The sequence below is a fragment of the Vicia villosa genome, linkage group LG1 (genome assembly GCF_029867415.1).
Source record: "Vicia villosa cultivar HV-30 ecotype Madison, WI linkage group LG1, Vvil1.0, whole genome shotgun sequence".
In the NCBI taxonomy this organism is placed as follows: Eukaryota; Viridiplantae; Streptophyta; class Magnoliopsida; order Fabales; family Fabaceae; genus Vicia; species Vicia villosa.
Window position 1 is genome coordinate 151,228,758 of NC_081180.1, and position 72,089 is coordinate 151,300,846.

General features: G+C 34.5%; 6 protein-coding genes, 1 long non-coding RNA gene and 1 other non-coding gene across 9 annotated transcripts in view; 6 read left to right on the forward strand and 2 right to left on the reverse strand.

Annotated features, from left to right (window-relative positions):
* Positions 1–1,159: 1,159 nt before the first annotated feature.
* On the forward strand, positions 1,160–1,266 carry LOC131645356 (small nucleolar RNA R71). The gene has a single exon (XR_009296985.1). It is a non-coding gene; the product is annotated as a small nucleolar RNA R71 (small nucleolar RNA).
* Positions 1,267–7,431: 6,165 nt separating this feature from the next.
* On the reverse strand, positions 7,432–9,344 carry LOC131619020 (rho-N domain-containing protein 1, chloroplastic). Its single transcript, XM_058890165.1, has 2 exons — positions 9,216–9,344; positions 7,432–8,769 (listed from the first exon to the last, which is right to left on the reverse strand). Exons 1-2 carry the CDS (start codon positions 9,253–9,255, stop codon positions 7,712–7,714), a joined length of 1,098 nt encoding a protein of 365 aa, XP_058746148.1. The 5' UTR covers positions 9,256–9,344; the 3' UTR covers positions 7,432–7,711.
* Positions 9,345–14,005: 4,661 nt separating this feature from the next.
* On the reverse strand, positions 14,006–19,353 carry LOC131644462 (mitochondrial ATP-independent inner membrane protease subunit 2-like). Its single transcript, XM_058914973.1, has 5 exons — positions 19,146–19,353; positions 17,553–17,725; positions 15,475–15,658; positions 14,463–14,569; positions 14,006–14,379 (listed from the first exon to the last, which is right to left on the reverse strand). Exons 1-5 carry the CDS (start codon positions 19,215–19,217, stop codon positions 14,298–14,300), a joined length of 618 nt encoding a protein of 205 aa, XP_058770956.1. The 5' UTR covers positions 19,218–19,353; the 3' UTR covers positions 14,006–14,297.
* Positions 19,354–25,112: 5,759 nt separating this feature from the next.
* Positions 25,113–25,896, forward strand: LOC131619026 (large ribosomal subunit protein eL21x/eL21w-like). The gene is made up of 2 exons (XM_058890172.1): positions 25,113–25,419; positions 25,510–25,896. The coding sequence occupies exons 1-2, from the start codon at positions 25,183–25,185 to the stop codon at positions 25,765–25,767; spliced, it is 495 nt and encodes a 164-aa protein (XP_058746155.1). The 5' UTR covers positions 25,113–25,182; the 3' UTR covers positions 25,768–25,896.
* Positions 25,897–27,642: 1,746 nt separating this feature from the next.
* LOC131657448 (large ribosomal subunit protein eL21z/eL21y-like) lies at positions 27,643–29,429 on the forward strand. Its single transcript, XM_058926848.1, has 3 exons — positions 27,643–27,821; positions 28,896–29,010; positions 29,172–29,429. The coding sequence occupies exons 1-3, from the start codon at positions 27,643–27,645 to the stop codon at positions 29,427–29,429; spliced, it is 552 nt and encodes a 183-aa protein (XP_058782831.1).
* A 12,554-nt stretch (positions 29,430–41,983) lies between these two features.
* LOC131644463 (structural maintenance of chromosomes protein 1-like) lies at positions 41,984–59,482 on the forward strand. The gene is made up of 18 exons (XM_058914974.1): positions 41,984–42,651; positions 42,736–42,972; positions 45,234–45,467; positions 45,891–46,129; positions 50,270–50,536; positions 50,638–50,908; positions 52,287–52,410; positions 53,402–53,512; positions 53,862–53,969; positions 54,052–54,191; positions 54,644–54,733; positions 54,814–55,022; positions 56,313–56,482; positions 56,697–56,806; positions 56,888–57,264; positions 58,241–58,492; positions 58,772–58,999; positions 59,145–59,482. Exons 1-18 carry the CDS (start codon positions 42,214–42,216, stop codon positions 59,191–59,193), a joined length of 3,654 nt encoding a protein of 1,217 aa, XP_058770957.1. The 5' UTR covers positions 41,984–42,213; the 3' UTR covers positions 59,194–59,482.
* A 3,683-nt stretch (positions 59,483–63,165) lies between these two features.
* On the forward strand, positions 63,166–65,819 carry LOC131619034 (uncharacterized). Of its 2 annotated transcripts, none has more exons than XR_009288925.1 (5): positions 63,166–63,651; positions 63,899–64,153; positions 64,277–64,360; positions 64,437–64,514; positions 65,560–65,819. It is a non-coding gene; the product is annotated as an uncharacterized LOC131619034 (long non-coding RNA). The 2 variants fall into 2 exon arrangements; XR_009288924.1 differs by having other exon boundaries at positions 63,168–63,605.
* Positions 65,820–70,032: 4,213 nt separating this feature from the next.
* LOC131644464 (patellin-4-like) overlaps positions 70,033–72,089 on the forward strand; it is a 2,258-nt gene continuing 201 nt past the window's right edge. The window contains exons 1-3 of the mRNA XM_058914975.1: positions 70,033–71,101; positions 71,235–71,359; positions 71,573–72,089. The exon at positions 71,573–72,089 is cut by the window's right edge and continues 201 nt beyond it. Of these exons, the coding sequence (XP_058770958.1) occupies positions 70,241–71,101; positions 71,235–71,359; positions 71,573–71,978 (1,392 nt within the window). The 5' untranslated portion in view covers positions 70,033–70,240 and the 3' untranslated portion in view covers positions 71,979–72,089. The remainder of the gene's footprint in view (positions 71,102–71,234; positions 71,360–71,572) is intronic.

Here is a 72,089-nt window from a genome sequence, read left to right on the forward strand (position 1 = left end):
CGATAGAATTTCTTTCAAGAATTTAGCGTACGAAGGCATTTCAGTTATGGCTTCTGTGAACGGTATGGTTATGTTTAATTGTTTCAGAAGTTCTACAAATTTTTTAAATTGTGCTTCGGTTTTTGATTTGGCTAATCTCTGAGGGTAAGGAATTGGTGGCTTATAAGGTGGTGGTGGAACGTAAGGTTTTTCTTTTTCAGGTTCCACTTCGTTGTTGTTCTCATCGGTCTTAGCAGTTTGATCATCAGTTGATGTCTTTTTGGTTTCCTTTGGCTCTTGTTGGGACATGGGTGCGTTTTGAGTCCTAGGATAAATAGGTCCATCATAGTTCGTTCCACTTCGTAGTGTTATTGCGTTCGCATGTCCTTTAGGATTAGGTTGTGGTTGAGCAGGAAACGTGCCAGCAGGGGCAGCAGTAGGTGCTTGTTGTTGGGCTACTTGTGAAATTTGAGTTTCTAACATCTTGTTATGCGTAGCTAAGGCATCTACTTTGTTCGATAATTGTTTTAGTTGCTCGCTATTGTGGATGTTTTGATTTAGGAAGTCCTTGTTGGTTTGTTGTTGGGAAGCTATAAAGTTCTCCATCATGATTTCTAGATTCGACTTCCTAGGGGCGTTTTGAGCAGCTACAGGCGCTTTTTGATAGCCAGGTGGCACAGCAGGTGCTTGTCCAGGCGCGTACAACGCGTTGTTGTTTTTATATGAAAAGTTCGGATGGTTTTTCCATCCAGGGTTGTACGTGTTAGAATAAGGGTTTCCTTGAGCATAATTTACTTGACCAGATGGGATTCCAGTCAAGAGTTGACATTCGGCAACTGCGTGTCCAGTTAATCCATAAATCTCGCAGTTAGGTGCTACGGCAGCAGCGGTGGCTGAAGGAGTGATGGTTAAGTTTTCGATCTTCTGAGTTAAAGCGTCTACTTTAGCGTTAACGCGGTCTATACCACTTATTTCGTACATTCCTCCTTTGGTTTGGGTTTTCTCTAGAGCGGCTCGTTCTCCACCCCATTGGTAATGATTTTGTGCCATGTTCTCTATGAGGTTGTATGCTTCATCATGGGGTTTGTCCATTAGTGCTCCGCCAGCAGCGGCATCTATAGTCATTTTAGTGTTATAAAGGAGACCACCATAGAAAGTATGGATGATCAACCATGGTTCGAGTCCATGATGAGGGCATAGTCTAAGCTTGTCCTTATAACGTTCCCAAGCTTCGAAGAGTGATTCGTTATCTTTCTGGGTAAATCCGTTGATTTGACCTCTTAGCATAGCAGTTTTGCTAGGCGGAAAGTATCTCGCTAAGAATACTCTCTTCAATTCGTCCCATGTAGTTATGGAATTAGAAGGTAGGGATTGAAGCCACGCTCTAGCTCTATCTCTCAAGGAGAAAGGAAAGAGACGTAATCGAATAGCTTCGGAACTAACATTGTTAGCTTTGACAGTGTCGGCATATTGCACGAACACAGATAAATGGAGGTTGGGGTCGTCTGCAGGGCTTCAAGAGAATTGATTTTGTTGAACAGCTTGTACCAACGAAGGTTTCAGTTCGAAATTGTTCGCCTCAATCGCAGGTGGTGCGATACTTGAGTGCGGTTCAGCGCGTGAAGGAGCGGCATAGTCTCTAAGAGGACGAATAGCAGCCATCTCTAACTTCTGGATAATTTGATTGATTTGATCAGTAAAGGTCAATTCCTGATTAATCGGAATTGGTGCTACTTCGGGAAGATTGCGAGCTCGACGTTTGACGTTAATGAAACGTTCGATCTCGTTAATTCGTTGTATTAAATCTCCTCCTTGTGAACGAGTATTTGGCATACAATCGTCCAAAAAGTAAGGAAAGAATTGCCCTAGTCTCTACGGTGTAACAGTGAGTTACGATATCGACTTAAATAGTCCCCGGCAACGGCGCCAAAAACTTGATCGCGACTTTACGTGTCTATAAATCTGATGACTGCAAGTGCACAGTCGTGTCGTGTAGTTTTAAAAGATATCGAATCCACAGGGACTATGAATCGATCTACCGTTATCTAAGGTTACTATGTAAAGCTAAGGCTACTAATAATTTGATTGTTCCTAAGGGAGAGTGTTTGTGAATAAAAAGAAATATAATAATAAACAGATATCAGTATGTATTTCGTTTAACTTTAGGTGATCCGAAGGTCCATTGGCTAATGCATAATTCAATTAAAAATCTTTACTAATTCAATTGGTTAAAAATCCTCGTCTCAAACTTTCGCTCTGTTGATTTAGATTACTATCCTAACTCTTAATGTACGCTTTCGCCATCCCATTAGATATTAGAAAAGCTTTTTGGAAACAACGTAATTAATAAAATGCCTGTTTTATGAAGTTGTTATCTATTTAAATCTCCTAATCTCAAACTTTCGCTCTGTTGACTCGGAACATGCTAATATCCCTAACGTACGCTTTCTCCATCCCGCTCGGGTGTAAAAACATTTTTTGAAAATAAATAAGTCCTAATTAGTTTTAATACGCTTTCGCCATCCTTAAAACTAATGTCCTATGTCTACTATCCAGTTTAAGATCTCAAACTTTCGCTCTATTGATTTTAACCTTTGACCGTCTTAAATCCTCAAACTTTCGCTCTATTGGTTTTAAGACTTACTAATTAAATTAGACATACAAACCAAAAACAAGTGATAATTAATAAAACATAGTTTAAGCCAATTTATTTCGGATCCCACAGTCAACTTACTTTACATACCGATATCTTAGTAAATTAGCCAGACATATTAATACGGTTAAGCATGCATAAATTAATTTGGCTTATAATAAAAGGCATGTTAATTGGCATATAATATATCATGCAATATTAATATAAATAAATGCGGTAAATAATAAACCTGAATAAAATAAATTGCAATTGAATCTTCAAGTACCGAACTTCCACCACAGGTTGGCTGGATCGTTCTTCGGAATTTAAACGGACGGAAATTAAAACAAGGAAATAAAAGCAATAAATCTAACGTAAGGCTAGATTTATAAAAGGTTCACAACAATTTCCGATGTAGAAATTGTTGTGAGAAAATAAACTGTTTAAATGAAAGCAGGAAGAAAAATAATAAGCGCGGAACAATTTCGGCAGCACTTCGTTAGCAGGAAATCGGACCTCCAGAACTGAGGTATCAGTCTCCTTTTATAGGGGAGGCTTTGCAGTTGAGTTGCGTGAAAAGAGGGACCTCAGCTGACTTGGACTTGGAGACGTGCGTCTCCGTTTTTTTGGGAAGCTCCTTTGAATGACTTGAGACGTGCGTCTCAAGTGGAGAAAATATAGGGGACTGGAGACGTGCGTCTCCCCTTGCTGACGTGGCCAATGAGACGTTGGAGACGTGCGTCTCCTCTTTGCAGAATTTAGTTGGGCCACTCACAAATGGTTCCTTCGTGGGCTGGACTAGCACTTTTGCACTTTTGGGCCTTGTTTGTACCTCTTTCTTGCTTTAGCACCCCCTTTTCATCTTTTAGGCACAAATAGCATTGATTTTAGCTCCATTTCTTTCCTTTTTCACAAATAGTCTTAATAAGGGCGTAAAACCTGAAACAAAGCAAATACTCGCGTAATATCATAATAAATCAATATAATAAACGGAAAATGCTATAAATATCTACGGATTTCAAGCTAAATATACGATATAAAATCGTGTTATCAATGATATCAGCATCTACACTACAAAACTCATTACCTTCCATGGCCCTCAATCTCTTCTCTAAAGCATGAAATTATTCTCGGACACCTTCATGTTCAACAACATCTTCTTGGCTTTCACTTCGGGCATCAGCAGCATGATACTCAAAGAGAGGATTTTCATAAGGAGCTCGGATAGTTTATGCAATGTATGAACAACAGGTTGACGTTTAGTGAATACAGGAGCTTGATACATCGGTCGTGAAGATTGGCCAACCATAGCATTAGTGGCAAAAGGTGGAGAATAAGTCGGAGGCAAACCAAATTATGGCCATATAGTGGTTGTCCTCTGGTTAGGTTGACGATCAGTAACAACATTTGTAACTTTTGAGACAATTGTCCTTTGAGGTGGCTCCCCTCTAGCAATCAAAACTTGCAACATCTCTATAAGCTTCGGCATGCTTGACTTCAACTAGTCAATTTCCATTCTAACTTCCACATTATGTTGTTCTTGGTCTGCCATTCTTCGTCTGTTGTTAGCTATACTTTCGTACTTGTGTTGAGGAAACAGCTTGACGGTTGACAGATAATTATCAAAAGACAAAGTCAGAATGAGATTTTTGGACAACCTGGATGTATGCATAAAGAATGTAAAGGATGCAAATGATATGCAATGCAAACATGGTTACAAACATAGGGTTTCAAAGGTTCAACGTCGCGAGCATGGAGTCATGGGTCTAACCATCCCAAAAGTTATGTACTATGGTTATTTTGTACTTGAAGAACAAGGTTCTAAAAAGGGTTCCCATAATCATGCAATTCAACTTCGGTATTATAAATGTTGCAATTTACTTGCTTTTTTGATAATATCCCAAGAGAACCTCATTTGAGTGTAGTATCGTGTAAAAACCATTCTGGAATTGAATCCAAATATAGTTTCCACACTACTTCCTAATGGCCAAGTTGGGTTAAATGGTTCTAATGGTCCTCGGCTTCTACAACCAGGTTGAATGCAACGATGTTTTTCCAATTAACTTGGTCAACAAAGATTACCTTCAAAGAGGTCTCCCCTAAGTGGTGGATCTCAAATTGACTTTCTTGGGATTACTCCCTCGAGATCAAAATGACTTTATCACACATCCTATCATAAGTGCATTCAAATTCGGGTTTAAGAGTTATCTCACCACACATGGGGTGTCAAGCCCTTTCCCATATAACCCACAAAAGTAAAAAGTATTCACATAAACAGTTTATAATAGTAATAATAACAATAATAATATACATAACAAATATGTGCATAACCCTCTTAGAGATAATGTAGTATCTCCAGTGGAGTCACCGCTTTTCTGTAGCGGTGAAAAATTGAGACTAAGCCATTGATTGACTTAACTCGTTATTTTAGTAGAGTCGCAACCGCGCTTTATTGTTTCCAAAGGAAATGAGAAAAAGAGCAAAATAAAACCCAAAGAAGTTTTTTTAAAATCAAAATTAATAAAATAAATAGAGATCTTAGGTTTGGGGGTTGGTTATACAAGGGGAATGTATTAGCACCCCTCACATCTACAGTACTCCGTAGGAACCTCTTTGAAAATATATATTTGTTATTATTGTTTTTGTTTTTGTGTTTATGTGTTTTAGTTTAAATAAAGCGGGATGATGAGAAAAGAAATTTTTAAAAGTGTGTTCGGCAAGACATCGCATATTGTGCCTACATACCCCTTTAACAATAGGGAAGTCAGAGCCTTTATAGTTCCTCTTAAAAGGAAAATAAAAAGCTAAGTGGCAAAATATTTTTAGGTGTTGAGCTTTAACAATACTCAACGGGTTTTTAAAATGTTAAGCTTTAACAATACTTAACAAGTTTTAAAAGGTGTCAAGCTTTAACAATACAAGGCAAGGGTAATTTAAAAGAGTGGTGGTTGAGCTTTAACGATACAAAACTATTTTTAAAACGAGAAAGTGCTAAGCTTTAACAATACTAAACACAAAGTAAAAGAGTTGGAAAAGAGAGTGAGTACCTTGACAATTTTAGTCAATATCATCTCGTTCCTTTGGATTTTAGCATCAAAGAGAAATCATACATCTCAAGCAAGCATTAAGGGTGAATATTTCAAGTGGCGTGAGACATGGTATGTGTATCATGGACACAATCAAGGTATGAATATCGAACCACGAGTATGGATAATCATCAAGCAAAAGGATCATATAAAACATATAAACATGGTAAGATCAAAACAAATATTACTCACGATAATCACCTTAAGCACACAAGGTTAATCACAAAAAATGTGGCAATATCGAATGAGAAACCCTAAAGGATTATCATGGTATAAACTCAAAGATAAACAAGTACAAACATCAAGGAATGACATCAAGTCAATATAATATTACATGGATTAGGGTTTATGAAATTAGGGTTTTCAAGACAAAAACTTCACATTCTAATCATGCTTTAATCATTTGAAAAAGAATAAAGTCTAATTAATTCATGGTATGAACAACAAAAGACAAAGACATCCAAATATCATGTATTAATATCAACACTTCATCAAAAAGATTATATTAAACAAGTATTAAAAATTTAAAAAAATTAATTTAAAGAAAAACAGAGTTGACGTCTTCATTCAAAACCTTAAAATAATAAGTATATGAGATCAATCTCTTATATATTTAATATTTTATCTAATCCGGAGGGTGGTCAGAATCATAAAGTGGGACAGAGACGTCTGCACGGTGCTGATGAAGAGGAGAAGGGGGTGTACCTGCAAGGCACTCCGACGAGCAAGTCAATAGGAGCAGAGATACGTGAAAGTGTTTCGAGGGTTAAAAATTATGTTACCTGACCCTCAAATGAGAGGGTTTTTATATTATCCCCCAGCACTTGGCCATTGGTCCACGTTTTGGACCGAACCGTGGATTTAGGCCCAAAACGTGTGACTGCTAGGATTTTCGGAGTATGTTGAGGAATCCTGGGAGGCTGTCCGACACTAGTCGTTGGGTGGGCAGAGAGGTGTTTCTGGTCGACATGAGGGTTTGGCGAGCCGAGGATGCTCGACTGGTCGGCTGGGAGCAGGGTGTTTGCCTTGTCGCTGGGGAGCAGGTCGAACTGATCGATGCCAGCGAGCTGTGCTGTCCTCGGTAAGAAAGGGGAGAGAGTCTGCCCATCGGGTAGGGGAGACGACGCCCCTCCTGCCCTCGGGGGGTTAGGTCAAGGTTATTGGGCCAGCCTAAAACAGGAGCAGATTGGGTCATGTCTGGCCATTGGATCAGCCCATAACATTATCCATTCATAAATCATAGGTTGTGTTGACGTAATCACTCATAATTGAATCCAATAATTTTCTATTAAACAATCACCTAATTTAAGAATTTTATTATGTTATACGATAAAAAAAAACATAATAAATACAACGTCTTATATATTTTTTTTAATAACATTTATATAAAAATATTTCTAAAAATTACCCTTAAGGAGCTTGATAGCATTTTATAATTTTATAATAATAAAAGTAGAATAAAACCTCCCGCTTTGGTATGGAAAGCCTTAGCAACTTGCTCATAACATTTTCATAATTCTTCAAAAACTGAACTCTCAATTAAACTACAACAAACCAATAACATATTGCCGTGGCTTCTATTGCATCTTGCACACAAACATCCATCATGGAGCACATCTCAAATGGGGGTGTGTATTTGAGTTTTATTTCTACATATCACTTCTTATACTTTATTTACAATAATTAATATTTATCAAACATCAAATCTTTATAATCTAACACCTTAACAAGTAATGAGAGTAAATTTTCTAACCAGGTAATACTGTATTTATCAATACATAAAGTTGAGTTGCTGAAAATAATAGTAGCACAAACTACAAAATTTTAAAACCTCCAAAATAAAGATATTGTGATTACTCTAATGGTTCACTAAGACCCCACACTAGGTACTACTAAATTGGAATATTTAGAAAAAAATAAGAACAAGAAGAACAACACAGAAACATCAAGGAGGAAAAACTTATATTTTATCTGTTCTAGTATTCCTTTTCCTTCTCGTAGCATTCAATCAGAATCAGCTCTCGGTTAGTAGTTCAATGAGATCGACCTTCTTCATCTTTGAGTACCCTTTGACACCACGAGACTTTGCGAGTGCTCTCAAGTCAGACAACTTCAATGCACTTAAATCCTCAGATTGAACATCTAGCTGCTCCTCCACACTCTCCTCATTATAGGTTTGTTCAGCTTCGTGAGAATCATCCTCCAACAGTTCTGGGAAGAACAGCTCATCCTTTGTATCAAGATCAATTTCAGACTTAGGTTCTGGTTCGGGCTCGGGCAAGTCCTCAGGTTTCAAATCTATTTGATGTCGATTGTTGACATTATCTTCACTAACTATTGGCTCTACATTCTCATACTTTACGCGTGGAACAGGAGACTTTTTTCGGAAAATTGAGCGAGGCCTTGCCGCAGAAGCAGTGTTGGCATCTCGAGACTCATTCTTTGGAGAACTATTTGAATCAAAAAAATTTGTGCTCTGCACTCCATTGTATTGATTACTTTCTTGCAACTGGTCAGAGTTATGGTCTATTCCACTGTCTTCTCCGCTGCCTCTCTTTCCTTCCTCGGACGAGTGTTTCTTCAGGAGGTTAAGAAGGGAATCTACAGCACTTGTCTCTTCAACCTGTCCTCGGGGTGCTTCAGTTTTCTTCTCTTCTTTAACTGATGCTCTCTCACGTAGCTGAGCCTGAACCTTCTTAAATAACTCAACAATCTCCTTCTCTCTAGTCCCGGGGGATGAAGTGGACTGGAATTTTCCCGAAGAAAGCGATACCGGTCCATTTCCATTTTTTGAAGACAACATGTCTTCTTCAAAATTCTCAAAGATATCTCTTCCATCGACGTTACTATTTTTACCTCTGGACGGGACGTTCCTGTTGTTCTGTCTCGAGAAATCCGGGTTCTTCCTTGCTTCACAAACAATAGACGCAGCCAAAGAACCAGACTTTAGTCCTCCAATTTTGACATGGGAGCGAATTCTATGACGACCCATAAAAGGGCATGAATATACCGCAGTTGTTCTTCCATAAACACGTGAAGACGGGAAACACTTGCCTTCTGGCATTCCACAGCCTGAGAAAACATTATAGAGAAAACATACAGATTCAAATTGGTTCAATCATCCAATAGTCAAAACTCAAAAATAATCATAAACAAAGTGAAAACCCTAAACCAGAGTAACAATAATACCTAAACCTAACAATTCTACACCAAAGTTACAGTAAATAATCGAAATGTCAAATATTGGTCACAAAAAAGTCTATATCTTCAACCCATTTGGATAACATCATTTCAGCAGAGAATGAAACTAATAAAGTTTGAGGCTTTTCTATCAGAAAGCAGCAACTAACTGTACAAAACTGAAAATTTACCGAATTGAAGACACAGTTGATAAAACCCTAAACAAAGGGGTTTTAGAAGTTGAAGTACCTACGCTATGGTTTTTAATTTTTTATTATGTGGGAACAATTTTAAAGCAGAAAGGTAGGGAGGGAAAAGAGAGATAAAGAGACACTAACCAACGTTGTTGGAGACGACGAGATTCACCGTTTGCGACATTGTTCAGTATCAAAAATCATAGAGTGCCGGTTATGCGTTTTATAAGCATCTTCTTTTTCCTGCAGGTTGAAATTCGCGTGCTTTGTGTGATAAGGGGTATTTTCGGTGATATGTTATTATTTTAGGGGTAAAACTGTCATATCATGTAATGCTAAAAAATAATTTAATATAAATGAAGAGAAAATCGATGGTGCATTCAGCATGTATTTATTTCGCTAACTTAGACGGTAAATTTTAACATATTTGTATGATTAGTCATTTTAAAATATTTTGATTGAATGTCAGTGTAATATTTCTTTACATTGACAGTATAGTATCATTAAACTCGTAAATGAATAGAAGAAAAAGTAAATAAGATTATGTTAATCTGCCATATCATATTTTCATTCCAAAATAGTTAAAGAAAAGTAGATACAATATTAATTTTTGTGTAAATTTGTTTTAACACGAGAGATTTGAAGGTGTTATTTGGATGATGTAAGAAATGATAGGTTTTAATATGATGGAGTTTTTGTCGCTTCAGGGATCCGTGAGCACAATCTCCCTCGTGCGCTCTCTTAGTTATTGGGAGATTTTGGTTCTTCCTCTTCTTTGAGACAATTGGGTCTCATCTAAAATTTTTGTGCTGCTCAATCTCCCTCGTGCGCTCTCTCAGTTATTGGGAGATTTTGGTTCTTCCCCTTCTTTGAGACAATTGGGTCTCATCTAAAATTTTTGTGCTCTTGACAATTTCTTTAAGAGAAGGTTTCTACTCGAGATAATTTTTTTAACCATGTAGGGTGTAAGTAGATCTTGAAGGTGTTATGTGTCTGCTGTGCACTAAGAGGGCTAGGTTAGTTATCCATTTGTTTGTGACTTGTGATCTAGTTGTGTCTGTTTGGTACAAAAATTATAGGTTATTGAGATGGAGCATTGTTCTTCTTACTATAAAGCTTAATATTGTTTGGTACTCTTAAGCTTTAGTTACCTCCATTGTTATAATTATTTTTTTAGGGTTAGGACCTTTGTTGACAATGCAAATTTGTGATTTCTTCCCGAATGTAACTAAGAATATAATATTTCATATTTTGCTCCTATTACTCAAATGTTAAAGATTACTATTGAATTTCATTAGAAAAAATAAGAAAATTTCTTTATCCACCTCCCTATGGGGTGACCCCCAGCGAAAACCCCAACTTGCCCCTGCTTCGGAGATGCATCTCTGAAGTATTTTTTTTTCTAAATTTTTTCAGACTTCGGAAGTGCACTTCCGAAAACACCAAATGAGGGGTGTTTTCGGAGATGCACTTCCGAAAACACCTTTTTCACGATTTTTGGGGATTTTCGAAAGTTCATTTCCGAGTTATGGAGAAATTCTCTTTTTTTTTATGCTTTTCTTAACAGTCTCGTACAAAATATATACAAAACGAGTAATATATACAAAACGAAAACGCCGAACAAAATAAACAACATATCAACATAAAATACTAATATAATAAATAAAATCTGAATAATATATACAAAACGAGTAATAGTGTGCGAAATACAAGCCGAATACTAGAAAAATAAACCCGAACCCGTACTGGGTATGCCTAACCCTCACTCCCTGCGACCTCCTCTGCCTCCTATATGCCGCCGCATGGCCCGCATCAGCGACGATCCTCTCCACCACGGCAACTGCCTCTGGACCGCCCTGGTCAATGATACCTCGGTCTAACGCGTCCCGCCCAAGCAGCTCTATCCGCTGGCAGATCGGCAAGAGATCAATGGCATGGTCATCCTCGGCCTGCTGGTTCTCCAGGACCTCCTCGTATGTTGGCCTAGGAGCGCCGGGAGCTCGGGTGTCATCAGAGGATGTGACACCCGATAGAACCATGTGACATACCCCTCCACACTGTGTCAGTCCTGGGTGACCTGCATGCGACGATACTCCTCCGGGACCACATGACGCTCCCAATCCGCAAATATGCCAGTGAGCTCCACTCGGGTAACTGTGTCGGGAGCAGCCTCAAAAGGTGACCTGGATATCATCTGCATAAATCCAAACTGTCGCATGCACCGCTCAGGGAGATACCTCACCATGGTGTTGGTCACGTATGCCAACCATCCGGAATATAACGAGATGCGGTCAAAGGCGACAACAGCAGTGTAGTCACTGAATGGCCTCCAACTGATGTCATTGTGAGCTGTGCGATTGAGGTACCCATGATATGGTCCCACTGCATTGTTCTCCCTCTGGAGAACGTATCGGGCGGCCCTGGGCATGGCGTCCTCGTACGCAGGATCAATGTGGAAGTCGTGGATGCGGGGGAAGTACGAGATGATCCAGCCCTGAAACACAAACACGATAATGTATTAAAAATAAATACGAACCATAAATAAATGTGAAACAATTAAAATGAAACGTATCGTCAGGAGTGTGGTGGATCCGGTCAACTGCCTGGTCCTCCAGTTGGAGGCCTCATTCAGCTTCTGGTATAGGTATACCAGAATAGTTGACCCTTAGTTCCACTGGTGAACGGTAGTCAAGTCCATGAAGTAGCGGAGGTAGGTCACGTCGACGTATCTTGCATTCTTGTCCACAAAGAGTGCAGTGCCTACCAAAAACATGAACCAGCACCAGAGAGCGCAGGCACGGTGATACTCCATAAATAGGCCATTCTCCGCATCCTCGGATTCGACCGCCGTCACCAAGTGGTGCTCGTAATAATCGCTCAATGTGGAGAACCGGATATGAGGCTCATTTGTCGCCCGGCACTCAAAATCAGCCATATCTGGCTCCATACCCGGATAGATCGCCATCCACTCGATCGCATCGACCCTCTGGATCCGGGAATGGTCCAGCAGCATCCCCCTAATCGGCAAGTGGAGAAGACACGGCACATCGTGCAAGGTGATCGTCATCTCCCCAACCGGTAAGTGGAAAGAAGACGTCTCCCTGTGTCACCGCTCCACAAAGGCCCCCTGCATGTCGTGGCTGATGGTGGCCCGGATAGATCGCCATCCACTCGATCGCATCGACCCTCTGGATCCGGGAATGGTCCAGCAGCATCCCCCTAATCGGCAAGTGGAGAAGACACGGCACATCGTGCAAGGTGATCGTCATCTCCCCAACCGGTAAGTGGAAAGAAGACGTCTCCCTGTGTCACCGCTCCACAAAGGCCCCCTGCATGTCGTGGCTGATGGTGGTATACCCGGTCATGCACAACCCACCTAGCCCTGAAGTTGTCACAGCGTCGTTAAACCACTGCACCTCTGGTTTAAAGAGACCGAAAATCTTCCAGGCGTGGTTCACCATTTTTAAAGTCTGTCTCTCTTGTTACAACAAAAACAAAAAAAAAAACATTGTTAATTAGACCGTTAAGAAAATGTGGAATAAAAATCTAAATAAAAAACGGTTAAATAATAAAGTCGGACAAATTATAAAAAATACCTCTCCCTCCCAGACACGTCGAGCGACGTGCTCGTGGTAGGAAATCAGCACGGACGTGTCAATGGGTCCTCCCGGGTAGCCCTCCTCCTCCTCCTCCTCCCCGTGCGGAAGGTCAGCATCCGGTACCTCCTCCTCCGCCTCCTGGTATCTAATTGCCTCCTCCTCCCGTACCTCCTCCCGACGGGAAGAAGATACCTTAGCCACCCGACTCCTCGATCCAGACGAGGAACCGGGCTCATCAGTATGTACGGGTGCTCGTACTCCACCCCGTCCCGGCGTCGACGCAAGCTGCGCCACACGCTCGCGTCTAGCCGACGCTGTCTGTGTCTCTCTCCCCTGTCTGATGCGTGCTGGGTTGCCTGCCATATTTCTGAAACAATTGAAATCCATAAGAATGTGAAACAATTGAAAAAAAATCAATTCTGGACACACTTCGGAAGTTCATTTCCGAAACCGGTGAGGGCGGTGTTTTCGAAAATGAACTTCCGAAACACCCCTGCGAAGCCAACTTCTGCAACTTCCATGGCAGAACCCAAAATCTAATGTTCAAACATGTTATAATGCTTCTAAACAACCTAAATACTACTAACAACCTACCCCTATATCATTTTTGTAATTTCTAACAACCCTAACATGCATTTGAATTATGGATCTAAGGATTATGAAACTTACAAATTGAAGTGATTGAGAAGCTTTTGAATGTAGTAAAGCAAGTAGAAACAGCCTTTGATGTAGCCTTGGAACTTGGTTTGCAAAAAATCTCTTTGAAGAAGTGTTGATGGTGATTTAGGGTAAATGAATTGGGGGAAGGACTGTTTTGCTAAATCTGCAAAACGCGCAGTATTTCGGAAATGCACTTCCGAAATCCTGTTTTCGGAAATGCATTTTGAAATAAGACAAATTTTGAAGAAAAAGAAAAAGCGTTTTCGAAGATGCATCTCCGAAAACAGCATTTTTTTGCATTTCCGAAATATGAGGCATTCTGGGATTTTCACCAGAGGTCACCAAGAAAACAGGGGGTGGATAAAGAAATTTCCAAAAATAATTAGGCTTTTGTAAAGTGACTTACCATTGACAAACAAATCATTAGTTAAAATTATATCTCTGTATAATATTTCGTGCGTGATTAAAATATGAATACTCGATTTACAAATTACTACTATTCAAACTTTATGCTAAAGCTGTTATGCATGTCATCATGCATAAAATGATGAGGTCCAAAGGAAAAATGATAGGGAAATAAAACCCATAGAACAGAAGGAAAATAAGCAGGAACCATATTTTCTCAGAATAAAGCTTTTTATCATCATCAACAAAGACTAAAATTAGTCAACCAAGTTTAGAGTCAAATGATTAACAAATAGAACAAGAGGCAGAGGAGTCCTTTGCCAAAACTTCAGCTTACAACAATGTTGAACTCAATCTTTAACACAAGCCGCTTCAAACTTTCTGGTTGGGAAAAGATTCAATAAATTGTCTAATATGCAGACTTATCTAATACCACCATCCCATCGCAACAATTTCAAAATCATATATTTATTTATTTTTTATCCTTATTTCAAGTAATATCCATAACAAGAAATAAAGGGATAGGTAAACTCAAGAAGTTAGGGCTTCTCGGAACTAAAGTTCAGGCCTTGTGGCTTTTTGCCATCTCATCAACATCAAGTTCCACTTCCAACACTGGTGAATCATTTTGCATGCTGAAAGGACTGGCGAGGAAGAAAAACATATTAATAATCAAAAGAACCATCCCCGTTTGAGCGCAATGTATTAATCTCAGAAATTTGCTTACCTGTTCTGTACACGGCCATGGTCTACAGCACTTCGCAGGCAGTATAGGACTCTGCCTACGATGTTCGTCATGTGAATTGGACCAAATGTTCGACTATCATTTGCTTCCTGCCATTGGGGTGGGAAACATTCAGTAAAGTATAATTCCTAGTTTACAAGAAATTGAGTCGAAACATAACCTAACATACTAAAAAAATATTAAACTTTTATGTGTGCAAACTTGCACTCAATACTTAAATATAGATTAGTTACAAATTTCAAAGTTGTAAAAGCTATAAAGACATCAAAGGACAAAAAATGTCAAGTTCAAATAACTATATTTTTGGTTTTAACTTAACATGGAGACACAGCGCTACATAGAGAAAAATTAAGAGCTAGCCACTGAAACCATTAACTATAGATTTCTATTGTAGCTATTATTATTAAGAAGCGTTGGTCAATACAGGATTTGAGAAAATTTTACTTCAGGAACCCAGCCACAAACACAACCGACAACCATATCAAAGTCTTAAGCTTAATTCCAAAAGCTGCTCAACTGAATTGCCATGCCAAACTGTGGACTACTTCATTTTCTAGAAAAAAGGGGGTTTAGGGTCACTGAAGTCCAGAATCCAGATCATGTCAATAATGTCAGCATCTTTTGACACAAGTGTAAAAACTGGCTTACATAATCTGATAACTCAAACAAAACAAAACAAAAAATCTAACCAGTCGAACTATTAGTCAAACCTAGTTAATATTATATTACACACTAATTTTCAGAATTCAGAACATTTAAAGAACGAGTATTGACCACCTTTTAAAATTTTTTAAAAAAAAAAAACATAAACCACCTTAAATACTCCCGTATCAACAATAACTAAGAACAGCTTGATAAAATAATACTTTAATCTAAAAGTTATATTTCAACATGAATATAGTTGTGCATAGTGATCCACCCAGGGATAGCAATGGCATGAAAGTAATGGTAAACTGTCGATGTAAATATAGGCTAAGTAGGTAAGCATTCATACCTTGACTTTCAATTTTTCATTTTCAGCAACTACCCAACACTGATCCTGGTCAAGAATAAATGATTCATCCTTTTCATTAGTAGAAGCCATTTCATAACCTCCAGTTGCAGCTAGTCTTCTGACTAGGTAGTCATCTGGCTTTTCAGGATTCTTCAAGACCACAACATCTCCTACATAAACATGTCTGTCGGAGAAAAATGTCTATCACTAACAAATAATGGAGATGAGAATATACATAACGAACTCCAGATGAAAAAGTCTATTGCCAGCTAATCTTTTAACTAACTTTTGTGGAACTCAAGAATAACAAGAACAAAATGGAATAAAATCAGTTTCCAAATTTTGAAATTGACACAGTAAGGTGGCAATATTTTTACTGTGCAGGGGGATAATCATAACTTATACCATCCTTAAGCTTCAACCTGATAACAAATTCAAAAAAAAGTATTTACACTGCAGAGAAAAGTCTACACATAACTACTGCCTGTGACGAGCATGAAATCAGTCACACCACTGGAACCAGCTAATTTATAGCTTTATTTATAACATTTTCCGAAAAACAAACAAGTCTCTGGAAAGGACCACCTGATCAATAGGTAACAAGAAAGCAACCTTATCATTGCAGCAAGGCTCACCCTTGAGCACGTTATTGAATGAAGAATTCAATAATCAGAACCAAAGTTTTTTCCTACTAGGTAGAATCAACTACTTGAATCAAACGGTGCCATGATGTCTTCAATTCTTCAGCAATTGTTTGAAAATTCCTTTAGACAATCCCTATCTGATATACACATATCTAGACTACCTAAAATGAAAATTCTAGCATCTTTTCCAAAAAGAAAACCACCTCAGCTTTGCCTCTAACAATTGATTCTTAACCTTATATTATCTAGTGATCCATTAACCATCTCATCTATCTTAACATTTTTGTCTCTGTAACATAAACTGAACACAATGTAATCTGAAAAATAATAATGAAAACCGAAAAAAGTTCAATATCATTAATAAATCTCTAATACAGACTGAACTGTCATCATTAATAAATATTGTGTAGCATTTTGTTTAGCTTTTCTTTCCTATTCCTTGACTTGGAGTAGCAAAAAAAAGTGATAGAGTTTCTTTTTGGTTACAAAAGAAGACAAAAAAGTGATAGGAAGGAATTTTTTATTTCTCTAAACAAAAATGTAAAAGTACCTATTGTGGTACTTCTGCTAAGCGTGGATTTATGACAAAATTGCTTTTGTTAAATAGACTTTTAGAAGAACCAAAACATAATGTCAAGGGCTTTTTCAGTTACGAACATACATTTAAGGTTAGTGACCGAAAAAACAAAAATGCTCAAATTCAAAGGAGAACCGACGCATGAGAAATGATATACAAGTACAATATCCATGCAAAGATGAAATAGAAAATTAGGGAAAATCAAATTAGCACATGTGAAAAGCACCCGCCACCCAGTCTTTTTATTTTATAATTGAAGAAAATGCTTAAAAGTTTAAAACAAGGCCAACATTTGTATATGTACTTTTATTTAATTTTTAAATGACCAGGTTGATGTTGAAAACTAACTTTTAAACTAGACATGTGTCATCATTGTCTCTTGCATGATAGAAATCCGGCACAAACATGGCGTCAAAGTGATGTGTATGCGTTATTTAATGTTGTTCAACTTCAAGTAAAGTAGGTAGAAGAAAACAAACACATGGTTAAAATGTGGCAGAAAACCACAAAGTGTAAATATAAATTAACAGAAAGTTATGCAGAGAAAATAGTTTCCATCATAACATGCTGGCTCAGCATAAGAGATATATTGACGTGTAAATATTTCTTCATCAAGTGACAAGTGTACACCTGATTCCACTTTAAAAATCCACTATGACAAGTATAAGAAGGGCCAGTAGCATAAAATGGCACTCTACCTAAACACACATTTAGACCCAAAAAGGTACAAAATAGCATGTAGAATTGAAAGCGCCTTTGTTGTATTATCGAGTTTTAAAAACATCTTGCAATAGAAGTCAAATGAATTGCACAAAAGGACAACATGTGATATATTAGATGAGTATGATTGACTCTACCTTGGGTCTGGAATTGGTAATCTCCTAACAAGAAGAGTTGCTCCTTTTCCAGCAATAGTAGGAGCCATCTCCTCTCCTTTATTCCAGTGCAAGAAGGTCATTTTTCCATGACAGAAGTGCTTCCAAAGAAAATCTGTGAGCTCATTATCTTTGAGAGTACCTCCTTTATGATTCTGTCAAATTTCAACTTTGTATCAGTCAGCAGACACTTCTAAGAAGGACTTTGAAGTGCTAAAAATGTGATACACAGCTGTGGGACTTAAACTACAAGGAAGAGTATTACTCTAAATGACATTGCTCTGTTGATAACTTCGCCATTGTTCCAAATGTTTTACCTTGGGGTTCTCTATTATGTAACATACACAAAGATAGGCCTTAAGAAGCTAGCTCGCTTTCCAAATCCAAGTTCAAATAAACTAAGCTCTTTGCATAGTTAAGTTTCAAATGTCCCCTCCCCATATATGATCATCTTAATTAAAAATATAGTAATTTCAATTGACATTACAGAAAATAAAGAATATATGTGTTTAGGACCCTGAATAACAATGGGATTGGTCCCCTGGATTAGTCGGACCTAGAGCCAGATACGAGTGTTCATATAATTGTTAATACTCATATTTTCTAAATTAAAATTGTACGTCAAATACAAGTATAGCCCAACTAGAAAAAACCCATACATACCTAAGAGGCTAAGACTATATTAATCCTAATAATCTAACAAATCCAAAGGAACCCTTGGGCTCTTCTATTTACTATATGTAGTAAAAGAATAGAAATACCAATGAAGAAGTTTAAAAAAACCAAAAATCAAAACACAATGGCCACAAAATAACACAAGAGTAAAGGATGAGATGATTAAAATCCAAATGAAGAGTCTTTTGAGATATAGACGTAATCTTGGAAGCTAGAAATCATATGCCCTCCAAAGACATGGTTTTCTAATGCTTCTAGGAAATCAAAAGTTTATATAATGCTACAAATTTAAGTATACATCGTCCCCACTACTCAAAAGTTTGAATACGGTAAACCAAAACAGATTTCAATTTAATTACAAAAGATTAAGTCTTTCTTACAATATCAAAATCTTAGCTCTCGCCATGTGCCATTACAATGTATTAAAAAACAGCTGTTCAGGTGTCGCATTTCGGAAAAAATTGGTCAATCTTTCTTTAGAAAGTAGTACATAAACCAATGTATAGCAAATAGACAAAGCAGAACATCACAGAATTCAACCCACAAATAAAATTCTTCTACCTAATAATCGAAGCACATTTGATTGAAGCTAACTATCAAGGTAATAGAAAAACACACTGCTTTATAAATTTCACACCTTTTTGTTGAAATTGAAACCCTAACTCAGCAAGAAATGTAAACAATTACCATCAACAAAAATCAGCAAAACTCAAAACGGATAACAAATTTCAAAATAACAAAAACAAACACACAAATTAGATAAAATGGAGCTGCTAAATCGCGATAAAATTTTGAAAGTTATGAAATTAAAACCATAGAAACTAAAACGAAAATGAAATAATAAAATGAGATTTGAAATTGAATTAGGGGAAATGGAAAGGAGAGGAAAAGAAGAGAGACCTTGAAACCGAGAGCGATGGAGTATTGAGCTTTGGATTTAAGGTAGCGAAACCACGTGAAGGTGGAAACCATTGGAGAGTGTAGAATTGCAGTGAATATTGTGTCAAGAACGCACGCAGATGCAGAAACCTTTTCTTGTTTTGCCTTAAACCCCAAAAAAATGATTTCCTTTTCTCTCGCTCTGTTTTTGCTTAAGTAGGTAGAACTTGTGATTTCTGAAAATACAGTGGCTTATGTAAAAAATGGAAATATATTTCTTTCTTTATAAATATAGTAAAAGTATATAACACAACTAAAATATAGTGAAGTCTAGCTCATCAAAAAAAAAAACAACATTGTTAAATGATTTTCTTTGACTTTTGTGTTTGAATTCGAAATATTTTACTTTATTTATGGTGTTATATAAAGGGATAGAAGTATATGGTGTTATATAATGGATCATCGAGATTTTGATATGCTTAATAAGATTTTTGGCAATTAGAGATGGGTACCTGTGAAAATAACACTTAATCACTCAAGTCAATATTAGAGAGATTGAATTGTTACATGTGTAAATGAGAATAATATTTGAGTGTGATGGAAAGTCAAACTTCTACATCGATGATAATTATAACTATCAAGGTTGATCGGACTAAAATTGCATAGGGCGAAAGTTGTGCTCTTATGCGGTGCCCATACCATAATTAAATAACTCATAAGCGATGATACCAAAAGAAATTAACCCAAAAAGCATAGAGTTTGTCTATGCTAGGATAGAAATGCAACAAGTTGGTGATGGATTTACTTTTGATGATATTTCAGTGGTTTCCCGTATACGTGTGGGGAATCTAATGGAGAGACGGAAGATACAAAGTGTTGTTATGAGTTTAAGGCATACTCCCTCCATTCCTATTTATAAATAAATTTTGACTTTCTTGGTTCATTGAGTAAATGATGCACTTAGACTATATATAGGTTAGATACATCGATGATTCAATGAATCTAAAAAGTTAATATTTACTTATAAATAGGAATGGAGGAAGTATGTTCAAGCACACAACTATAAAGCGTAAGGTTATGTGGTGGTTAGAAGAATTGTCAAGATGTAATACTTGCATTAATCATTTTCTATCTGTTGACAATGAAACAAACATGGGAAGAAAGGCATCACCAACTCTGGAACTTCCTCGAATGTTTCTCAATATCCCTAGGTAGACAATGAAAACCTATGGACTATATACTAGTACATCAATAAAGGTAAGATGGATCATGCTCACCAAGACATGCGTATGTTGTAACTAGGGCTGGAAATGAGTCAAGTCGAGTCGAACTCGCCTCAGCTCAGTTTGACTCGTTAAGAATTCGCTGAGTTAGAGTTCGAGTTCCTCACGAACTTTTTATTCAGCTCAAACTCGACTCGTTAAGAATTGGCCGAGTTCGAGTTTATCACAAAAAAAATGTCAGCTCAAACTCGACTTGTTAGAAGTTCACGAACATCTCAGTTTAACTCGTAAAATTTATCTTGTTAGGTTCAACTCGCTTAATTCTCGGACTTAAAAGTTTATTATATATATATATATATATATATATATATATATATATATATATATATATATATATATATATATATATATATATATATATATATATATATATATATATATATATAAATATATAAATATATATATAACATTTTAAATTAATACTTTTTAAATAAAAAATATAGAAATAAAATAAAAGTTACATTGGAATTTATACGATGTTAATTTTATTTGTATAATTATTTGTAGAAATATTTTGCTTAATTGAGAATATAAATTATCAATTAAAACCGTTAGATTAAAAGAAAATATGAGACTAAGATTGAGAGCAAATTTTTAAACTTACTCTTAAAGACAATATAATTTATCTCATATATAATCGAGTTGGTTCATGAACCTAGCGATCCGAACTATACATAGTTCAAGTTCAGTTCATTTAGTTAACAAACTTAGTTTTTAGCTCATATTCATCTCATTTGGTTCATGAACCAAATTCAACGATTTAGTTATCGGGTCAAATTTCGAACTGTGTTCGAGTTGGTTCGGTTCATTGTCAGCCCTAGTTGTAACACCTTAATTCCCCAATGATAATTTTATAAAATAAATAGAAGGAATTAAAACAATTAGACAATTAGGATGACACCTTCATTCATCACATATGCTCATATAACAAGATACGCAACACATAATTATATATTCATCATATCTAAAATCCATTTCATTTACTCGCAGCGGAAAAACATCAACAATATTTATTCTTAACTCTTCAACATAAGTTATAATCATCATAATTCAATATTCAACAAACATCATCAAATAAATACAATAAAGTGGAATTCTACAAGGATTTTACTCCCAACATAACAAAACAAACGCAGTTAACCTCAGTGTTACATGTCAGAGCTGACACCGACTCATTCTACTCACTATGAGACAATCTGCTCGGCTAACATCAATCTCAAGCGACTTCAGGTTACCTACGCGTTACCAACATAGGGATAACATTCAAACAAAAGGGGTGAGATATCATGACGATATAAGAAGGCGTATGATAACAAGTATATGAGAATATAGTCATACACGATTGACCACTTCACAACACATCCACGTCATTTATTAACAAGTAGTATACAATTATTCTACAACATCTAATTCACCATCACATCATCGATCATACAAGTAATCATCACCAAATAGCTCATCATCATTCATCGCTATATAAAATGCAACTAGACCAATGACTCTACAAATGCATGTGGTACCAATAGGGCATACACCCTCATCACAAAATTGTCAATAAATAGAGACATCAACAAGGCATAAGCCTTCTTTGCAATTTGCACTCAATCCACACAATGGGATTGAGGCCATTTTAGTTTGTCAATTCAGACCATCGTAATTTGCCAATCCAGGCCATCGTAAAAATGTAATGTATGCGACCCAATAATGCGACATCATAAAATGCAACACAACTATAACAATTATGCAACCACAGGGCATAAGCTTTCAACAAACGCCAACATAGGTCATCACTTCTTCGTCATCGCAAAACATCATCATACAAACATACACAACAACAACATCACAAATTATGCAATATAAGTTCTACAACACATATGCAACACATATCAACAAGAATCGTCACTAACATACATCAATTTCGTCAATTTTATACAATTCTTCGTTTTACGGTCAAAATACAAATTTTTACAAAACACAACAACAACATCACAAATCATGCAATATAAGCTCTACAACACATATCAACAATAATCGTCACTAACATACATCAATCTTATCAATTTCATAGAATTCTTCGTTTTACGGTCAAATACGAATTTTTATGAAACACAACAACATCACAATTCATACAATATAAGTCCAACAACACATATACAACATATAGCAACAAGAATCATCACTAACATACATCAATTTCATATAATTCCCCTTCAAAACCTAAGTTATCAATAAAACCCCAAAACTCATTCCTACATACAAATCATCATACCAAATCTTATAGAGTTAGAACCTCACCCTTACTTTGGATTGAAGGTTCTCCACTTTTTCAATGGAATCCTTGCCCTAGCCTTTTTGTGCCTCTTATCCTCTTTCACGAAAACCTTTTCTTTCACGTTCTCTCACAATTCTCTATTTTCCATTCTATTTTCTTTCTTATTCTTATTTAACTCCTTACTAACTTTTAACTTCACTAATGGACTTAATAAACACGCCCCCATTATTCCTCATGCTAACACAACATAGGCCCATTAACTATTTACTCATTTACTCTTATTATTATTATTATTAAACCTCAATAATAATTTGTATTCCAATCATATTAAATCATCTAATTTTCTAATAAATTAAATAAAATGAATAATTAGAACTAATTATATTTATTTAACTCCACAACTTTTAATTCAAAGGCACTACCCTCTATTCTAAGTATACATATCCTCCGATACCACAATCATCATATAACATCAAAGAAAATTCATCCAATAAATCAACAAAATATCAAAATAACACTAAATCATTGAATAGCGAAAACCAGGGTGTTACATATGTCCTTAGGTTAACGGGTGATTCATACTGGAACGATAAACAACCATGTAGCCGGTACAAAGTGTATGGATTTCTTCTGCATGAAATGATTTTAAAATTGGAATCATGAATCACATAAGGATTGCATCTTCAAAACTACACCTTGTAAATTTGGCCTATGTGAAGGTATTTACAGCACCGGTATGCATATAAGAATATTGTTTCGATGATGTCATTATTCTTCCATTTGTCTCATGTTTTGAGGAATTGTGATATCTCCGGCCACTTTAAATGGTTGATTTCTTTTAAGCAAGGTTGGAATATGTTCGATGTATACATAGAAAACTTCAAGTGTTTCAAGGATAAATACTACTTTGTTGTATCCTTTAATCGTAGTTCTCACAAGAGTCTCTATGAGATCCCAGTAGGGGCATTTGATAATGATGATTGTTCTTTGGAATACTATTTTCCCCCTCCCCGTACTCACACCTTTCCTCCACCAAGTGTATACAAATTTTTAAAATTTTAGAGGAAAAAATATTTCTTGATGGGTTTAGGGACGTACATATACAAGGATACTGACTTATTTGATAAAAAGGCAAAGTTGAAAAGGATCCTCACGAAATTCTAGAATGATCTTAGGAGAATTGAAGCGGAGGATCTCGAAGGTGTCAGTCCTCCCAAGAAGAAAATTTGTTATATCGAAACTCGTTTGATTCTTGAGCTAAATACAAATGAGGAGAGGAATATGTCGATTTATGTGCTTGCATATATTATCAAATCAAGATGATCCAATGTGATGAAGTTTATGGATAAACAAAGTTTATGAGTAAAATATCTCAGTTCACAATCCATTAAACACAAGATTTGAAAGTGCGGCCTGAATAAGATAATACTTCCTAATTTAAATACTAATTCAATAAAAAAAAGAAAATATCAAATATAAAATATAATATATTATTAATATTATACTTATTACTAATACAATTATTTTGTTTAATTACAATTGTAATGCCTTTGTACTCTTTTTGCCTAATTCTTCATTTATATATATATATATATATATATATATATATATATATATATATATATATATATATATATATATATATATATATTGGTTATTTCATTTTTAAAAAAGAGTTAAACACTCTTTTTGCCTAATTCTTCATTTTCTTTTTATTGAAAAAATTGTGACATGACATAATTTAAATAACTTGGTATGTAATTTGATGATGTGAACTGATCAACGTAAACAATTGGAAAAAAAACTTCTATATACTTCAACTTCAAAAAAGTATTAATTTTTTTAATTTACTCAACAATATCTAAATACTTAAGCAAAATAAATGATTTTAAATCATTATAACATATGTCATATCACATTATCATTTAAGCCTTATACATCACTTTTAAACATGAGAAAAAGGATGAAGTATTTATGGATTTGGATATTCTCCTGTGGATTGTCTTATGTTTTGGTTCTGCTGCAATCGTAATCCTTAGTCTATCTTTTTTCTCTCTCTTCAAAATATATTTGTTTTATATATTTCGTTTTCATGATTTTTCATTCATTGGATCAGCAACATGAGGGATGGCAGCACATATGAGGCAGGAGAGGATCTATATTTAGTATTGATAGTGTAACGACGATCATGTAAAACCGTAAATCAAATTGTAAATTTTAAAATATTTTTAAAATTTGACACTTTAAAATACTATTCTAATAGGATGTATGGATAATCTCTTTTTGTAATGAATCTAAAAATATTAAAAATATAACTATAATTAACATTTTTTTAAAATTGAGTAGAGTCTCAACTCAATCAAAACTTGTAATAACCGAAAGTCCGGCCCATTAACAGAAACCATATAAGAAAGCCCAATATCCACAATTAGGGTTCTTATTCTCATTCTGATCGTGAGTGAGGGGAGAGAGCCGCAGCAACCGAAACCCTAGAACCACAAAAATGCCTGCCGGACATGGTCTCCGTTCAAGGACCAGGGACTCCTTCTCCCGTCCCTTCCGTAAGAAGGGAACAATAGCCCTTGCAACCTATCTCAGGACGTACCACATCGGTGACTACGTCGACATCAGAGTTAACGGAGCTGTTCACAAAGGTATGCCTCACAAATTCTACCACGGCCGCACCGGTCGCGTCTGGAACGTCACCAAACGTGCCATCGGCGTCGAAGTCAACAAACAGGTACATCGAAGCTTCTTTTATGATTTGTGTGTTTGCAGTTTTTTGTGAATTTTTGTTTTGTGAATTGGTTAGTGGTTACTCTACTTGTAGGTGAGGAACAAGATCTTGAGGAAGAGGATTCATGTTCGAGTGGAGCATGTTATGCCGTCTAGGTGCACTGAGGAGTTTCGATTGAGGAAGATTCAGAATGATAAGTTGAAGGCTGAGGCGAAGGCAAAGGGAGAGGTGATCAGCACCAAGCGCAAGCCGGAAGGGCCGAAACCTGGTTTCAAGGTGGAGGGTGCTACATTGGAGACTGTTACTCCGATACCGTATGATGTTGTTAATGATCTTAAAGGAGGGTATTAGTTTGTTGGTGTTTTGTTGTTTATTGTTAGACTGCACTTTGTTGTGCCCGAGTTGGTTTTGTTTTTTTTGTTGTCTTTTTTTATATGAACATCCTTCAAATTTATGAAAATCAGACCTAAGTTTATGTCCTGTTTCATTCATAATACAACTTTATATTCGGTTATTCTCGATGATTTATGAATATGCTTGGTATGTAGCTGTTGAATAATATCAGTAATTCCGTTTATGAATGACACCATACCCTTCAAATCTATTAAAAATCAGACTTAGTTTTTGTTTTGTTTCATTCTAGATACAACTATATTTTCTGTTCTCGATAATTTTGTTTTTGTTTGGGTCTTTTAAAGGTACAAGACCATCATCTTGATTACGCATGCGATTTAGTTCAGACACTTCCTCGGGTTCTCATTTCGCGAGGCAACTGATGATATACATTTGTTTCCATTTCCATTTCGTGAGGCAACTGATGTTACGCATACATTTGTTATGTTGTTAAATTTGGGCCGAGGAGTTGTTAAAGGAAGGGCTTTTGGTTTCTATTTTTTTATTTATAAATTTTTAGCTGATTTTTTTTTTATTAAGATGAATGAAATGATAGTACGAAGGTAGTTTTTCTGTAAGAAAAAACATAGTACAAATCGAAAATTGTTGTAACTATTGAGTGATGCGCACGAAATTCATGGATGAGATCAATAGATTCAATTTCGATCATTTTAGTTATTGGTTTTTTGGGTTTGATTTAAATTCGGTTTTTCATGTCAGTTTTTTGATATCTTTATAATTATTTTTTATTTTATATTTTATATTTTATTCTGACTAAATCTGGAATATTTAGGCCCATTTAATTCTTTCAAAATTAGGTTAATTTGATTACTTTTTCCATTACTTTCCAAAATTAACTTAATTTCTAATTAAGATTATGATTTTTGTTTAAGAGCCAAAGAAATACACATTGAAATTTAAAGAAAGAAAAACAAATAAAAAAGAAAGAAAAACAAATAAAAAAGTGAATATATGGTTATGCTTTGTTAGACTCTATCGGATCTTGTTTTGGGCTAGTTTTTTTTTTTTTTTTTAATTACATTTTGGGCTAGTTTAATAAGTGGACCTTTATATAATAATATAAAAGTAATAATTAATATGTCGACTCAGTCGGATTTGGTTTTTCTTAGGTTGAATTGAGTCAACCAAACCGATCCGCCACTATCCATCAAAAACCGCTTTAATCAACCTGATTGACTAAATAAACTTTGTCAACTACTCCCTTCGTCTCATAATAAATGTCTTATTTGAGCAATGTGCGGTTTTTAAGAAAATGATTGGATGTGTTGGTTTTAATAAAAAAAGTTAATGTCATTTACTAGAATACCCCTATTAATAGTAGTTGAATAACTAGAAAGTTAATAAATAAGGGTATAATAGTGGAAAAATAATAATGATTGATGCATTGGAATTGTAAATGGACAATTAATTTGAGACAAGGAAAAAATGCAAATGAGACACTTATTATGAGACGGAGGGAGTATTAATATACTAAATATTTATTTATTTTTATTAATGTATTTGTTACCCGACTTAAAAAGGAGACTAGAATACATTAAAAAGATGTGAATAGTAGAGTGGTGGAAAAATTATTGTAAAATAGGGAAATGACAACAAAACAAAAAACTTGCTGAAATTTGCAGTAGCCACATCCTTGGCCACGTAATGTCTATCTTTGTAGCGAATGCCATGTTGAGTGTTGTATGTGCAAAATGTATTTTTTCTCTGTTTTTCATCTGATTTGCTCCGTTTCTTCGTGTATGACTCTTATATAATTTGGTATCTGAAACATAGACAAAACACCAAGATAGCACTAGAAATAAAGATAAAACAATGATAAAACATGTGCATGTCGAGTCTAATAAGTGGTGTATTTTGGTGTTATCAAACTCTCCCACACTTAAACTTTTGTTTGTCCTTAAGCAAAACTCTGCTTACAAGAAGAAAAACAGTAGCACTTGGATACTTAACTTAGGCTTTAAACTCTCTTTTGGCCAATGTTCTGTTAACAGGTACTTGGTCGCAAACTAAGGATATCGTAACAACACAATTCCGCATTCGCGATCATAAATCTACCTCCTATACAAACCAATATGAATCATGTCATTATGCTTAAGCCTAACTTACTCATCTCATTATTTGTCCATTTTTATTTAGGCACAATCACATTAAGCATGTTATTTGTACACACTCATAGTAAAGAGACCTGTTAATGACTCGAATCGTTTTTGCATGGGGTTCTGGTAACTAAGCGGTACATCATATTTTTACCCAATTGTAGTTGCGGAGATCGGACCCCAATCCGCCCTACCAAGTTCAGCACCAGATACCTCTGAATCAACTGACAACGAGTTGCTTTATTTTATTTTTACAGGTCCCACAATCGTTGGATTAAGCGACCGGGTGAGGGTCACCTAACTTTGAAGGTGTATTCCCTATTTTCAATTAATTCATGCATTGTTCAAAACAATAATCATTCACTTTTTTCATTAGCTTCCCTACGTAAAGTGTGCTTTAGATGGTGGCGACTGCTAAAATAAACTACTCAAGGACTATTTAGGGATGAGATTTCAAGGCTATGGCATAATAAGTATTCAAATAAGTTTCCATAATTAGAAGACTTACTGTGTTAAGACGATGCCGATCTTAGGGAGTTTTCCAAAGTTTCCACAACCTGACTTTCTCTTTTTCCCATAGCCTAAAGTTTTCAAAATAAGCATTGTTTTCTCTTTTTTGCAATTTTCAAAATTTTTTGTATAGCTCAAGAAAATGGGAAAAGTTCAATAATAACAGAAACCACGTATAAATGACTCGACAGCACATGCAAAAGACTAAACTAAAACACTAATAACAAAATTCTAAAAATATGCAATTATGAAGAAAACGATAAATGAAAACATAAATCTACCTAGAAACACAATAATAAAAGCGGGAAAGTTCCTCTCCTACACCGAACATTGTCCCCAATATTTTGATAAAAGGAAAAATAGAACCTGGATGAGCTGCTAATCACAGGCCTTGACGGCCTCTGACATTTCTGTCCTCCACGGGCTCCCCTTGTGTTACCTGTTTGATCCTCATGCCAGTTCTCTTGCTGGTTTCCTACCTGTTGCAATCTCATGTCTAGAAACATCTCATGGCCACACCGACCGCGTTTGGAACATTACCAAACGAGCCATCAGCGTCGAAGTCAACAAACAGGTATATCGAAGCTTCTCCTAATTTTATTTTGAGATATGTAGTTTGATTTATAATTTTGTGATATTTTGTTTGATTTTGTTGCGATTAAGTATGATTTGCCTCTTTGTTGTTTTTTGTGAATTTTTGTTATGTGAATAGGTTAGTGGTTACTCTACTTGTAGGTGAGGAACAAGATCTTGAGGAAGAGGATTCATGTTCGAGTGGAGCATGTTATTCCGTCTAGGTGCACTGAGGAATTCCGGTTGAGGAAGATTCAGAATGATAAGTTGAAGGCTGAGGCAAAGGCAAATGGAGAGGTGATCAGCACCAAGCGCAAGCCGGAGGGTCCCAAACCTGGTTTCAAGGTGGAGGGTGCTACATTGGAGATTGTTACTCCAATTCCATATGATGTTGTTAATGATCTTAAAGGAGGGTATTAGTTTGTTGGTGTTCTGTTGTTTTTTGTTAGACTGCACTTTGTGCCTGAGTTTGTTTTGTTTTTTTGCTATCTTTTATCCGAACACCCTTCAATTTTATGAAAATCAGATTGAGTTTTTGTTTTGTTTCATTCTTGATACAACTTTATTTTCTATTATTTTCGATATCTCTGTTATGTATGTTAAACGTATCTAAAAAAATCTGCATAGTAAATATGTTACATGTAACTGAATATTCATAGGTAAAGTAAAATTCCTATCTCTGGCCAATTGCTCTAAACTTCTTCCATCAAAATATCTTAACTCTCACTAGTAGATAAAAACAATTTTCTGGGGGATAATGGTTCAACTACTGAGCTACGAATGTGCATGGAATATGAATTTATTGGGTAGAGACATTTACGACTTTATGTTATGTTACTGCCTTTAGGGTGAGTGGCCTTGTTGTATGGTTTTTCAAAAGACTAATGTGAGCTCAGTCTACTAGAGATGTTTCTAATTGGTTTGGGAGTTTTAAAGGTACAAGGTGGAGCATTCCTTTGCCATCATCTTGATTACGGTTATATTCTTTATAATCTTTTTGATATAGATGTATATACTTTTGCGATTCAGTTCAGACACTTCCTCGAGTTCCCATTTCGTGGGGCAACTAATCTTTTATACATTTGTTTTTTTTGGAACAATAAAACCATTAAATTAAATAAGCGCACAAGTAGTGCAATTATACACCAACGGCCACTAATTATTCCACATGAACAACCATGTCATGCAATCAAAGACCAAGAAACACAACCACTTGGATATCACCTAAGCCAAATGAGAAACTACCCCAAAACAGAAGAAATACAAGAAATATAAAACTAAATGACAGGTAAAATACACCAACACAGAACTGCATGACAGAAAGAATACAACCACATGGAATAATTTAATTTTAAACGATCTAAAAGACCCGTCGGCCCTTAACACCAAAAATCCTGATACTCCAGGACGACCAACACTCCTCCTTAATAAAAATCATGACAGAAGCGCACACGCTGTAGAACACCCGAGGAGACATGTACGATAGCGCGCGAGAGACCCGCAACCCAAGAATTTGAAAAGGGAACAATTTGTAACAGTAACTAGTAGGGGTGGACAACCGTTCGGTTCGGTTCGGGTTCAGACCCAAATCTCTGAACCAGACCAACCCACGGGTGGAAGGAGTGGACCCTATTTCCGATCGTTTCGCTTCTCGGTTTTTTCGGGTTCGATTTTAAACGGTTCGGTTTAGGGAGTCGGTTTATTTTGATTAGCATGTGGGCCCATATCAAAAAATTTGGCCAATTTTTTTTTTTGATTACGTAGCTTCTTTATTGGGCCTATCATTAGGCACATTTCAAATTACTAAACTTTCATATTAAGAAAATTAGACTATTTTGGCCTCTTTTTTTATTCATGAAAAAACAACATTTTAATTTTTCAATTAAAATAAAATTATCTTAAATGCTGATTAAACCTAACCTATTTTAAAACTAAAAAAACATAGTAAATTGTACACAAAAAACATAATAAAAATACACATTCAATGAAATTAAAATCTAATATTATTACAGTTTCCAATAATATTCACTAAATATTAATTGGACCTATTAAAAATACACATTCAATGAAATTTAAATCTAATATTATTAGATTTTCCAATAATATTCCCTAAATATTAAATATAGATTCTCCCTTCTTTCTAATGGAGACTTCAAGATTACCTGTCAATTTAAACACAAGTAATAATAGTTAATAAAAATTCAACAAATAATAAATTAATATTGAGAAATTGAATATGTAAACAAAACTACTCAAAACTAATCAATAACTACACATTATCAATAACAAAGTAATATTGAATAATATTCAAAATCAATAACTACATAGTGGTAAAAGTTGATAAAATTGATAAAAAACTAGATTAACAATGAAAAATTAGAAGAAACTAGATATTATGTCTTAAACTAATCTTCATATTTAATTGCAGGATAAGTATAGCCCTGCAAAAGAATTTTTCAATTAAAGAAAAATAGTCTAACTTTTTTAAGAGACAACATACAAACAATACAATAAAGTTTGAGGAGTTAATCACTTACCACTATTTTCAGTTTCTCATGATTTTCAGACATTAGATCTGATCTGCACACACAATATTTAAAATCACTAAATAAAAATAAAATATTACCACTATCTCCAGCTACTTTTCTAGAAAACACAAAATTATGAGTTTGAAATGGTTATTTTTACAGTTATATCAGATAAAACAAACAGAGACTAATTCAAATAAGAAAAGGAAAATACACATTACATGTGTGAGGTCCCAAAGAAACACCCTTCTCTGTCTAACATGATTTTTTTATGCTTCTCATGACATCCAGACACTTAGATCTGATCTGTACACAATATTTAAAATCAATAGATAAAAATAAAATATTACAAAAACATGTAAGAAAATCTAAATCATTTTTATAAATACAAAACTTCATCAGAATCAATTTCAAAATATTTTCTAATAAAACAAAAATTACAAATTTCATATCCCTAAATTTTACTGTCGAACCCAGATGAAACTTGAGTTTTTCAAATATCAAACAAAACAAAATATATTAAAATAACCCAAGAATGAATCATTTTATAAAATAAAGCAACCAAAAATATAAATCACAATCCTAAAAAAGAAGTAAAAAATTAACCTTTTGAAGAAGTTCATGGCTTTAAATGGGTAGATCCACCTTTCATGGCTGTATGTGAGGATGAAGGAGGAACGACGAGGTTGGTCATAACAACAAAGATGGATGAGTTGTTTAGGGTTTGGATTTCAACGCATGGTGACGGCGGCGAGAAAAAGATGAAACGATTTGGAAAATTTATGAGAAATGGTGTTAGTGTGATGTGTCTATAAGGTTAGGGTTTGAGAAATGGATTGGGCCATAGAACTCTTTGCACTGGGTTGGGCCATTACCAGTAGCTGTTACATAGAGTAAATATAGTATCGGTCGGGTTCGGGGTCCGACGGGCCCAATCAATCCATCCGAACCCGACCATGCAGACCCTAAATAAACTGTTTGGTTCACTCGCCCAATCCGTTAAACCGAATAAAACCGGCCGTTTGCTTAATTTTGGATACGGTTCGGTCGGTTATCATTGGATGGTCTTTTAGTGTCCACCCCTAGTAACCAGCAATGAAAGTCTCAAATAAAATACATCCTATAGCGCATGTTACAACTGATCACATATGCGGACGACTCTCCAATCTACCAAAAGCTGAAGATATCACCCAACACGCCAACAAACTAAACACACATCAGAAAACTTCACTGGCCTAACCAACTCTCACACCAGTTCAGCCACGACGGATCACCTGATAGATCAAGATATTTCCAGGATTCAAAAAATATTAATAAAATTGATCCAAAACAAATAGAACTCAAACAACCATAAAGCCTAAACAAGCTTTAGGATTTAAACACCACAAAACAAAATCATCCTTGATCAACTTTGCTTCAATCTTAAGCCATTTCCAAGTATAAATCTTTGCCTCTTCTATCACCTTTATAGTTTGAACTTCTTCGTTTCGGAAGATTTTATGGTTCCTCAATTTCCAAATACACCAAATACATGCGCACCATAGCACAAGAAGCTTCGAAGACGTCGAATTTCCACCACCGAGCATATTTTTGAATTGTATCATATGTTGCCACCCCTCATTGTGCAGAGCTGTTGAAACGCCTAACCAGCCGCATATGCTACTCCACATTTGTTTTATGTAGTTAAATTTGACCAGAGAAGCTGTTGGGGAAGGGCTTGTGTTTTTTGTTATATATATATATATATATATATATATATATATATATATATATATATATATATATATATATATATATATAAAAGAAATTAGCTGAATTTTTTAGTTTTCAGTGTTGATGAGATGATATATTATTATCATGTGATATTTTAAATAAATATCTTAACAATTTAAAGACCTAACTCTAAACTCTCATTTTCAATCCAAATAAGATTTGGATTGTGAAAATTAAAAAGCTAAAATCTTATTAGTAAGGGCGTATCGGTTTAAGTATAATGAAAACCATATGATGATTTTGTTTTAGTTTTTTTGCTGTTGCTCTTGGTTTGTAGATTGGAAGTTGAGAGAATGAATTGTAATTCCCAAAAATTTTATTATCATTCTCTTATTTTTCCGTTTACTAGTATATTTCAATCACGTAGAAGAATAAGTTGGAAACATTCATATGATACTTGTATAATTAATTATTATTTTTGAATCAAATTTACTTTAATTAACCAAAAAATAGTTCATTACAAAAGTCAAAAGGTGATCCCAATGAATCCAACCCAAACTATACCCCCAAATGACTATACTTCCTAAAGCATCACCCTACCAATATGTTTCATGAACTTTAGATTTAGTCGTGATCTATATATCAAAATGTCTATGACTATGGGTTCTAATACTATTGGTATTTACATCGTTTCTAAAATTATAGCATTTCTATACAACTAACACTCATATATAGTTTCGGTAAAAGAAATCTTGAGCAGGCTAGCCTTCCAACTTTTTCCTCTGCTAAGATGTATAAAACACTCCAATTCACATGTCCATCTTCCTGGAGCATGTGTTATTTGTGTCCAATTCAGCACATAGGTCCAATTTGCTTTGAGTTCTTTACACACATAAAACAAATGTTGTATGGTTTCTTTTGCTGGACAGAGACATCAAGTACCATCATTAAGCATACCAAAGCGTTTTAATCTATCTTTTGTCGCCAGTTTTTCATGGCAGGCAAGCCATAAGAGAAAGTGGGCTCTTGGTCTTGCACAATGGCCATAGAAGATCTTTCTCCATGACACTCTTTCTTGTCTCTCTACAGTGGTATGGTAAATATCACAAGTTTTGGTCACTACAAAAAAAAAACTCAAGTTTGCCAGGTGCGTACCACCCCGTAGAGCCAAATACCACCCTGCAATGTAACACTTGCGAGGTGACACGCTCACCCCGCAAAAACGTTAGTCGTAACTTTTTGAAAGGGAATACGCACCCGAGGTGACCATTTAGCTTCTCTCAGATGTTCTTCTAAACCACTAAGTCTTTTTGCTTCGTGATTGCTCTCATAATCCACGAACCATCCTTCTTTTCTAGTATTGCCGTGATATTAGTTGACAGAGTTATGAACAAAGAGTCGTAGTACAAAGAATCAAAAATTTGTTGTAACTATTGAGTGGTGTGCACATGAGCATAGTTTAAGTCTGCATGCATCTGTATAAATAGTTTTGTGTTGGTAATGTATTTGTATTAGTTTAAGTATTAATTTTTAATTTTTCATCTTATATTTTGTTCAAAACTCTGTCGGCTAATATTTGTGTAAATGTTTATTTATTTTTATGTTATATTTTTACTATTGTATTTGTTGTCTGACTTAAAAAAACTATAATACATTAAAAATATATAATACATTAAAAAAACTATAATACATTAAAAAACTATAACATCTTTTATTAAGGGTATTATCAATTTGGTTTGGACCAATTTTTTGTAAAAAAAAAAGTCAAAACCAATTTCCACCCGTATGGTTTGGTTATGTTGTGAATGTTTTTTTTTAATGGAATTGAATCAAACTACCCCGTTTGTTTGGGTTTAGTTAGATTCAGTTTATCAGTTTATAGCATTTTTTTCAAACATTATATTTATCTGTGTATTCTCCGCTATCATGTCTTTCAGTGTAGTTTCTGCTCATTTGTTTTAAATAAAACATTTCATACAATCTATTTCACATATTTCATTATCTATTTTCAAACAACTTACAAGTTATACTTAAGTCATGCAAAGTAGAGACATCATTTCCATCGCATCATGCAAAGTTGACACTTAGCAACGACAAATACAGCCAAAATAAGTTAACCATAACATATAAAAGTTGGCACTTGGAAGTGATTAATGCAACAAAAATAAATTTACCATCAAATACAAAAGGTGACACTTGACAATGACTAATACTACCAAAATAAATTCACCACCATATCAAATACAAAATACAGTTAATTTCATTAGTTTGTGATTGCATTATCCCATTAGAGATGTTTTGTGTGATGTTAAAACTAGGAAAACTTTAGCATTTTTGTATATTAGACGGTATCTCTGAGTCTAAATGTGCATCTTAGTATTAGAAAACTTATAATGCATTTAGAAAATATTTTATGCATTAAAAACATGTTTTTATATGAAAAACAGGTCTATGAGTCGATGTAACACCCCGCTTTATATTTTTATTAATTATTTTATTAGTTATTTATTTAATTATTATATGATATAGTAATTAATTAAATTGTGTGATTTTGTGAATATATGAATTATTTGGATTAATATGTGTTATATGTATTTTGGGATAGTAAGTGTGAAAATGAGAAAATAATTTATTGAGCCTACGTTGAGTTAGTGTGAGAAATAGTAGATGTGTTAATTAGTAAGTCCATTTAGAATAAGAGTTAGTAAGAGTTTCACAAAATATGAGAGAATAGAGAGATAGTAAGAAAAGAGGAGAAAAAAGGAAAAGGAGTAGAAGAGAAGAGAAAGAGAGAAGAAGAGACTACCCTAGAAGCTTGAATCCTAAGGTAAGGGTGAAATTTCTCCATTATTATGGATTTGTATATTGATGTATATAATGGGTAGTTACATGACTTAAGAATTTTGTTCTTCAATTTTTAGGTTTTTGACATGTTAAGTATTGGTTGAGAACCCATGTAATTGATGTTATAAACATGTTTTGATGGTAGTTATTGTTAGATCAGTGAAAGTGAGAGATGACTGAGAATCCAATTTAATATTTTACATACTGCAGTGTTTGATCCATATATATTATTAGATGTTTATATAACTGTTGTAGCGTTTCATTATTATTGGATCCATATAGTATTGTCACTTTTAATAATGTTTTAGTGACTCATTTAACAAAGGTATTATATTAAAGTTTTTCTATGGCATAGTCAGATGACATCAGGGACATCTTTATAGTCCAGTGAGCCAAGGCACGCGCCCGGGCTCAACCCCCTACTTTATTTGTATTCCCTCCAATCTAATAGTCGTTTTTTAGACAAAATCAGAAGCAAAATTAGTAAAAACAGAGTGTGAAAACTAAAACATTTGAATAACCAATGGCCCAGTCCAATTAGTTAGTTTTGCTCAGGCGGCATAAAATTTCTGGCTTCGCCACTGGATGACATAACACTTTCTATAGATGATAGTGGATATAGTAGTTCTTATTTCTTAGATGGCTTGTTCTTCAACAAAATTTGTTTTGCAAATTGTAGATTTGCCATGACATAAAACCAATAATAATAATAATAATAATAATAATAATAATAATAATAATAATAACAACAACAACAACAATAATAACAATAATAATAATAACAATAATAATAATAACAATATTAATATTAATAATAATATTACTGTTAATAATATTGGTTTAATATTATTAATATGATATTTTTAAGAATTTCGAGTTAGAGATAAATATTTGAATTATTTGGCCAACTTAAATTATTTTCAATTATGTCAGAGTTGTTTAGAGTCAAATCTGACAAAATGAAAAATGAAAATTGAAGATATTTGACTCCTTATAGTCGTTTCATTATTACTTGAGTCAGACTTTTAGCAAATTAAATTATAATAGTTATTTTTAAATATTTATAGTTGTTAGTTTATGATGTTGGTGTTTACATTCTCGTTGAAACTTTACAATTTCATAACTTTCAAACCGTGAATCCGTTTTGAGTACCGTTTAAAGCTTTAGAAAGCTAGCATGATATTATTCTCAATAAAAATAGTTTTGTTGGAATTAGATTTAATCATTGCAATATTGTGTAAAATGATATATATATATATATATATATATATATATATATATATATATATATATATATATATATATATATATATATATATATATATATATGTGTGTGTGTGTGTGTGTGTGTGTGTGTGTGTGTGTGTGTGTGTGTGTGTGTGTGTGTGTGTATTTGCTTTGGACTCCAAAAATGATATAGCTAGTAGTATGAGGTTTGATATCTTCTTACAGATTTATTAATCCTGTCATGTGCCTGGAGCATCCACTGTCAAAATACCCATCTTCATTTGATGAGACTTTAAGAGAGGTATGAGCAATAAGATTTCTTGCTCTCCAGCTCAACTAAGGTTTAATCTATAATGAGCTTGTACTGAATTGAGATGAATATTTCAGATATCCTTAAAGTTTATGACAGACTTGCTCTGAGTGATCATTTCTTCCACATAACTGACATTTTAAGTACTGAAATTTGACTTTGGTATGAGTTTTTTGAGATCTGTCACGACTTTGTGACATTGGATCTGAAATCTTGTCTTCATCCTGTATTGTAGCATGAACAAACTTTATCTTAGGTTTTTTTTTGTTTTTCTAAAGTTAATGACTAAACCCAATTTTAGTATGTCTTCTTCCTTTTCTTACATCTTGAAGAATGTCGTCCAACACATTAGATCCATTATTCAACATCCTAACACCCTTGACGATATTATCAAGTTGAGATGTTGGTAAGGATACTTTACTTAGGATTTCATAGTTGTCATCCATATATGTTCCGTTTTCAGCCTTGAGTTTACCTACGATCCTTTTTTGCTTTACCCTTATATGGTAAACTTCCTCACTTTTGTTGCACAGTTCTCTGTGCGGAATAACAAGATCATCCTGGGAGATTTCTTCACTGCTGGAGTCATCCCTAGAATCACATTTTCCAACTATGACATTCACAATCTTAGCAGCTTCTTCTTGAGCAGATTCATCATCTGGCTAAGAAGTAGTCAGTCCTTTGGGCTTGAGATATGTAGAACATTCAATTCCAGCATCCCTAAGTTATTTAAATTCATTGCACCGAATCTCTTTGTCTTGAAAATTACTGGAGTCAGATGAGATGTGTCTGGCTTTAGCTCTTTCCTTTCTTTTCAGTAGTTGTAACATACTTTTAAATTGACTTCCAAGAAATACGACAATGTATGATAATCTTATCTTAGAATCCATAGTACTAGAAATTAGTTTCCCTGAAACTCACCTAATAAACAGAACACGGTGTCTGCTCTGATACCAATTGAAATTCTGGGACTTACAATAGATGTCAAGACATATGTGCTAATAACAGACAAGATCATGACAACTGTTATAACATCTATTGACTCGCAGCACACTTATCAAAACTGAAAGTAAATGACAAAATGATGAATAACATAATGAATTGTTAACCCAATTCAGTGCAGACAACACCTAATCTAGGGGCTACCAAGCCCGGAAGGAAGTCCACTATTAATAGTATTAGTTCAAAACCAAACACCCCGTTTACAACTTAACTCCTAATCACTACCTAACGCTACTTCTGCGTAGAAGTTAACTTACAGACTTGAGAAATCACCATCCCACTTCCAATCACACCAGTGATAAAACACTTACACACCTTGCGACCAAGGGAACCCAAATAGAATGATTATACTTTCCAATAAATAAAAAAAACTCAGTTAAGCACCCTAACTAAGAACAATACTTGATATTGCTTAAAAGCTTTGATCAAGAATACCACTTAACTCTATTGCTTAAAAGTTTCAATAGTTAGAACACATGTTCACCTCAATGTATCAGAAGATACATGAGTGACACAAAAGAAAAGAACACACGAAAAACTTGAGGAGCTCCCAAAATAGCAACCGTTATTGCACCCACACACGGTTTCCCTTGTGTGAATGTTTGGCAAACTAGGTTTCCCAAGTTCCTTTTTATAGATACTTGCAAAATGGGCTTTTACTTAATCTGAATCCAATATTCTCTGTTCTGAAAACAACTACAAGATTTTTTCACAAATTAGGAACACATAAAATAAAATAAAATCTTAGTTTTCCAAAAGAAATCTCAAAGATTCTTTTTCTAAAAAATAGACTAATTTGCATTTGTCATAATCATCCCTTGATTGCATACACCTGTAATGATTATCTAAATATTCTATATTTTCATATTTTTCAATCAAATCTTTTAAGATTTAAAAACCAGTCTGAACTGTCAGGATGTTCTGGTGTAAGATGTCATAACATCTGGCAGAACATCTATTAAAACACATAACAACTTAACCTGTTATGACAGCAGAGCAAGATGTTACAACATTTTGTTCAACATCAATTAAGAACCATATTTTAGCAAAATTATGCCAATTACAAAAAACCATGGAACTAACACTTTCCTTATTCGAACAATACTCACTTCTTAGTTGTTTCTGGTGTTGCAATGTATAACTGACCACCGCCATTATCCAAATAGAACGAAAATGACTAGTACTGTGCCAAGTATATCTTTTACTGTCTTTATTTGTTGTCCCAGTTGTGTCATCTTGCTTCCTTTATCTGAAACCCTAATATGCTACGTCTTTGTATGCGGTCCAATGTGTTGTATGTTGCTTGTTCGTGGTCCCAATGTCTCGAAACCCTAATTGTTTAATCTGGAATTTTTTACTTCTTGACTAATATGTTTACTTGTAATGCTATATAGGCCACCTACACCACAAAAAATCAGGTTAAGAATTAACCATTGGGGTACACTTGTTCACACCCTTGTTAAATGGTATTTGGATGGAGATGTAACAGAAATGACATGGGGATGAAATGTTGACTATATGTCTTAAATAAAGCTGGAATAGTTGAACAATACCGTAGGATATACTAGTATGAAGTTCCTTTGGTATGTGAATCCTAGGTTTAGCTTTGCTAGGAGACTTACATCAATAGAGATGATGATATACTGAAATTTGTTGAAGATGTTAAAGGGCATGACTTGGTTGATGTGTATGGTGAGCATGATGGTGATATCCCTAATATAATAGATGAGGTAGAGTTGGGATAGGATGAGCCAAGTTATGATAATGATGATATAGTTGAGGTTGACGACTATGAGGGTGATAAAGACAAAGATTATGTTGAGTATGAGGTTGAGGAAGAGGGTGATAAAGACAAAGGTTTTGTTGATCATGAGGTTGGGGACAAGGGTGATATAAACAAAGATTCTGTTGATCATGAGGTTGGGGACAAGGGTGATATAAACAAAGATTCTGTTGATCATGAGGTTGAGGATGCAAATGATAAAGATAAATATTCTGTTGATCACGAGGTTAAGGATGATAGTGGGAACAATAATGAAGATTCTATAGATTTGGACTGGACTACAATCTTACCAACTGAGACATCAGAAGTGCCACATGAGTAAGATCGAGATGAGGATTCAAATCAATTATGTACTTGAGTCAAATTTGAGTTAAACAAATTCTTATCGAATCGAGTTAAACTGAGACATTCGATTTACTTCGACTCATTTCCAGCCCTAGTTCTCACTCACTCACTCACCCACATCATATTATATTGATAGACACACTTTTTATCAAAGAGTTTATAAAATAAATAAAAATGAACCACTCCCTTACAATATTATACTACACTACATTAATTCTTGTGAAAAATTTAACACCCAAAACCTCACATCATAGATAAATTAAATATGTTATTATTATTTTTTAAATTTATACCGGATCATAATGGGTGCAACCAATTAATAGGTTTAACATCAATTAAAAAATTACTATAAAATCATAATTATTAATATTAAATTTTAAACTTATGTCATTATTATTTGATGTTGTTTGTGCTAGAGACATTATTACAATATTTATAAATTTTGTTACTCTTAATAGAATTTATTATCTATTTCTTTTAATATTATTCACTATGTACATTTATTTATTTCTCTTTAATAATTAATTACGAGTATTATTTATATTATTATTCCATTAAATTCTAAAGTTGATAGTATCTATTTAGCAATTTTATTTTTCAATAAAAAAATTTAAAACTAACTGGAAAAAATATGTATTACAATAACTTACAAAATTTATATAAAAATATCATATATTTTTAATATTTTAATATATATTATATAATGTATTGACTTTTGTTAAGTAAAATTTATTAGTTCAACTGTTCAGAATTGTTGAGTATTAATTATATTAACTTAAACCCCATTTAATTTGTATGTGTCTTGTAGTTTGTTAAATAATTTTAAATTTAATTTTTAAAATTTTAAATCTTACGAATATACCTTATATGGAATTACACTTCAAAAGCTTATTACTATTGACTCATTTGCCTATTTTATTAAAAAACAAAATTTTATTCTACAACTTTTTTAAATTATGTGAACGAGAGAAATACTTGCATGAATATAAATCTAATTCAATATTTTTAAAAACAACCAATAAAAAGTGAAAAATTAAAATTTATTAAAAATTTAATTTCGTTTTTAGTGATTGATTTAATATTGAAGAGAGATAATTTTATTTTAATTTTTTAATTAATAAAAAACATATGATTGATTGTATGTGCTGTATTTTTCCCACCATGGATAATTTGTCAACATGATTCACTCACTTAAAATCCTGCTTCGCTCACTCGCAGTCCCACAATACAACACACTACTAAACCGTGTCATCAAATTCCGCAAGCACAAGTGACATCGTAACGCAACACACTCTCTCTCTCTCTCTCTCTCTCTCTCTCTCTCTCTCTCTCCAACCTCCCGCCAATTCATTTTCCACTTCCCTCCTCCTTTTCAATTCCCAAACCCTAACCCCTTTCTCCCCAAAATCAACCAACCTAGGGTTTCACTTCCACCACCACAACCACCCAACCATGCCGTCGCTACTCTCTCCCGGCAAAATCCACATGCTCGAGATAGAGAATTTCAAATCCTACAAGGGTTTGCAAAGTATCGGTCCCTTCTTTGACTTCACTGCAATCATTGGTCCCAACGGCGCCGGAAAATCTAACCTAATGGACGCAATCAGCTTCGTTCTTGGTGTTAGAACCGGCCAACTCCGTGGTGCTCAGTTGAAGGATCTCATTTACGCTTTCGATGATAAAGATAAAGAGCAGAAAGGAAGACGAGCCTTCGTTCGTATGGTTTATCAACTCGCCAACGAATCTGAAATCAGGTTCACCAGAACTATCACCTCAGCCGGAGCAAGTGAGTACCGCATCGACGATAGTGTCGTTACTTGGGATGCCTACAATGCTAGACTCAAATCGCTAGGCATTCTTGTTAAGGCTCGCAACTTTCTGGTTTTTCAGGTTCGTTTTATTTCCCTCTCTCAGTTCCGCTATTTGTACAATGACTTGCTTGTTGAATCTTGAATGTTGAAATTGTAATTGTAGGGTGATGTGGAATCCATTGCGTCGAAGAATCCTAAGGAGCTTACTGGCCTTATTGAGCAGATATCTGGATCTGACGAGCTTAAACGAGACTATGAGGAGTTTGAAGAAGAGAAAGCTACTGCTGAGGAGAAATCGGCACTTGTTTATCAAAAGAAAAAGACAATGGTTATGGAGAGGAAGCAGAAGAAAGAACAAAAGGAAGAGGCAGAGAAACATATTCGACTCCAAGATGAATTGGTAACTCTATCCGCTCTTGATTTATGTTTGCTTGTATATATTCATGCTTGTCTTCTGTACTAGGTTAATTTGTGGTTGTATGTGCTGTTATGTGTTGTTGGATTGACCTTTGTATAAATTTGATGAAGTTCCTTCCATCTCCTCTGTCTATCTACGCCCTGAGTTTTTGTTTTACTCTTTCTCTTCTACCATATGTTTGAGTGCCCTATACTATATTTAGATAAATATTCATAATTTTTTGTATTAAGATAATTTATGTATATTTAATCAAGTACAATAACAATATTTTAATTTAATAATAAACAAAATATTTAAAAAATTATAAATTTGTATAAGGAAACTTTAAATTATATTTAAATATTTAATAATACAAAAATAGATGAAGAGAATTTAGGAAGTAATTTGTAAGGTATAGAGTATATTATCGTCAATGCCAGTGTATGCTGTAAATCTTAATTCACAAACTGAAGAGCACATTTCTCACGGCGAAGAGGTCTGGCTGTATATGTGGCTTGGATTCCTATATTGAATTTTTCTATCTAAAAAAAGGACGTCATATTAGTGTATTGTGCCCCCCATCGAACTGGACGGTACTGTGTCACCAATTTTATCCGATTAAACTGAAAAGTAACTGGTTCTCTTGCACAACCAATCCATTACAGTGAGTAGACCAGCCATAGGCCCGATTCCTGGTTGAGTCGGGCCGACTGGACGAGCTGGTCTGAATTAAGGGTCTGTTTGTCACTGAAAAACACAACATCCCATCATATTTGTTACATCTTAATTGTTCCTTCCTGTTTTTTTTTTTTTTTTCACTTTAATATTATAACTTTCATCTTTTTGGGCTATGATCACCTTTTTATAAATAAATGATGACGATGATGATAAAGATGTGATGATGATGATAATAGTAATAGCCATCATCATAATAGTCTTCATGCAATATAATATGTGGAGTTTGTACATTACTAATGCCACATGTTGGCACAATCCTTCCAGGTAGACGGTTTCATGAAGGAGATCCTTATTTACTATAACTTTGATTTCTTTGCTTGTAAGGGTTAAACTTCCTTCATCAACCTAGCTGAGCGGCAGATGGTCTCTCATAGAGTCAAAATTTGTAGACTTGCACTCATTTTTACTCACTTGTCATTTGAAGATGCATGGTTTCTCTTCTTGTGTAATTTCTATGAATGTGCTAACACAACTGTCTCTAACCTGCTATTAATCAAAGAAATAATAGATTCATACTCCTCAAATGGACCCTCAAGAATAACATCGAAATGTTCTTGCAGAGAAACAACTTCACCTACTCAATAAGAGCATCACTGTGACCTCAATTGTAAATAAAAAAATTTGAACAAAATCATTTTCGGCAAAGGTCTTACGAAGCTCAATGCAGTGCTGTTTGCCAGAAAATGGAAATAAATCTGAATGTTAATAGTGGCAAACAGCACTGCCATTGTGGTGGCTCACGGGGTTGCTGCCACTATGTTTCCCAGTGGGTCATAGACGAATGGCGTGACCGAAGCATATGAGTTCGTACTGTGTCCCAAAATTGTAGCTCATTTCATGTCTGAAGCTCATTCTGGCATCACAAGATGGAGATTTTTTGCGAATCCTAAAAAAGTGTGGAAATATGAACTTTCTCACTGTTTTAGGCATCCTTCCACCACGGGCTCACTCCAGAATGGTGGAGCTTCATATGCCCCACCTCTCCATCATAGGAGGTGGACGCATGGGGAAGGTGTGATGAATTGCAGTAGTTGAAGTAGATGAATAAACAGTACAAATAACATGGTAAAGATTATCATAACTCTTAATGAAAAAATATATAACAAAAACCAAAATACGAAAAATAAATAGAATTTATCTATCGTATGAATAACATTGATTATTTTTAGTCCTAATTATTTAGTAAATACTATTAATTTTATTTAAACTCTATTTAATATACAGTTTCAATTAATTTCAGAGTATGGCCCTTCGTGCCACTATTGATGTCAATTACTGTTTTAGTTCTTGTATGAAGCATTACTTCTCAGAGTTCATCTTCAATACAAATCAGTCTTATTTCATTTTACTATCTTCTGTTGGATCTATTAATTACTTTACTAGACAGCATGTTCCACTTCATATTCATAATAGGAGTTATGACTGCAGCTATCATTATTCATGCATTTTTTATTTCCTCTTCAATTTATCTATCTGTATCCGACTGCTTGTGGTTAAATTCTCAAATATGTTTTTTCCCCTTGCAGAAATCTGTGAAAAAAGAACATTTCTTGTGGCAGTTGTTCAATATAGAAAATGATATTGTTAATACAACTGAGGACCTTGAAGTTGAAAAAAAAAATCGTGAAGGTGTTATTGAAGAATTAGAAAATTTTGAACATGAATCCAGTAAGAAGAAAAAAGAGCAAGCCAAATATCTGAAAGAAGTTACACTACGTGAGAAGAAAATAACTGAGAAAGGCAACAAACTTGACAAAACTGTGAGTGTTTTTTCTACATTTGGGGTGTGTTGTGGGAATTGCTCACTTCATTTTCAACTCTGCGATTGAACTTTTCAAGTTGATCCAGTACTATGCATTTTAAACCTTGTTGAACTATGAAGAAACTGGATTAAAAATTTTAGTGTCCAAGTTTCATGTGAATCCCTGCTGAACAATTTTAGTGTCCAAGTTTAGAAAATGGCTTTAATCTCACTATAGTGCGAGTGGTACAATAGGACTACAATTTGAATCCCTGCTGAACTAACAATACCCATCTCCTTCAGACACAAAAATGAAATATAGATCTTGGACTATGCGAAAATAATCTTGCTATTTTTTTAAGTTTTGTTTCCCTATGTTGATTGTATTTGTTATGCTTTGAGTAGTTTATTATATGATTTTTCTGGTTTTCTATCCTTACAGCAACCAGAGCTTCTTAAATTAAAGGAGGAAATGTCTCGCATTAGTACAAAAATTAAAAAAGGGAACAAGGAGCTTGGCAAAAAAAGGGAACAACAAAATAAGCATGACAAGGATATAGCAGTGCTAGAGAATGATATTAAGGATCTTACAGCGAAAGTGGAAGACGTGCAGAAAAAGAGTCGAAATGTTGGTGATCAGCTCAAGTTAGATGGCAATGACTTGGAAGAATATTATAGAATGTGAGTGTTTATTTGCTGTAGATGAGCATTCCCATTTTATAGTTTATTTTTTCCCTCTTTTAGAACAGGATTATTGCTTAATGTTTGGAGTGAGCAAATAAACTAATATGCAGAAAGGGAATATGGTGGGGGGGGGGGGGGGGGGGGGGGTATTCTATCCCTTGTTCAACTATAGAACACAAAGGGAGACTGATAGAACTGAAACCAAGAACCTGGGAAATTTTATCGAGTCTTGGGTTGCACTAACAATCTGATAAAAACTGGTACCAAACAAGGAAATATAATAGTAATTACAACAGGTTTCCAAGAAATTCAAGAGTCTCAGTTCTCTCCCTCCAACAATCTGAGAGCTTGGTCTCTCCCTCCCAAATCAGTTCTTCTAATTTTCCATGATAACCCATATAACCTATGGTTTCCCCATTTTATTCATACTCCCCAAATAAATACGTAACTGCTACTAAATGTTAATATTAAACACAGTAACTGCTAATAAAAGTAACCGCCTGACAGAATAGAAAGACCATATTCAGTTTTGGTTCTTATCATTCTTAACAGTACTCCACCAAAAGATTCACCTTGTCCTCAAGGTTAATGATAAAACGAGTGTCCTCAGGGTCCCATAACTTTGAGTGGTATGTTTGACCCAAAAACATAGCATGACAGCAGTAGGCATTGACAGTTTCAGTTTGATCAATCCAAAGGACAATCCACCTTTCACCAAGGATCCGTCTGGATCTGGCGGCTTTGGCGATGCTGGCGGATCCAACTTGAGTGAAGCCCATCTCTCTCCGGTCATTGTTCTAGACAGGGCCGCCCCTCGATTTGAAAACAATACCTGCGCCATGTCTATCAAATAGCGAAACCCATAAATTTGCATAAATCTGCCATACTCTCTTTCACCAAATCCATAGCCGTGGCTTTCACGAGTTCATTTTCTGCCCCTTTCTCTATTTTTCCCACACATTTATTTTCTGCTATCGTTGTTAGATTTAAGTTTACTTGATTAATGTCTTGCTGTTGAACATCCAGTGGAGCCTTCAACGGTTAACGACTCTGATTGAATTTCAGCGTCCTCTTTTTTGACAGAAGATGTAGTCAATATGTCCCGATATTCCGGCTTGAAATGCCAGATAAATGCAAGCCTAAAGATACATCTACTAACCTGTTGATGGCGACAATTCCTTCAGTGCAACCATTGGTGAGCACAACCTTTGAGTAACTTAAACTCCTCTGCCAGTTTCTTCTCCTCCGGAGTTTCTCTTGTTTTGAAATATCCCTAAATGCTTAGTACCCACCAGTATGCATCTTCTTCTCCATCGAACACTCGCAACTCCATGTAAGGCACGGTGTACCACAGATCCATGAAACGTGCTCTGACACCCTTTGAGAGAATCTGGTATCAAACAATGAAGTTTAATAGCAATTACAATGATTTTCCAAGAAATTTGAGAGTCTTGGTTCTCTCTCTCTCTCTCTCTCTCTCTCTCTCTCTCTCTCTCTCTCTCTCTCTCTCTCCAAGAAACCGAGAGCTTGGTCTCTCCCTCCCAAATAACCTCTTCTAATTTTCCAGGATAAGCCACCTAACCTACGGTTTCCTCATTTTCTTCATACTCCCCAAATAAATACGTAATAACTGTTGCCAGTAAATGCTAATATTAAAAACAGTAACTGCTAATAAATGGTAACTACCTCACAGAATAGAACGGTCACATTCAATTTTGGTTCCTAGTAAATCTTAAGGTCTATCACAATCTTATCTGCTACTTACCCACTACAGACATCTTCCTCTAGGTGGATTCTAAACAAAAACACCTAAATTCATGCTATTTAAGAATTTTAGTTTACTGCAATTAACATGGTACTAAAAACCGGACCTGAGCGGCTGGTTCAACCGGTTGAACCAGGAACCGGACCCTAGTCTGGTCCAACTTGCGATAATAATGCCTTACTTCCAGACCAGAAACCCCAAAAATCGGTGAAACGGGGAAGAACCGGCGGTTGATCCGGTATCTCAAGTTGAATGGCATTACTGGTTTAATTTTCCAAAAAACACAACGATACTATCGAACTTCTTTGGCATCTGGATGTCAATGATTTTCTTCCTCAAGCATTCTGTGTTTTCTATGATCAAAGAAATAAGAAGAAAGGGTTAAACACATATATAAATGAAGGAAGGCGATGAGACAAGTTTAAATGTATATATAGAATTAAATCAAAGTTTGAATCTTGAAGGTATGAGGATTAAATCATCTCTGAATATTATTGTAATTTAAGATTAAAGTCAATGTTACATTCTTAAAGACAGGTGAAAATATACAAGAATTAAGGAGATGGAGCCTCTTTGCTCTTAGGTGTTTAAGAAATTGTTAACAAAATTAAAAAGAAGTAGGAACCCTTAAAAATAATTGTGGTAAAAGAAAAGAGAAAGTTAATGGGGTGTTTGTTTTGAGTTTAGAAATAAGATTCCTGGGAATGCATGAATAAGAAATGAGTATATCCATGTTTGTTACATGATTGAAAATAATTATTTCTAGGAATAAATAATGATTTCAAAGAAAAAATTAACTTCTCATAACTTGTCATATTCCCATGTAAAAGGACGGGAATGTGGAGGAAAAAACTTAGATGGACACAGCTATACCACCAGGATTTACACACAACCAATCACATTTTTTTATTAATTAAATAATAAAACTAAAATTATCTCTCTCCTCCATTATCACAACCACCTTCCATGTTGGCAATTAAAAACGAAATTAAATTTTAAATAAATTTAAATTCTCTCTCTTCTTATTGGTTGTTCCTAAATATATGGATTTTGGTCCGTGTCCATGCAAGAATTGCTCGAATGTGGATTCCAATGAAATTTTATAAATTTTTTTAAAAAAATTTAATTAAATTCATAAATTTTCCTAGGAATATCAAAATGTATGCCGAACAATTTTTCAAAAAAAATCCTTGGAATAAATTTCCTACCTTTATTTTCCTGGGAATAAATTTTGATTTCGTGAAACAAACACCCCCTAAGTGAATATGGTAAGTGCGAAGAAGAAACATTTCATTCTAATACTATTATTTTTTCTAGAAAAAAATTATATTATTCATTAAGATCACTAATAAGTATGTTTTTAAAAATTATTTTAGAGTTTAATAAAGATGCACTGACAATGTAAAAAAGTTTTTATCCAATGGGAATATATCACCCAGCCATGTCATATAAATAATTTAAAAATTTAAGTTTGACTTGATAGAATACATGATCGTCATTGATTGAAAGTGTAAAATTAATTTACATTGTCAATGCACCATCCCTTTTCTCTCTTTTTTTAACAAAATAGTTTAAAATATTTTTTTTATTTATTTAAATTTTTGAGTTTCATATTATTATTATTATTATTATTATTATTATTATTATTATTATTATTATTATCTTTATTATTTATTAAATGTTGGAGATTTTGTAAGAAAATTTGTTGGGATAAGTTATAGAGTTATATAATACTATAGATACTATAGATAGATGGATTGATGAAAAAGAAGTCTTAAATATCTAAATTATATATTTTACTTTTGATAATCTATTTGAAGAGAGATAAATATGATATATTCATAAATATTTTTATAAGTTATAAAAGTTTGTGTTTTGAACTTTTTTCCTAAAGAATTAAAAATACCATATATTTGAATTAAACATTAAGATTTGATATTGGAGGGAAATTTGGTGGGAGAAGTTATAGAGTTATGAGAGGTTATTATTATTATTATTATTGTTATAATAATAATAATAATAATTATTATTATTTGGTGGGAGAAGTTATAGAGTTATGAGAGGTTATTATTATAATTATAATTATGAGAAAAGGGATGATGCACCGACAATATAAATTAAACATAAGGAAACAAATATCATTGACCAGAAGTTGGAACATGTTTAGATTTGTTATATTTTGTCTATCAGGCAGAGATTTGTAGAGGGTGTTGCCTGCATATGGTATTTCTTTTATTCAGGGTCCAATTTCTTGTCATTAGCTGTTGGCCATGCGATGTCAGTACTTGGCAGTTAGCATTCATTTCAACTTTTGATTGTTATTGCTTTTTTTTTCTTTTATGGAACTTGTGATGATAATACTGTTATTACAGAAAAGAGGAGGCTGGGATGAAAACCGCAAAGCTTAAAGAGGAAAAAGAACTGTTAGATAGGCAGCAACATGCTGACACTGAAGCTCAAAAGAATTTGGAAGAGAATCTTCAACAATTAGAAAGCCGTGAATCTGAGCTGGATTCACAGGAAAAAAAAATGCGAGAAAGGCTCAAAAAAATTCTTGATAGTTCTGCAAAGAATAGGGATGATGTTGAAAATTTGAATACAGAACTGCGTGTGATGAAAGAAAAACATAATGAGTCCAAGTAAATCAACTTGTTATTCATTTTTATTTTTAAGGTATCCTACTGCGTAACAGTCTTTGTTGTGGACATTTGTGAAATGATGTGCTACTTTTGATCTGCAGGAGAAAATATGATTACTTGAAGATAAGAATTGCCGAAGTAGAAAATGATCTACGTGAATTGAAGGCCAATAGGCATGAAAATGAGAGAGATGCTAAATTGTCTCAGGCTGTGGCGACTCTGAAACGATTGTTTCAAGGAGTCCATGGTCGCATGACCGATCTTTGTAGGCCAACGCAGAAGAAGTATAACTTAGCCGTTACTGTTGCTATGGGTAAATTAATGGACGCTGTTGTTGTTGAGGATGAAAAGACTGGGAAGGAATGCATCAAGGTCAATGAGATTTCTCAATATCCTAGTTTGGGCCATTTTATTTTTCGAAACTTTATGATTATGAAGAAGTGAGACTGTTCATATTTGCTATTGATGGTTTTCATTTCTTTTGATTCAGTATATTTTTCTTATAGTTGATTACACAGAATAAAAATAGAAAAAGGAAAAGAAACTAGAGAACCATTAATAAGTATAGTGATGTCAGTGAATTCTAACACGGACCAACCACATTGATGGTGATCCTTGGTATACCAATAGTTATGGCCTTTGGATTTTTCTCATTTTCTCCATTGCACCCTACTCCCTCCGTACCCAATTACCCCTTCCCAATCCATCTTGTAGCCGCTCTCTTTGACCTTTGCCCCAAATTGTCAGCCCTCATCTCCAACCTTTGATGTGCACCTATCCGGTCCCCCTTTCCCTAAAAAAACCCTTGCTTCCAAGTCTATAACTGTATTAGCAAAAATCAAAAGGAGATAGAAGACAAAGAAACCTTAAAATAAAAAAAGTAGGGGATTGCAAAACCCTATAGGAACAGAAGGGTGCAAAATCCAACAGCTCCCTTGAAATTGAACTCAGCTGGGTAAAACTCTTGGAGGAAGTGAGATGGGAGACCCACACCAGCTGTGATTGAGGCACTCTTGTTTGAGATTGCACGATGGGTGGTGAAACTTCTGGTTTCAGGGAGGTGTGTAGGGTCTACCTTTTTACCGTGAGGACCAAATGATCAATATTGCTTAAAGATGGGTCCACTTTGGTCCATGTTATAATATACCTAGTGATGTATGTATGTAGGTACACTACGTCTCTTTACATTAATATCACAGACTTCAAAATAGGGAAGAAAGTCATGTGAGGCATAAACCCTGTGATCTGAAAGCTTAAACATGAGCCTAGCTTGGTGCTTTCAAGCTGACGGACGTAAATAATTACAGTTAGCCTTTTGCTTATGCCATTCCAGCTGATTTTATTTAACACATCTCTTTGGTTGCAATGTCAAGATTGCTTTAATTGCTGATATGCAGAAGAGTATTTGTGTAAAAATCAGTTTTATCGATGGCGGTCCATGGCGGAGAGCCGTAATCCCGCCATATTGGCCGCTTTGCGGCGGCGTTATAGCGGATTATGGTGGAAGGTCCCGCAATATCGGCTGGTATTTGATAACACTGGTAAAAATACCAGAAGTAGAACTGTTGCTTCCTATTTCTTTGTTTTTTATGACAAGATTGTTGTATTTTATTTTTTTAAAGGCTGTTGAAATTGCAACTGCTGAAAGCTATATCTTTTGTATAAATATGTGCAATTTTCTGTGTTAGAACTTTGAAGTTCTATATATTTATTGGAATGTTTTTTGTGTTGTTTTGGTGCTTCTCTACAGTATTTAAAAGAGCAGAGGCTTCCTCCCCAGACATTTATTCCTCTACAATCAATTCGAGTGAAGCCAATAATGGAAAGATTACGCACATTAGGTGGTACAGCACGGCTGGTTTTTGATGTGATTCAATATCCTTTTTTAACTAGTGGCTGCTTTGAGGAACTTGGTTTTGTTCTTTGACTTTATTGGTCTTTGACTTTATTGGTCTTTGACTTTATTGGTCTTTGACTTTATTGGTCTTTGAATTTGGTCTATCAACTTGTTTTTAGATCTATTTTGAAATTTACTTTCCAAGCTAGCTTGTCCACCAAGACTTTATTGCTCAATGGATTTAAAAACAAACAACATTTGATGTCAACCACATTACTTAAAATTTTTCTCATTCTGAAAAAGCACAAAAAAGGTGATGAATCACCACCCATTACCGCACTCTATCTTTTTTATTTACCGCAGTTATTTGCCCAGTGGTTTTATCCCTACAAAATATATTTGGTTGGCACGCCTCCTTAATTTAGATAGTATTTAAAAATTCTGCAGGAATGTGCTAAGATCAGTTGCAAGACAAGCATATAAATCTCGATTTTTGTTGGTGGAGTTACATTTACAGTAATTGGGATATGTAGAGCAGAAGTCCACCGTCATTTTTACATTATAAAAAATTTGCCGGTCTAAATTCTTGTTAGTCTGTAAAAATTCACCACTGTTGCACTGTTCCCACTAATCCTGTGCTGTACTGATTTATGTTTTTTCTTCTGTTTGTCTATGATGTTTCCCATATCTCACTAAAACAAATCTTCTCTCACTAAAAACAAATCTTCTCCCACTATAAACAAATCTTCTCCCTAATTAGATGTAGTTTTTCCAGATGCGATATTTTTTTCAGTGGGTTCCTTTCATCGAAATGCCGTTTTACGTTCTATCAATTTGTTGAACTCCTATGTAGATAGCCCACTACTGGATTTAAACTACGTAGTCTGTATACATTGAGCATAACTTGTACTTGTATTCTTTCCCTTCTATATTAATACTTCATGATTTTAACTTATATTGATGCATGCTAATATTAACTAATATGCCTATATTGAACTTGTTTTAAGCTTTTGAACTTAACTATTGTAAGTTTGATCCCCCCTTGGAGAAGGCAATTCTATTTGCTGTTGGGAATACTCTTGTTTGTGAAGACCTTGAGAAAGCCAAACTTTTAAGCTGGAGCGGAGAGAGGTTTAAAGGTAATAATGCTTTCTCGACATTATTTACCTGTTTTTTATTATGTTATACTAACACACGTCATTATTACTTAAATGGGATACTTGGATATTCCTTCTTGATTTCCTATATGTTTTCTGCTGGCTTCTTGTTATGCATTCTTTTTGTTTAATCAAATTTATAACTTCGTTTTGACTCTGATCTTTACACCTTGATTTTTTTTTTTGATTTGTTGTTGCTTTCCGAAGATCTAACCATCCCTTTTGTTTTTTGAGAATTCTATTGTGTACTTACTATGCATGTGTTGCATTCATGGTACCTTGAATCTTGGCTGAATACAAAATAGTGAACATTTCCATATAATTTGATCAGTTGTAACTGTGGACGGAATTTTGCTGACAAAATCCGGCACAATGACTGGTGGCACTAGTGGTGGAATGGAAGCAAGGTCAAAACAGTGGGATGACAAGAAATATGAAGGTTTGTACTAAATTCTTCTACGATGCATATTTTTAACTTGGGTCAAAGAATTTGCTCTTGAAATAAGCATTCTGTTTTTCAGCATATGTTAAGAAGAAAGAGCAGTATGAATCCGAGCTGGCAGAGCTAGGATCAATAAGAGATATGCACCTTAAGGAGTCTGAAACAGAGGGGAAAAAAAGTGGACTTGAGAAGAAAATTCAATATGCTGAGATTGAAAAGGTAACTCCATAAAAATATCAACTGATCTGGCATGCAAGCTGCCAGCCTTTGAAGGTTTTAGTGAGACAATCAATCATGCAAAGTTTATTCTGAGTTTTTACTCTTATGCATATATGATATATCTAGAGATCTTCCCAGATTGATAATTTGAAATTATTCATAATTTCCCCATATTTAGATTTTAATACTTCACAGCACAGGGAGTCTTTTTCTCTACAATCATCTTCCATATCCACTTACCTAGGAGAGCTTGTACTAATGTATTGTGATGTTATTGTTGATATTATGGTACTATTCAGTGCTTGTTTTTTTTTAATGGTTTTTGCACCTGTAGTTGGATAAATGCTTGTTTTGACTGTGTATGATACTATGATAGCTTTTCTACATTAGTGATTTTTCTGGATTCTGTTCCTCAAAATATTTGAATTCTTTTTGGTTTCACCTTTTTCCAGAGAAGCATTGAAGACAAACTTTCAAATTTTAGTCTCGAAAAGAGGACCATCAAAGAAGAAATTAAACGTATTAGTCCAGAACTAGAGAAGGTGACATTGGCAATTCCGTTGTTTATTCATAGCAGTCTTCTTGTATACCAAACTTATTACTTATTGTTTTTGTGCTGCAGTTAAGAGATGCTGTTTTAAAGAGGAGTAAAGAATTACTTACTCTTGAGAAAAGGATAAATGAAATTACTGATCGGATATACAGAGACTTCAGCAAGTCAGTTGGTGTTGCAAATATTCGTGAGTATGAAGAAAATCGACTCAAGGATGCTCAAAATGTAGCAGAGGAGAGGCTGAAGCTGAGTAGCCAACTTTCAAAGTTAAAATATCAGTATGTTCCTTCTTACCTTTTTTTTCTTTCTAATCACATCCCTTGTTTGTTATTGGGTTCAAGCACAAACTACGCATTACATAATACTTCAAGCATGAATGCATTGTAAGCTTGCAAGCAACTAACTGTATGTATTTTGCTTACGGTGTGTTATAAAACCAAATAGTTCAGCATTAGATTGTTAGATTGGAGAAAATAATGATTGGGAGCAAATGAGGAATGAAGAAAACTACAACTATTATCAAGTCCTACTAAGTCTCGGATGCTGAGCTGTGAATATTTTTTAACTCTTGACATTAGTTGCTATATTATTTAGAGGATGGAACAGTGTTATCAAATAGCGGCGTCATGGTCGCTATGGCGGTATACATGGCGGCTTTTGTTCCGTGTAAGGTGAGGGTGGCCCAAGCTTTATAAACACTATGCAAGCCATATCTCTAAGCAAAGTGGGGCTAAATCCACCCGTTCAAACCCAACACAAAGAAGGCGTTGGAGGTTGCAATGAAGGCAAGCCAAATGTTGCAATTAGGCGATTATCGGCGGAGGCGAACCGCAATGAAGGCGGAATTTTCAACACTACTTCACAACACACTACCCATGAGTGGTAGTTTGTTTCTACCGTCATCCAATTTCGTCAGTCAGCGTGTTGTATTATACAGCATAACTCTTTCATTATTAGGTTATGATATATTTCACATTTATACAATGACACGGGCCTTATATGTTAGTCCAGTGAATTGTTTTTTTTTTTGCGAGATTTCGGTTCTTGCCGGTTCTCGTCAAATTCAGAGGTCACCACCAGTTTTAGAACAATGAAGATTAAAAACAGGACGGGAAAGATAAGTATTCTGGTGAGATACCAAGTTGGAGAGGGAAAATTGCAACTAGTGGATACAGAAACCGTGAAACCTTGGAAAGATGGTCGAAGAATTTAATATAGCTAGTAGTATCAGTTACAGTTTAACTTTAAAGACTTAGAGAAAGTGGACTGATGGTTGTTATGGTAAAGAAAAAAATAATTCAATTAAATAGAAATAGACAGTCCCTTTCATTTCCTTCTCATGTCTCTTAAATTTTTTTTTAAAACTTTTTTATTTCAATACTAAATACTGAAATTGAAAAAAACAAAATGATGTACATACATTTCATTTTTCAGTAATGATGTTTTATAGCATGTTATTTATAGTCTGTAATTATATATAAGAAACACTAGCAACATACTTAGTCAATATTCAGTGTTTTATTTTTTAAAACTTGCCAACTATATTCCTTATTGAAATTATTCTACAGGCTGGAGTATGAGCAGAATCGTGACATGAGTTCAAGAATTCAAGAATTGGAATCTTCTATAAGTGCTTTGGAGAATGATTTACAACGTGTACAGAACAAAGAGGCTGAAGCAAAGTTAGCAGCAGAGAAGGTTATCGAAGAGATCAATCAATTGAGGGATGAAGCTAAAGGTATATAGTAAAGATAAAAACTCACACACACACACCCCCCTTTTTTGGGGCTGGATATGTTGTGACAAATTCACTCTCTGTTTAGTTCTTGGCTGTATACCATTTAATAAACGGGTACACAGTTTGTTGATCTTGGCCGAAGCAGACCCGCTATCATTGCTGTTTTTTGTTTGTCGTGGGAGTTTTATGATTCTATGTTCTTCTGCTGTTTTAGAGTGGAAATCAAAGTCAGAGGATTGTGAAAAGGAAATCCAGGAATGGAAGAAGAAAAATTCTGCAGCCACAACAAACTTATCCAAACTGAATCGTCAGATAAGCTCAAAGGTTCAATAAGAAAAATTTATTTTCCCGTGTACTTTCATGTATATAATGCATAGATAGCCAACGTTTTTAATATCGTTACAGGAGGCACAGATTGAGCAGATGTTTGGGCAAAAGCAGGAGATAAAAGAGAAGTGTGAACTAGAGCAGATTAGCCTTCCAACCATATCAGATCCTATGGATACCGATAGCTCAACGCCGGGTCCAGTTTATGACTTTGATCAACTCAGTAGGCCACTAAAAGATAGGAAACCCTCTGGCAGGGATAAAATAGAGGTAGATTTTAAGAAAAAAATGGATGCATTGATATCTGAGATCGAAAGAACAGCACCCAATTTGAAGGCATTGGACCAGTATGAAGCTCTGCTTGAAAAAGAAAGAGTTGTAACTGAAGAGTTTGAAGCTGTGAGGAAAGAAGAGAAGGAAAAAGCAGACAGGTTCAATGTAGTAAAGCAGAAGAGGTACAATTTTGTATTTCTTTTAATTTGTCATCATTTGTTTTATTTATAATATTAGTTCATAGCTTATAGTTTGGGCATGTATGGTTTGGTGTTCGACTTCGTAGCTTCCTTGTGCACTCCAGTTGCTATTATGATATGAATGGCTGCTTGGCGAGGGAGCACCATAAAGTTGTGATGCAACACATTTTAAATGGCAGCCTGTGGCAGCTCTGGCACAATAGTTGCTTATAACTTGCTTTAAGCTCCCTTGCTATTGTGGCGTGAATGGCTGCTAGGCAAGGCCACTCCATAAAATTGTGATGCAAGTTGCAAGACATTAAATAGTAGCCTGTGGCAGCTCTGGCACAATAGTAGTTTATACCTTACTTTAAGCTCCCTTGCTCTGAATTCTAAAAACTGAAATTTTTTCTGTTTCATTTCCTGTGGGGGTGAGAATAGGCTGGTCCAGGCAAGACTTTACTTACATCCCTGACTGTCAAAAAAATCTAAGGCCTTGCCTGTTTTAGATAGGTTTTACTTTAAGTCTGATCTGACCAGTACCGACTGAACAGTTTTATAGTCTAAGTGTAATTTTTTTTTATATGATTTTTTTTAAAGTGTAACCTAGTCTTTTAGAAATTCTATTTGGGTGTTAGTCTATTTTGTAATAAGACATTTATATTTCTCATAAATGTATCCCTGAATAAGCCTATCGGTTTAAGTATTTACGTAAACTAACATAATTAGATTATTGAAAACGTCCACAAACATATTATTTTTATCAGAATGTACAAGATTTACTACAATAATATTATCAAAATTAATATTATTGTTACACTTAAATACGGACAAAATGAAAACAATGTGTACTTTTTATACAAAAATTAGGAACAAAATGAAATCAATGTGTACTTTTTATAAATTAACTATTTTAGTATGCTGTTGTTTGTCATCTGTCTTTTGGTGAGACCAATGTTTATTTATATGTTGAGTCCAGATATGACATGTTCATGGATGCTTTCAACCATATAGCTGGTAATATAGATAAAATTTACAAACAACTCACAAAGAGCAACACACATCCTCTGGGTGGAACAGCATACCTAAATTTGGAAAATGATGATGATCCGTTTCTACATGGCATGAAGTACACTGCTATGCCACCAACAAAGCGGTTCCGCGACATGGAACAACTGTCTGGTGGTGAAAAGACTGTTGCTGCACTTGCATTGCTATTCTCTATCCACAGGTAGAGTTGTTGGTACTTGCAAACTTATTTTATTTTTTTATATGAGCATATTTGATTTGAGAAAATATTGTTTCCTTTTCTTTTAATCATAAAAGATCCACATTGTTTTTACTTTTCTGTTTTTAAATATTTGTATTTGTAAACATGAAAACATAACAATGTTATTTAAGTTTCAGGAAGAGTTCATCCAAATAATAAACCGACACATCTTGCCTGCATTAGTTTCACAGAGATGTGGTGCGCATATTCATTGACATGGTTCCCACTTTATTTTTTCAGTTATAGGCCTTCACCATTTTTCATACTGGATGAAGTTGATGCTGCATTGGACAACTTGAATGTTGCGAAGGTCGCTGGCTTTATTCGTTCAAAATCTTGTGAAGGAGCTAGGGTTAATCAGGATGCTGATGGCGGAAATGGTTTTCAGAGTATTGTAATATCTCTGAAAGACAGCTTCTATGACAAAGCTGAAGCGTTAGTTGGGGTTTTCAGGGACTCTGGAAGAGGGTAAATTTCTTTTTTTCACATCATTAAATTATTAGTATTTCCTCCCCCCTCTTTCTATTCAATATGTTAATGGCATAAATCTAATCTATTTTCCTAGTTTGTTTAAATGATATACATTCTACACTATTTTTGCTTTATTTTGCAGTTGTTCGAGTACTCTCACATTTGATCTGAGCAAGTATCAGGAGCCCTAAAATTCATGCATTGGATACATTATATAAGTTGCTTGCGCTGTACAGAGTTCGCGGTGCATTTTTATTTGTTGTTTTATGGTCCGTGTGTAAATTACCAGCTGGTTCCTTTTTATAATATTATTGTAAATAGGAGTTCCTCAGAGTAGATGATTTAGATACATTTTCTTTCACTACAAATGCTATGCAGCTAAGACAAGTTACCTAATTATTTGGCGGTAAATGTAGTGAATTGATTTAACCTTTTTATCTGCCACGCCTTTGTATTCTTAATATTAACAGTTCTTCCTAACCGTCAAACGTGCATAAGAATTGAGGCACATTGTTCATAATGTATGAACCAAATTCTATAAGAGGTGAAGTTTGTAAAGTAGCAATCTCTGGATGTCCAAGCCTTAAAATATCATGTCTTATATTTTAATGTAATTGCTATACAAACTCTTATTTGTTAGTTGCTGAAGTGAAAATAAAGTACAATCAAGAATAGTAAGTATAATCTTGAAATCCAACTATCATGCTGAGTGGTAAGGACGGTTCTTTATGTATGTTTTAATGAGTTTGATTTTGAGTAGTGTGCGTAAATTTGACTACTAATAAGCACTCGAAATACAATTTTTATGTGTTAAGATTGACCGAAATATTAGTTTTTAACCTTATCATTAGATAAAAGAGTTATGACCATTGACTTTCCTATGCTTGAATTACTTTCATGAGACTGACTAATTTTGAATTTGAAGTTTTAAATTGTGTGGTTTTAGTAATTAGACTATTTGTGAAAAAAAAAGGACAATTACACATTCATGCATTTAAATAAATGTGAAATAAATGTCACATGTCATGAAAATACGTGTTATTTATATACAAAACTATAATAATGGAGAATAATGGAGAAAATGGAGAGAGAAAAAAATGGAGAGAATCCTGACCCAATGCATATAGTGCAGAAAATCAGTGTCAAAGATAGCATAACTCAAATTTAAATGAGAAATGTTACTATGACATGACATCCAAAATTGACAATTACACTGTATAGTATTTTTATACTATACCATGTACTTTTCACTTATTGTAATATTTTTTATTTGCCTTGAAATATGTGCTACACTCTTAATGGAACTTTAAATTGTGTAAATTATACGATGTCAAAAAGGTGGTGTTAAAATATTCCTCAATTTAAATTTATTGAAGTGAAGGAACAAAATGAATAGAAAGAAGTAAAGGAACAACCTAAACAGTTGAATATGCATGCACTATATATTTCTTTTTCGCTTATGTCTATATAAATATTTTAAAAATTAAAACATTTTACTTTTTTTAATAGAAACTTGTTTGAAGGGAAAGGAGTCAAGCATCCCAGGCTCCTTTTATCTCCGGACAGATTATGGCGGAGGCGACTACAAGTTTCCATGTTCACGTTTCTCCGCCTTCTTCTTCGTCCTCTCGCAGCAGGTGGGGTTCTCCTACTCATCCCTCCCCACCTTCATCTTCCCGTAGGCACACTGTTTCACCTATGGTATTTGAGGCAAGCGAGACATCACACTCCCAGCCGAATCTGAGGCCACACAATCGATGCTTGATGCATCCCATCCTCAGTCACAGGCGGCACCTGAGGTGGCTCTTGAGGCCCAGGAAGATGAGGCCGCACCTGCAGAACCTCAGAGTCTTGGAGGAATGCCTTCTGATTTATCATTGCTCCCTCTATACCCGGACCATGTTGCCAGACATATCTGGGACAAAGAGGTAAATATTGGTTGGAACTATTAATTTTTGTAGTGTTTATTTTACTATCAAGTTTTGTTTGGTTGAATCAATTTTGTTAAACCATGTATGTAGGAAAGTGATTTGCTAAAGATCATTAATCATGCACAAAAGATCGCTCGCTTGAAAGCTCCCAGTGAGCCATGGTTTCAGGATGTCTTGCAACTTTCTGGGTTGAAAGATTTGACCCTATGTAGTTATACTACATTTAATCATGGTATGACTAATGGGTTTGTTGAGAGATGGAATCATTAGACATCGTCGTTCCATCTACCACGTGGTGCGATGATGATTACATTGGACGATGTCACGTGCCTGCTGCATCTTCCGGTAAGAGGGAGGTTTTTAGACCTATTGGTAGAGTAATTAGGAGTTAACCCAGAGAGTGCTATGAAGAAGATGGACCAGACTCGTGGCTCACATGTCAGATTTAGCTATTTGGAGAAGGTGTTTGTGGCAGATCTATTGAGTGCACGATAGGTTGATGGTGATCCCGAGCAAGTAGCCCAACACAGAGTGTATGCTATGAGAGAATAACTATTGTATCTGGTTGACACTTCCACTTTTGTGTACACGAGTGCGACTTACACGGATGTCATGTACCTGCGGTACTTTGAGGACTTTGAGCGGATTCATGAGTGGAACTAGGGGCCGCTTGTTTGTTGTACTTGTATACTAAGTTGTCTGAAGGATATAGGTGGAAGACGAAGCAGTTGAGACATTATCACACACTTGAAGATAACATTTTTTGGTCTTATATTGTATGTGTGCCATTTTGTTAATTATTGCGATGTCGTTACTAACTAATGATTCTTGTTTTTTAGGCCTGGATCCTACAACAATTCCCTCGCATATCCGGTTGGTCACTTGATCCTACATATACTGAAGTAAAAATGTGTGTCTGCATTTGACTTGCTCTAAGGGTACTAGGCAACAAAGCTATTCCAGGTGTATATTAACCGCTTGGTGTTTGATGATATACACTTCAAGGCATACGTTGACCACCGTGTGATGATTCCATTTGACGAAGACGACTGCTCATTTTTCTGAGCGCGTCATGCGTCATTTCGGGTACATGCAGTACATTCCTCAAGATCATGTTGTGTATGCTCCTCCCCTAATGAAACGCAGGGATATGGATGCCATGTTTGATATTGTGTTAATCATCTCGTGTCATATGAGGCACAAAGTACCATAGCGCCAAACAATTGGAGCTACGTGGACGGTTACATCCGATGATTCTTCAAGGTGTCCCATCCATATCTGGTACACGATGCTCGAGGAAACCCACCTAGGTCAGCTCATCAGGAGATTCTAGAGGAGGAACAAGCTAGTGCCGATCATACTCATGATGTGTTGCCTAGGTGTCTTCGTATCGTAGAGATTGAACAAATAGATATTGATGGAGGACTGTTTCCTGATGGCTATGAGGTTAGAGCTGTTTTAGATGACATCATGGCAGAGGCTCAGGAAGCTTTGTAGTACATGAGGTAGCGCAGGAACGCTGGAAGAGTGACAGGCTGACTCATAGTCCTCCATATGCAGTAGTTTTCACATTTGTACACTTTGGATTGTATTTTGGTTTTCGACTTTGGATAATAGTTTTTTATCGACTTTGGATTGTATTTTGGTTTTATTGTTTATCAACTTTGGATTGTATTTGGATAATATTTTGGTTAGCGACTTTATCGACTTTGGATACATTTTGTAGTATTGGCTATATATATATATATATATATATATATATGTCATGCATATAGTGTTGATAATGATATTTGTATTCATTTTGCAGTTAAAACATGTGAAACAATGAAAATTATGGTCTGCTGTTGTTTGCATAAATTTCAGAAATACACACGCGGTTCTCTCCCGTCACTACTACAAGTTTAAAATATAATAGCGCTAAATTAATAGCGCTTTTTTATGAAGTGCTATTAAAATTTTTAAACATCAGCTTATAATAGCGTTTTGTACACGGGCGCTATTAATAGATGATACCTATAATAGCACTTCTTTCAAAATGCTATTATTTCTTGCTTAAAAAAAACACGCTCTTTGAAGTGATACTATTTTAAGAATATTCATTTCTTAGCACTTTTCAAAAAGCGCTATCATAATCTCTTTTACTAAATAAAATAAAAGATAAAAATATCATCGAACTCTTATTCCTCAAAACACTCACCGTTATATTTTTTTTAAAAATTATAATTTTATTTAAAAAATCAAACCCACGAGTTGAGCTTCTTTCATATGGGAGTTAGACTATGACCCTTATCAATTCACCTTTTTATTCATTGTCGGCTTCCCTCACCTTCCTCCTTCACCTTTTTTTCATTGTCGGTGCCTCACCTTCCTCCTTTAACAAGTTAACCCAGACCACTCTCCATTTTTACCTCCTTCAAACACTTTTGTGCTCTTCGTCAAACCCAGTTCCATTCAACAACTTAGAAACCCTAAGACCATAATCGATTGAACCCATAACTAATCGATTGAACCCATAACTAAGAAATCCTATAAACCAATTAAAACCCTAGAAATCAATTGAACCCATAACTCAATTCAATTTATTTGGTTCCTAAAATCTATTGAAACCCTAAAACCATCTTCCATTTGAAAATACTGTGTGTCCAAGATTCCAGATTTTGATTCACATAAAAGTAAGCTTTACATGTAATATCTTCTTCAATCCTCAAACTTGACAAGGTTATAAATTTTATGGCTATTGCATTTATATTTTTTGTCCTTGCTTAAGTAAACATCAATTTTATGGCTATTGCATTTATATTTTTTTTACTATCGAACTTTAATTTATTTTTTAATTTGGTTTATATCAGTTGGGTATTAGTTTTTGTTATCTAGTGTTTGAATTTCTGATAAATTTCTTATTTTATTAAAAATAGTGTAAAATATTAATCAAGATTCATGAAGGATTAACTTGGATGTTGTTTAGGTGAGGAGTTTTTGTGGCATATACACCTATACTGAAGAAAGCTGAATGGGTGGTAGTCATTAGAGACCAATCTTTCTCATACTGTTTCTTATTTTCATCAGTGGCATTCCACTGCTCGAGGTTTTCTTTTACCTCTGCTTTGGTCAAAATTAAGATGAAGTATTTCACTTTTCTGATGATGAACTACACAATGGTGGCAAGAATCAACAAATTAGAAGTTTGAGAACATGGATGGATGTACAAACTAAGAACCAGGTATGTTTCTCTCACTGTAGGACAACTCTATTCTGTCATTTTTGGGTTTCATGAGCACACATATTTTGTATTTATCTAAATATTTGTCATTGATGTGTACTATGGTGCTTATCACAAATCTAGCCCATATGTGGTTCCGTGTGCAAGACTTGGCGGCTTCCCTATCAGAAGGTCATTTTACCTCCTCCTACGGTCAAGCATGAGAAGGTATTCTTACTCTTTGTTGACCTTAATTTTGTATTTGTATATGTACACTCATTTCTGATCAATTCCATTAGTGCAGTTCCTTGCGGTAGTTGGTGTAGTGGGTCTTGCATTTCCCTAGAAGATGTTGCACGTATATGATATTTATCTCTTATAGGTAAGTTGAGCGAGTGTCTGGTTGTAGTGGGTCTTGCATTTCCTTGACGAATCTTGTGTTAATGATTCTATTTTGCTTTTTCCTGGTTTTTTCATGTCTTCCCCTTGGATCTTATATATCATCTCTCATCTACTACTGGTTTGAGTTTAACGAAACATGTTTATTGAAGTATTGTTTTTACATATCCTGTTTCATATGTTGTTGAATTCTTGTGCATACTAGGATGGTCTAGTTACATGAAAGACATTTGAACTTAATATAAGCATGATCTATAATACTCTACTGGCTATGTGGGATTCTGCTACTCTCTTAGGACAAGGGACTTTCTTGTAGCTTTTGAATCAAAGTAGTAGAACAAAAAAAGTACTTTCAAAAGATGATTTTAGCAACGCATCAGATAAAAAATATTTGTTATAATGAAAGTTCAAGTTTCTAAACATGTATTCCATCTATTAACAACCTTATTCTCCAATAAATCATATGCTAGAACTTGTGTGGTAAGTTCAATTTCATACATGAGCAACTAGAACATGATATATTGGTTTTTTCTTGATTTCAAAGGCAGATCTGTTGAGTCTTGAATCATGTACGAATTTGCATTTTATGAAACTGATGTTCTGTGAGTACACTATATTGTTTTACTCATTGCTAAATCATGTACTAGTCTAGTCCTATGTGTATTATTTCTTTTATGTAGTCTATTCTTATGATAAATCATGCATTGCATAGGCCAAATCAATCTTACTTCAGTTTGTGATTCACACAAAGCTCATGCTTTAGCACAATGGACTTGCTGAAGCTAGAAGTTTATTTACAAATATATTATTTTACAAATTTATTATGCTCAATTGTGTTTTGTTTTGTCTTACTTTTGTTTTGTTTGGCACCATTCTTATACAATTATGTGTTATTCTGTGAAAACAAATGTAGTCACTTTTCTATTAAACTTGTCTATTCACTGAAAGTTAATCTATTGATAATATTCTATGGGATTTTTTTGTATATCCATTGAGCATTCTATTGATTTTGAATAATATTACTATAGGCATCTCCAATATTCGCCTTGCAAACCATGATGGACTATACATACTTGAAACTACTCTAGTTTCATTTCAAGATTCCAGATATAAGGCTCGATAAAGTTCAAGATAAGGCTGCCACGAAGACTATTTGCTTTGAATTCTCTAAAGATTATATGTATTTTCTTTTATAAAAATTAATGCATTTTAACAAGGATTAGAATGTCAAGGTCTATGTTACATTCAAGTGGTTATTAATATTTGTTAATTATATGCATACTTTTCATATTCAGCTTTATGATTTATATTTTAATTACTTTATGCATTTTAAATTAAGATGATCTGACAAACATATTTTATTATACAAAGGATTGGGTTAGGTGAAAGTTGAGAATATATATATATATATATATATATATATATATATATATATATATATATATATATATATATATATATATATATATATATATATATATATATATATATATATTTTTGTGTGTGTGTGAGGTTTGTTGATACTCACATATATTTTTGGATGTAGCATAGTTACAAAATCTCATACTATGATATTTTCTTAAAAAAAAAACCCAAAAATAAGGGCTTTCAATAGCGCTTCTCATAAAACGCTATTAAATTGACTATAGAAAAATGACCTTTCAAGCAAGGCTATAATAGCGCTTTAAATGGAAGCGATAATAAAGGCTGCATTTTTAATAGCGCTTTAAAGCGCTATTATAGATAGCGAACATACAATAGCGGCGGATTTGATAGCATTTAAAAGCGCTATTAAAATTTAAAATAAGCGCTATTAAAAGCTTATTTTGGCATAGTGCGTGATTTGAGATATCCATATTATGTTGCATGCATAATCCTTTGATTAAGCCAAGAAAATCAAGATATTGCTTTTATTGTGAATTCAGGATACCCCAAATTCTGTTGGATATTACTTAGGAAATGTCTACATGTTTCCCTTTAAGGATGTATCAAATGAACTGTGTGGTATGGAAGAGTCACATATGAAGTATGACTCTTCAGGTTAACGTTGTGGAGAATGAATGCCATCCAAATTTGGGACTGGATGGATATATCAAATTTCTTAAAGAGAATGGGTTTACCATCTCACCCCACCTCATAGGTTTTTGCATCATTACATATCTCTACGACTATCTGATCATAATCTCAGTTAGATTTTCTAATTGCTTAGCAAAATGATCTAATATTTTCAGATCAATCACATAAGTATCTTCAAGGTAGGCATGGATGGTGTCTTTTTCAAATTCAATACTTGCCCTCGTACCTAAGATAATATTGCTAATGGCGAGTCTTCAGGTGGCTTGACATTTGCATAAAATTGCAGAATGATGTCTAGGTTAATGCGTTGGGAGGATGTGCTAAAACACCCCATCCTCTAATGTCAATTTACTGTACGATGCCTGAGGAGTTCCCTGAGTCTCCCAGTTTAATTGTCCACTATTGTAGCATGTTTTTACTATCTAATTCAGTACAAAATACTTCATGTACCTGGCTTCTAAATCTGTGACCATCATAGGGTACTATAGATGACCCTATTCCAAATTGTCTTTTCCTTCATGCGGTTGGTTTTTTTAGAGCCATCTATAATTATTTGTTAACAACATACACAAATCGAATTATCGTTAGGTAATATGATTAATTACATGAGAGTTCAACCTTTCTTTCGGATGTATGATGTTTCAACATAAATGATGAAAATCTAGGTCACACTTTTGACTACAATTTCAATTGTTCTACATATTTTTGACATACCATACCCAATCAACCAATAGTCAAGCTATATGGATTTATCTATTCCTATTCATAGCAATCTAGAATTTATAGCATGTTAATTTCTAAGCATAAACCCTAGCGCTCATCATGTTGTATAAATTCAGATAAATAAACACGCATTAGTTCTATACATGAAATTAACAACAATGAAGCTATCATGTTATTCCTATTTCATTTCTAAATTGAGAAAATACAGAGTTTTTTCAACAAGGTTCATGTTGTTAGACATAGGAAATCAATGTAGAAGCTCTCAAGTATATTGACATACTTGAGTTACTCTGAAATTGAAGCGAAAAGAGTAAATTTGATGATGTTCTTTTGAATTCAAGTGATAAGAGCAAAATGAGTTGGGGTTTTTTTGGTGATAAATTAGGGGATTATTTCCTTCATTGCTTGCAAAATAAGTTAGTAAGTGTTTATGTATTTTCCGCATTTTTGGCACTTATCACGGGGCTAATATTAAAACAGTTTCATCAAAAAAAAGATTTGACTTTCATGAAACCTTTTCCCTTGTGGTAAAACCAACATCCATTAAAGTTATTTTGTTCTTCGCTATCACATAAAATTACAACAAATTAGACTTCAATAATGCATTTCTTAATGGTGACCTCCATGAAGAAGTCTATATACAACAACCACCTAGCTCAAACTCATCATTGGTATACAAGTTATGAAAATCCATCTATAGTTTGAAGTAGACCCCAAGGACTTGGTATAAAAAATTCATCAAGCCTTAATTTAATTTTGCTTTTCTTCTAACAAATATGATCATAGAGTTTTTTGTTTACAAGCATCAAGATGTTACTTTGTATGCATTAGTATACGTTTATGACATACTTCTTAATGACACATCCTCTACACCAATTCATGTTCTCGTTAGCAAACTTTATGACAAGTTTGCTCTGAAAAATCTTGGCATCCCAAAATATTTCTTTTGCATTGAGGTGCATTACAAGTCCAACAGATCCATGCTCTTAACTCAAACAAAATACATCAAAGATCGACTATGCAAAGTTAACATGGACGATGAAAATGGATGGTCTGTCACTCATGGTTTGACACTTTCAGCAGCCAATCCTTTGTAAACATTTTCATTTAGGGCCTATAGTGATTCAGATTAGGTAAGTGACCTGGATGATCGAAGATCAAGTCCATATTTTTATGTTTATTTTGGTCATAATTTGATTTTAGGAAGCTCAAGGAAGCAGCCACTTGTGGTACGATCAAATACTTAAACAGAGTATAAATTTTGACTCACACAATTTATGAATTACTATGGCTTGAATCACTCTTATTTGAACTTCATACCAGCTAGTTAGCTCCTACGTTACTCAATGGTAACTGTAGTGCTTTTATGTTACCTCATAATCCAATCCTACATTCTAGAACTAAATACATAGACCTTGGTATCCATTTTGTCTATGAAATAGTGGTATCAATCAAGGTGCGAATTCACCATGTTGCACAAATCGCTCACATGTTAACAAAACCACTACCAACCAATTTTGGCTTAAAAAACAAACTCATAGTAGCTTCACTTCAACCTCCATGCGTTTGTGGGGGAGTATTGAAGAATATACCAACCATAGATAGGTATGCTATCTTTGGAAAGTTGGCTAGGTGATTAGTGAATAAGTTAGGGAAGTTAAACTGTGTAACTAACTTTTAGTTAGAGCGTAACTAGCTTCATGATCACAACATATATAAATGTAAACCTTGAATCATTTAAATGTAATGAACACATATTATCAAAACAAGAAGATTTTGGTTAATATATCTCTCAGATGCAATGTTCTTCATTCAATATAGTACAATCCCTCCCGTCCTTGTTGCCTCAAAATGTAAATTGCCAAAAAGATTCATGTTTTTTTTAATCAAAACAATATTTCCCAATAAAGAAAACTGTGCATCGAATTTCATATGGTGTTGTGAATTTCGGATAGACGATGTTTCGGTGTTTTGGTATGATATGGTCTTGAGTTCAACGAAGAAAATGAAAAATATTTCAAAACCTAGAAAATTATAAATTTTTTTGTCGTTAAATTAATCACAAAGAGTTTGAAATTTTAATTAGGTAATGGTCTATCTTTTTTGTTGTCAAAATAATTTTTTATTAGACATATGTTGAATGAAATATTTGAGATTTTTAAGATATTGTGTTCAAAGGTTAACTATTAAAAAGAAGAAAAATAAAATTGTAGAGATTAAAGTTAAAAAAAAAAAGGAGAAAAAATAACAAAAAAAAGAAATTTAGTCTACATGTCATTAGAGGAGGAAAATTTGAGTGGCAAAAATCATGAAACTTGGAAGCTAAAATCAAGCAATTAGAAAACGTGGGATCAAAATCAAACAATTGAAAAATTTGGAGGGTCAAAACTGCATTTAAGTCTTTTAAATATTAAAAAAAAAAATTTATTTTGAATACAAATAGCTTATAATTTTATCTTAAAAAAATTCTTATAATTTATTTAAATTTTACATGTACATGTAATACAATAAGTCAAATCAAACAAATTTTTTAAGACAAAAAAAATGAAAAAACAACTCATTAATACGTAATTTGATTTTGATGTGATTTGATATATAATAATGCATGGAAGCCAGTTGTTTGCAATAGGATATGAATTGCCAATGAAACCAATTAAATTAGCTTTTGTGTCTATATTTGGCGCCATTCAATTAACGGTTCAGAATTATCAATACAACAAACTCATCTATCATCTCTCAACATTTATCTTTTGTTTCCATAATCAAAACTATTTTCTTATTCTTCTAAACTCACTTTTCCTTCTTCCTTTTCCATCCTCTCCACCTCTTCCATGCTCCAGTTTTCCGGCAAAGGCTCGTTGCCGGAAAAATAGACCACGGAAGAGGTGTCCTATAACGAATTGTGAGGCCATGAATGATTCGTATGAAAACGAGTTCAACATTAATGATGATCATACTAATATCCCTTTAGATTTCACTGAAAATCATAAAAGCCTTAACAATAAGGACCAAGAGGATCATGATCACAATCATGATCACGATCATGATCGTTATCATGATCATTGTCATGATTGTGATCAAGAACAAGAATCGGCCGGAGAAGTTAGTGACGGATCAGGAGTTGGAGGACCGAGTCCGGCTGAGATTAAGCTCAAGATAAAGAAATCGTTGTTGGAGTTTCGATGCAAAATTCAGGATGCGATTCTCGGAAACTATTTGTTAGGTGAAAGAGATGTTGCATTGACAAAGGAAAATCTTAGAGAAATAACTTTGTGGGGTGTTCCTTTGTTACCAAGCAAGGGACATGAGGGTACTGATATTGTTTTGAGGAAATTCTTAAAGGCGAAAGATTTTAGAGTCAATGATGCATTTGAGATGTTGCAGAAGACAATGATTTGGAGGATTAAGAATAATATTGATAAGATTCTTGACGAAGATTTGGGTTCGGATTTTGAAAATGTCGGGTTTTTGAATAGTCGAGATAAGGAAGGTCGTCCGGTTTGTTACCATCTTTACGAGGTTTACAAACAGAAGGGTTTGTATAAGAAGATATTTGGAACACAAGAGAAGTGTGAGTTGTTTTTGAGGTGGAGGATTCAAATGATGGAAACTGCTGTTAAAAGGTTGTGTTTTAGAGGTGGAGTTGATGGAATTATTCAGGTTTATGATTTGAAGAACGCGCCGCTTCAAGGAATGAAAGAGCTTCACTCAATCAGCAAAAAAGCTCTTCTGTTGTATCAAAACTATTATCCGGAAATCATTTACAAAAATGTTAGTACGTTGAAGTTCAGATCGAGTTCGGCTGTGTTTTCAGCTGAACAGAATATGAAAACAGCTTATAGTTTATATATTATCAGAAAGACTAACGACTAATTTCGAGTCTTTTATTGTTCCTTTTTTGCAGATTGTTGTAAATGCACCATTTTGGTTCTACACATCACAAGTGCTATTCTCAAGGTTTCTGAATCAAAGAAATAAAAAGAAGTTCATCTTTGCAAGACCACCAAGGGTCACACCAATTCTCCTCAAGTGAGTGTCTTTAAACTATAACATGAACTCTCAATTGTCTCATTCTGTAAATATTATTTTATTCAACTACAGTTAACAGTCGTCTTTGTGACCGTGCAAGACAGACTACCGCACAGGATAGGGCCTCATAAAATATTGTCACTGTTAAATCACGTTTAAATAGGATCTCCAAAAACTTGAGACTATTCTGGTTAACATTATGGCATGTCACAGGTACATAGCCCCAGAACATCTTCCGGCTGAATATGGAGGTCTACGGAGGAACAACGACCAAGATTTCACCGCTGATGATAAGGTTTTGGAGCATAAAATCCGAGCGAATTCAGTTTCTAGAATTGAATTTCCAGTCCATGAGTCTGGGGTGACGATAATGTGGGATATAACTGTTGTTGGATGGGATGTGACATTCAAAGAAGAGTTCGTTCCAGACGATGAAGGATCATACGTTATATTACTACAAAACCAAAATGTTGTTGGCGACAGTACAAGAAACTCTTTCTATATCAGTGAACCGGGGAAGATATTGATAACAGTTGAAAATGGTAACTTCAAGAAGAAGAAAATGTATTATAGATCGAAAACACGAGTCACAGTTCCCATGTTCATCTTGCTATCATAACAAATGGTGTTTTTTTCTTCCACTTGATTTGATGATACTGTATACTCTTTTGCTCTCAGTACGCCAGAAGCTACCGAAATGAAATTGATGGCAGATAGATCAATTTTACTT

Coding starts and splice junctions, on each gene's coding strand:
- LOC131619020 (XM_058890165.1), bottom strand. CDS start 9,255: ATGTCGCAAACGGTGAATCTCGTCGTCTCCAACAACGTTG. Junction 8,770..9,215: donor CGTCGTCTCCAACAACGTTG/GTTAGTGTCTCT, acceptor ATGTTTTCTCAG/GCTGTGGAATGCCAGAAGGC.
- LOC131644463 (XM_058914974.1), top strand. CDS start 42,214: ATGCCGTCGCTACTCTCTCCCGGCAAAATCCACATGCTCGAGATAGAG. Junction 42,652..42,735: donor GCAACTTTCTGGTTTTTCAG/GTTCGTTTTATT, acceptor TTGTAATTGTAG/GGTGATGTGGAATCCATTGC. Junction 55,023..56,312: donor CTTTCAAAGTTAAAATATCA/GTATGTTCCTTC, acceptor ATTATTCTACAG/GCTGGAGTATGAGCAGAATC.
- LOC131657448 (XM_058926848.1), top strand. CDS start 27,643: ATGATAAAACATGTGCATGTCGAGTCTAATAAGTGGTGTATTTTGGTG. Junction 27,822..28,895: donor GGCCAATGTTCTGTTAACAG/GTACTTGGTCGC, acceptor TCCTCATGCCAG/TTCTCTTGCTGGTTTCCTAC. Junction 29,011..29,171: donor GCGTCGAAGTCAACAAACAG/GTATATCGAAGC, acceptor CTCTACTTGTAG/GTGAGGAACAAGATCTTGAG.
- LOC131619026 (XM_058890172.1), top strand. CDS start 25,183: ATGCCTGCCGGACATGGTCTCCGTTCAAGGACCAGGGACTCCTTCTCC. Junction 25,420..25,509: donor GCGTCGAAGTCAACAAACAG/GTACATCGAAGC, acceptor CTCTACTTGTAG/GTGAGGAACAAGATCTTGAG.
- LOC131644462 (XM_058914973.1), bottom strand. CDS start 19,217: ATGGTTTCCACCTTCACGTGGTTTCGCTACCTTAAATCCAAAGCTCAA. Junction 15,659..17,552: donor TTACCAATTCCAGACCCAAG/GTAGAGTCAATC, acceptor TTTCTCCGACAG/ACATGTTTATGTAGGAGATG. Junction 14,570..15,474: donor ATGAAAAATTGAAAGTCAAG/GTATGAATGCTT, acceptor CCCCAATGGCAG/GAAGCAAATGATAGTCGAAC.